Raw genomic sequence first — 72,089 nt, forward strand, 5'->3', positions numbered from 1 at the left:
TCTATAGATACAAAGAAACTTTGATAATGTGTGAGGTAATCTACTTAGGAAACTTCGATATGCATGGTTTTCTGAATAAATAAGCAACCCAAAAAGTAATCAACTGAACAAATATAGGAAACCTGAAATATTTAACTTAATGATGAAAATTACGTAAAGGGTATGTATATTCATGTTTTCTAATAAACTCATTTAATTAAAATAAATCAAGAAACAGGCAAGTGGCTGAGATGTTGCCCCACCCCCACCCCCCGAGACTCCAACCCTGATATTAATCCTTGTACTTCTGCATCAATTCAAGCACATCAGGATAGAAGCGTTGTGGGACCTCAGAGTGGGATGAAAATGTTCCCAGTCAGGAATATTCTTATAGAAAACTATGTGAGGGATTTGAGTAAGCAGTGATTCAATATCATGTTTGGTTGTAGCGATATCGTTTCCTCCACTCCACATGGCTACTGGCACACTTACGTTTTCTATTTTATAAAATGGAGGTTTTGTCTGTGGATGAAAAGAGGAGGAAACAAAGAATGTGATTTGAGAGTCACCCAGTGGTGGGATTCAATTTTTTTTTACTACCGGTTCTGTGGGCAGGGCTTGGTGGGCGTGGTGTGGCTTGGTGGGCGTGGCTTGGTAGGCATGGCAGGGGAAGGTTACTGCAATATCCCATTCCCTCCCCACACCACTAACCTGTTTTCCAGCTGTGTTGTTCTTTGAAAGGCAAGAAGACCCAGCCAATCAGTTGGGACTCGGGAGGCAGAGAATAGATGGGGGCAGGGCCAGTCAGAGGTGGTATTTGCCAGTTCTCTGAACTATTCAAAATTTCCACTACCGGTTCTCCATAACTGCTCAGAACCTGCTGAATACCACCTCTGGAGTCACCCCCACTGGGCAGAGAAGTTGTCTAATGGATTCGTGGAATTTTGACAGCTGGTTAAACCCATAGTGTAGGCATCTCTTAAAATTATATGCTATTCATAACAGGACTATGACAAGGAGGTGACCTATTCTCAATTAGTGGCACCCAGAAAGGCAGAAGGAAGCAGTACCGAGAAAATTTCTCTAATAGCTTTGCTTAACAGCTATTAACTATTACTCCTAAACCACTTTCCATCTTCTTCTTCTGTGTTCTTGCAGCCAGATGATGGTACCTTAATTTTTATTTTCCTTGGTAAGTTGAGTCTGACAACATCACTGTGTGGATGAAGACAGGGGTGGGATTCTACAGGTTCGCACCTATTCACTGGAACCGGTTGTTAACATTCTAAGCAGTTTGGAGAACTGGTTGTTAGAAGAAATTACTGGCCTAATCCTGTAAGGAAGGAGGGAAGGAAACGTTCTGGTGTTGCTTACAAAAACTGCCTCTCTGTTAACCCTTATTACATTCTTGGCAGGACTAGACTTCCTGTCTCAGGAATTTCTCTGGAGTATTTTTTGCCTCCTTTGCTGGTACTTTGCTTGTGTGGAGTGACCATTCAAAGTTACAATGGCACTGAAAAAAGTGACTCATGACTGTTTTTCACACTTACGACTGTTACAGCATCCCCACAGTCACGAGAGGCCAGGCAAGGAGAAGCGTGCCTCGATGTGAGTGATGTTGAGTTGGCCACACCCAGCCAGTCACATGACCACCAAGCTACACCCACCAACTAAGCCACGCCCACAGAACCGGTTGTTAAAAAATTTAAATCCCACCCCTGGATGAAGGGTGTCATTGATTGTTATTATTTTTCTGGTCTCCTGATCCAGGAAGTTCTACTTCTGATTCCTGTTCTGACCCAAGCCTCGTTCAAAGCAAACAAACACCAAACAGAGATAAAAGCAAAACCTTTTTAATTCTTCTCTGTGAATTCCTTCATTGTAAAAACTAATTGTCCCAGATAAGAACAAGCCTTGCCAGGGTTGTTCAAGAACACTAGATTAAATTGCAAGGAAATAATCAAAACGAAAAGTCTCCAAACACAAACCAGGATAGTCCGAACAAGACTTGAAGTGCAAGAACTTCTTTGCTTCCTGCAGAGAATCCTACCTCTGAGGGCTGGTTTTTATCCCTTAAGGGAGGGGCCATCACCTTGCAGCCTTACTCCTGAGTATATTATTATATTACCCAAAAGGGGAGTATGTTAGGAATAACATAGGTTACCTAACGTAGTTTGGGTAAAATAATATATATAGACTATAATAGTGAGTTTAAGTGTGTGTCACTTTAACTGCAAAGCATGTAATTTTGGGTGCGGCTGTAAATCGCCATAAGAGGGAGCAAGAGAACTTGATTGATTGCTGGCTTACTGGATTGCTTGCTGACGATGATGGATTGTTAACTGCGTGTTCTCTACTGTTGCTGAAGGAAGAAAGGAGGTTTTACTTCTTCATATCTCTACTGCGAAGAGATATATTACTGGACTGATATTTGTAAGTTTACTGACCTCTTTTTCGACACTGGACTTTGCAACTGAGTAATCCCCGGACGGACTGAACTAGTGTATGATATATGGACTGTTTGACTATGCTATAACTATTACTGGAATAAACTATTTAACTAGCACATTGTATCTGTTTTACTGAGTGTAAAGTACAACAACATTTATCTCACATATTTGCCTGACTGCCTGACTGCCGTGCAGGTTCTGCTAGGGTGTATATCCCTAACAGGCTCCTTCTCTGTTTACTAAAAGTTACATATAAAATTCTTTACTTCTTCCCAGAAATGGATGTAGAACAGGCTTTAGGAGCAATTTGTAGATTTCTCAATGGAAATTACACTAAAGCAGAATAAATGTTTCTGGGTCAATATTACCATATTTACAAGGCAAAGCGGTAGAAGGAATTTTATGAATTTTTCCCACAGTTCTGCTGTTGATATGGTATTGAACCATAGCAATGTATTTGATTCATTGTGAATAGAAAGGTATTCTAGGTACAAAGCTGCTTTAAAGCATGCATTGCTGAGGAACATATGTATTCTAGGTTAAGACCTGGCAATATTCTGACTATAACTCTATATCAAAGTTCCCTTGTTTTAGAATCAGCATTGTACACTGGCATTACAACCAACATTAGCCATCATTTCAATGTAGCTTATAAGTCCTGCCTCACTAATTTTGCTTCTTGGATCTTAGGAATTTTGACTGTCCCTTTCCTAGTTCTAGTAATTAATTCCAGGGTTTAACTAGGCTCGATATAACTGGAATTACTATATATCAGGCACCTCTGGAGAAGAAGGAAGAAAGAAAGAATTGCTGCTGAATCAAACTGGGGAGCATTGCAAGATTTTATCAATGTAGTTATGTAATAGAATTTGCTCATCTGATTGTGATTCCTATCTGGTTTATCCAGAGTTGGTATTCAGCAGGTTCTGACCAGTTCTGGAGAACTGGTAGCGGAAATTTTGAGTAGTTTGGAGAACCAGCAAATACCACCTCTGACTGGAGATTTTACAGTATCCTTCCCCTGCCACACCCACCAAGTCACGCCCACAGAACCAGTAGTAAAAAAAAAAATTTGAATCCCACCACTGGGGTTACCTCATGAGGCTAATATCAATCTTGCAGGCCTGAAAGAACAATCCTTCTCTTCCTTCCTCCACCCACATCTCCTTTACATAGTTACCATTAATAATCAGTATGCTTATTAACAATAAGCCAGACATATAGAGTTTGAGGTGCCAAAATCCTGCAATATTAGAGGAAGATAGCATAGAACAGGGGTGTCAAACTCAATTTCATTGAGGGCGCATCAAGGTTGTGTTTGACCTCGGGGTGGGGGAGCAGGGGAGCATGGCCAGATCAATGTCACTTGTGTCAGGGACACCTGTGGTGGCCGAGCACTCTGCCAGTGAAAATGGGCTCCCAAGGTCCATTTTCAACTGCAACACTTCCCAAAACCCTCTGCCAGTGAAAACATTTTCATGGCAGAAGCACTGTGGGCTGGGCTTTCGCTGTTCCCACGTTGGCCCCTTGGGCCAGATCCAGTGGTGGTATTCAGCCGGTTCTCAACGGATTGGGCGAACCGGTAGCAAGAAGTTGGTGTGGGTCGCTAAACCAGTAGTAAGTTCTTGCTGGCCACGCGCCCACCTGGTCACCCTCCCACCCGATGCTCACTCACCCCGCCCACCTGCCTGACATTCGCCTAAGGTATTTCTTTCTTTCTTTCCCCTCCTGATAATCAGCTGTAGATAAGATCAGCTGTGCCGGGATTCCCTTGATGAGGCCCAGGAAGGCAAAAAATGGAGGAGGAGCTCAGCCCTCCCACTCCATTTTTGCCTTCCAGAGCCCCAGAGGAGACTTAGGGGAGCAAAAACGCCCCCCAGAGGCTTCTCTCAGGCTAGGAAGCTCCCAAAACGGAGTTTGGAGGGGTGTTGCATGCCCCTCTTATGCTCTGTTCCTTTTCTTCCTGAGCCCCAGAGAAGCCTTAGGGGAGCAAAAACGGCCTCCCAGAGGCTCCTCTGTGGCTAAGAAGCTCCCAAAAATGGGTGGGGGCTGCAAAAAAAGCCACGCCCACCCAGTCACATGGCCACACCCACCAAGCCACGCCCACAGAACCGATAGTAAAAAATTTTGAATACCACCACTGGCCAGATCTAAGCACACCGTGGGCCGGATCCAGCCCACAGGCCTTGAGTTTGACCCCCCTGGCATAGAGCTTTTTTTATTCCTTCTTTAAAGTACCCAAAGCGTCCCACTTGTACCATTCAGAGTATAGCCAGGTGTGAGGCCTAAAAATAATTTCACTCTTTCAGAGAAGTGGGGCAGGATCGCCAAAGCAATGAACCCTGCAAAAAAGAAAGAAGGAAGTAATTAAAACTATAGAATTGTTGGGGCCTAACCTTTTAAAAATAGAAAATATATTTTATTTTTAAAACCTCCTTTTTTACAAATGGGATTCTACCAGCTCACACCTATTCTCTAGAACTGGTTGTTAACTTTCTAAGCAGTTCAGAGAATCGGTTTTTAGAAGAAATCTCCTTTTGTTTTTTTTCCACTTTACAAGCCCAATCCTGTAAGGAAGGCATTTCTTACATTCTGGTGTTGTTGCTTACAGAAACTGCCTGTCCGTTTACCCTTATTACATTCTTGGCAGGACTAGACTTCCTGTCTTCAGAGCTTCTCTGGAGTTTTTTTTTCCTCCCCAGGGTTTAAGAAAGTGACTTCCCACCTTCATCCCAGATTATAAACAATTTCATAATCTGTTCTCCTCAGTTAAGAAATATAGTACTTTTCATCCCATAACCTCTTTCTTAGCAATAAATAAATAAGTAATATTTTCTCCTTATGAAATTGTCAGAAAAAAGTCCAAACAGAACTATACAAGATGAAAATTAATTAATAAATATAAAAACTCAATTTTCACCTTTTCATTTTTAGTTATAGGCAAAACCCCACTTCAAAAGCAGAATTGTCTACTATAAACAAACCAAAACTAAGACTTAACACAATGTATTCCATTCAACATCTCTATTCTAAACTATTTACAAATACAAAGTAATCCAAACCACCTAATACAAAAAAGACTAAAGCTTATCCAAACAATAGAGCTAGTTTCTCCTTTGAAAGAAAAAAAATCAGACAATTAAGTGCTAAGCATTAAGAAGAAAGATACATTTGTGAAAGGATTTTTGCTTGGCTTACTTGTTATGTTGAAGGTAGCCATATCCAGGGGTGGGTTTCTACCGGTTCTGTCCACCTCTGTAGAACCTGTAGCTCTGAAGAGCAGCAGACATAGAACCGGTTCTATGTCTGCTGATGTTTTTGCCCACCTGCCCACCGAGGCTCTTACCTGATCTTTATTTCCTGAGTTTTCAACTTCAGCTGCTGAATGAGGCACAGCTGCAGAACGAGGCACAGCTGCACTTAAAAAAACAAGAAAAGAGGGCTGTTTCAAGGCTGCTTCTTGGCAGGCAGCATGCTAATGATGTGCTAATGACACTTTATGATGATTTACAGGCGTGGCTCATAGGGGGCAGGGAAGCTCGTAAATCCCGAACAGGTAGTTAACCCTTTCGTATTCCACCCCTGGCCATATCCTAGAATCTCAGGATATCTCTAGTAGGTTAGAAGGTTTAACTTTAGTTTGGCAAGATTCTGTTCATTAGGTATAAGCAAATAAAGAACTGAACTCATTGGAATTTTGTGATGCTGTCTCTTGGCTTGGGCCTGACAAATGAAATCCTATTGATGACAATAGGTTTATTGAAATTCAATTTATTCTGGTTAAATTGATTTAATGGTTTGCCCCACAATTTGGCATAGGATATTTCCACTCCCCCTTCCTTTTTTTAATAGTTGCAGAATGAAGAAAATTAGCATCATCTGGAGAATGAGCTATATTTTAAAAGATCACCTAAATTGGGATTTATATTGTGTTTACATTTTTTTCATTTTCTATCCTGAATTCTTTTTGACTAGATGTCAGCCCCGGATCCATTGTGAGACAGATTCCATAGCAGGAAATGGGCAAATTGTGGGAACGGGAGAGTAGCGAAGGGAGTACAGCCACAACAACATTCTTTTGCCAGTGGTCAAGGACAAGTTTCTGGGACCTGGAGGGGAGTGACTGGAATTTGGCAGGAGTTGAGAAAGGAGATTGATTAGCCAATGTGAACTGAAAGTCAATAAATGGGGCAGGATGTGAGTTTTAGTGTGTAGGGGAGGAAACACACAATTCAGATTCAGGTTTTTCCCAGATGTGCCAACATGACTACTCTAATCAATAACTTACTTTGATGGGCTTTGTCTCAGAGTTCTGGATTGTTTGGAGAGTTTACTTGGAACGTTGATATTAACCCGAATCTACATCTAAAGAAAATCCAAGCAGCTTCTCGCAAAGCAGTGCCGCTGTCCGGGATCCTGAGCCCCGAATTCACCTCAATCTAATGGAGGCGTAAAGACTCAGGGAAGATGGAGCAGGGAACTGTGACCCCAGAGGGAGGTCCCAGATCTGCTTCAGAGGATGTTTGTGGAGCCTCTGCTATTCATCAGCTACGGTGGTAGCCGAAGCAGAGGAGACAGAGACCGAGCTTGGGAGGGGCACCCGATACAAGGTGCTGGTCCTATGGCAGTCTTAATTGACTGAACCAGCTGTGCAGCTAGAGTTGGAGCCAGCAGTGATCACCACAGGGCCTCCAGGGATGTCGAGACAACCCGAGCAAGTAGGAGCCTTCAAGTGGAGACTATTGAGGCTCCTGGAGCTTAGTGAGTCCAGGGAATAGAGGCTCCAACTGACGTTGCAGAGCCAGTCGCTTGCAGGGCTACCCGAGAAGTTTGATCGGCTGAGTGTGGGACCCACCGTTCAGACATCCCCATATCCAATCCAGCCTGGTTGGACTCTAGACCAGCCTACATTCCACTTTCTGGGCTCAGGGGGCATGGCAGTCCAAAGCAGGGCTTTGGCTTTGTTCCACTCAGCACTGACCAGACCAAGGCTCAGCAGCCCTGTCCTTGTAACAACGATAACTTAAATTCAGTTGCAAAAGTGTAATTCTTACCTGTTAACTTATTGTTCAGGAGGTCTTGAGTACTGAAAAGATGCTGCATGAATTTTAACAGAATGTAGTAAAGCACTAGTAAGACAATGAATCCAGGAATTGGTGTAATTATAAATGATGATGTAGGCGCCGACCTGAACAAATTTGCTTAGACGTTCTGAATGTCCTCAGGTAAATCTGCACCACGTTTAATTTCTTAAATGTTCAGTTTTGCCTGACACAACTTTAAATTAAGGTTCAAAGTAGATACCTTTCAAATGATGTTACTTGAGCTGAACCTGTATTATGAAACAAGGAATTTTCTTTAAAGGAAATGTGCATTTGAGAGGAGATTGTTGCTTGGCCTACAAGTTCTTTTGGATTTGGACTTAGTCTTACGCATAAAAGAGTCACCCTACAAAGTGACCATGAGTTGATATGATGGAATGTGCACTTCGAGGACAGTGGGGAAAATTTTAGGGAACACAGAGATTTCCTAGAGAGAGGCTTGAATTAAGAGATTGTGCAGTTCTAACTGGATGAGGCAGGCAGGAAGAGATTCAAGGTAGCCATATTCTAGAATAGATCTAGTGGATTAGAAGGTTATGATTTTAGTTTGGCAAGATTCTGTCCATTAGGTGTAAGCAACTAAAGGATTGAATTTGATTGAATTTTGCCATGTTTCCTCTGGGCTTGGACCAAATGGTTACATTTAAATTAATTCCTATTGATGTCAATTAGTAGGATTAATTAACCTTAATCTCAATTAAGTTTAAAAAAGAACATTAAAACATGCCAGATGGCATAAAGAGGGAACAGGTGTGCAAAAAGTAGTAAGTTGGAACTGCAACTCCTCCTCTACCTCCAGCAATGTGTGTATGGTCAATGAAAGCACAGATAATCTGCTACTGAAGCAGCTGGTATTTTACAAGTTGGAACCACTTTTCAGAAGTAACACAGAAGACTTATTTCTAATCTAAAAGTATAATAACAAGGCATCTCTATTCATTTAAAATGTACTATCCTATTCTTACGTGGAGGTCTTCCAGCAGCTATTATTCACAAGCCGCTGAGCCTTTGAACCCTGCAGCAGCCCCTTCTCCACCCTGTAGCCCCCGAAAGGCAGGACCGGAAGAGTTCGGGAATTTTTTTTGGAGAGTGTTTGCTTTCTATGTCGAGTTGTGGGGGCCCCACAATGAGCAACAGGAAACAGAAGAAGAGGGAGCGTCCTCTTTCAGCTACACAGTCCTTATGCAACCCTATCAAACAACTTAAAATGGATGACTTTTTAAACGATATTCAGTCAACGGTCGTAAGTAATAAATTATCATCCTCACTTATTAGCCTTTCTAACAGATACAATCCACTGGAATGGGACTTATAAGCTGAGGAAGAGAGCTCACAGCTTCTGGACATTTCTGCTTCTTTATCAGGGGAGTCTTCCCTCTTTCAAACATCAGCTGTCAGTGTTGCCGCTGAGGGTTTGTTGCAACAAGAGTATGGGGAATTACAAAATAAAAACTTTTTTGATTTTATATCTAGGCAATGCATGCTGACGGCACAGACAGTGCTGACTACTTTTGAGCTTTTAACTGAGGTCAACAATAAAGTGGACTCATTGAAAGAGTCAACTGTAAAGTTTGCTGATCCAAAGATGGACGCTAACTTGGGTTTCACTAAAAGTACAAAAAACTTGACATGTGATTTACTCCCTTACTTAGAGCTGCATGCTAAGCAAGGTTCTCTCTCCCAAGAAGTTTCGGATAAAAAGCACACAAGTTTTAACTGTTAGATAATTCCTTCCTTAGTAAATTTGAAATTTTTCCTATTTGCGTGTTTATTAAGGAGGGTATCAGTCCTTTAATAACTCATATTGGCAATAAGAGCACTGCTTTCCGCAAGCCTAATTGCAACGATTTTAAAGCTGTTAACTCTAAGGATGTTATCTCTCCCGCACCCTTGAGAAGTGGCAACTTGGAAAATCGACCTCCTATCCGGCAGCGTACTGAGATACTGGAGTCAAGCCTGATTAATTCTTTTTGTACTTTGCCAGAGCTAGAACAAGCGGGCATCATTAAAAGATTAGACAACTTGAAGGATCTTTTAGAAGTCACACATAAAGCTGCAAAACCTTCCATAGAATTTGCTATCCCGGTTGCAGATGTTGTTAATGCTCCTTCTGAGAATTCTGATGAAATTCCTCTTCATATAGATGCTGCAAATAATAACTCTGTAAAAGAGGTGTACAGGGGAGAGGAAAGGAGTGGTTGCTCAATCACTGTGGAACAACAAATAGAACAACAAATAGAAGATGACCTTGGAGTAAGTGTTGAACTGCGTCATAAGGAGGTTCCCGCCTGCTTGTTGCTACTCCCTTTGGTCTCGGACACTATCCCACTGGGACAACCTACAATGATACCTTTGCAACGGGCTGTTGGCCCTCAGAAGCATTTGGAGTCTGTTTACCAATTTGGCAGTAGTGAAGGCAAACACCTAACAAACCAGTGTGCCTTTTTTGACTCTGAGGGAATCTTGGATAATATTACTCCTGTGGAATGACTGGAAAATGTTAGTGTCCCTCCCAATGCTCACATTAATTCCCTCCCTATAATGACAAATGACAAGCAAGTAGATTATTTTCACCTATTGTCCTGGAATATTGCTAGCTGGAAAGCCAGAGCCATGGATGGTGACTTGGAGGATTTCTTGATAAACTTTGATCTTATAGCCCTTCAGGAGACCTGGCTGACCACGGATGAAGAACAGATTCATCTGCCTGGCTTTGATTCGTGGTCTATTCCTGCAGTTAAATCTAAGACTAAAGGAAGGGCCTCTGGAGGCTTGTCAATTTTAGCCAAAGCAGAGTTGGGCTGGCAAGCCCAGAAGCTCGGCTTTGGTGATGCTTCTGCTTCACATTTAATTGTCAAGTTCTTCTATGGTTCTTTTGGTTTGATATTGCTGAATATATATATCCCTCTTCGCTCCTCCCCTTATCATACACCTAATATCTGGGCAAATTTGGAAGAGACAGTTATAAAATTAAATGTCCAACACCCTAACGTTACTTTAGTTTTGGCAGGAGATTTTAATGCCAGGGTAGGGGCATCTTTACATAACTTTGTTTATTCTGGTGTTATTCCTGAGGATTATTTACTAACTATTCTTCCCTGGCATTCCAGTGATTATAAAAGAAATATTGCAGGTACACAATTGATTTCTATGATTTATAACTGTAACCTCTATATTATAGGAGGTAAGGATTTTGGTTTTATATATCCTTTTACTTATCACTCAAGTAACTCCAGTAGCATTCTAGATTATATATGTGTTTCAAGAGATAAGCTTGAGAGGTTCGCAGATATACAAGTCCATGTGAGGGAAGGTAGTGATCACCAACCAATTTCAGTTTTATTTCAAGGCAGTTCAGATATATGGAGAAACTCATCTTGTGGCAAAAGTTTTTTTGCAAACCTGGAAGTGAGACAGGATAGAAAACTCAAATGGGCCAAAGTTGATACTGCAGCATTATCTATTTTTTTGGATTCGGAACAACCTCAGATCTGGAGAAGCTTAATTTCTCATTCATCTTCAGGCTCAGATAATATTATGGCCCATTATGACGATCTATGTCATTCATTGAAGAAATTTCTTACTGTCAAACTTCCGATAAGAAACCGCCAACAAGTTGGAGTTAGTTGGTTTGATTCTGACTGTTCGTACAGTAGAAAATATTTGAGAGCTGCAATGCGTAGGGTTCAGCGATGTCCCACCTCAAAAAACTATAGCAACATGTTGAAAATTAGGCGTGATTATAAGAAATTGATAGCATCAAAGAAGGCTTCCTTTAGGACTAAATTATGGTCGGACTTGGAAATTTGGGCAAAAGGGTCAAATTCAGCTTTCTTTTGGAATGCTGTCTCAGGTATATTGAAGGAATGTAAATTTTATTTTGATATCCCCATTCCTGCTTCAACCTGGGAGAATTTTTATTCTAATCTTTTAAAATCCAATCAGGACTCTATGCATACCCAAAGCAATGGTTTATTAACTTTAGAAAATCTCCCTATCTGGCCCCCTGTTTCTGTTTCAGAAATTAAATCCATTATTCGATCATTAAAAGCTAATAAGGCACCTGGTGAAGATTTCTTGCCCCCAGAATTATTTAAGACTTATATGGACTGGTGGGCGCCTTTGTTAGCAGGGCTATTCACCTTTATAAACAATACTGGCCGCATACCTGTGGGTTGGGAAGTGACCATTATTGTTCCCTTACATAAAAAAGGAGATAGAGGCAATCCAAATAATTATAGACCAATAAGCCTAATTGGAATTGTTGCTAAAATGTATGCAAAGCATTTGTTGAGCAAAATTGAAATCTGGGTTATGGAGAATAATCTTTTGGTGGAGGAACAAGCAGGCTTTAGACCAGAGCGATCTACCATAGATAACTGTTTCACATTATATCACTTGGTAACAAGGTATTTAAAAATGGGTAAGAAATTATTCACTGCATTTATTGATCTAAGTGTAGCTTTGGATTCGTTAAACAGAAATATATTGTGGAGGAAACTGGCAGACCTGAACATGGAGCCCAGACTCCTTTTTCTGGTTAGGGCCCTTTACTCAAATACCCATGTGAAAATCCGTACTGGCGTAAATGGAGCCCTGTCTAAGAGCATACCAACCAATATTGGTGTAAAACAGGGCTGCATTTTAGCCCCAATGCTTTTCAATCTCTATGTCAATGATTTACCAGGATTCCTGCATGCAGTAGATTTGCATATGCCAAAGATTCTTGATAAATTTATTAATACTCTTTTATATGCCGATGACATGGTATTAATGGCTCATTCACAAATAGGCCTGAGGAGACTGTTGCATAAGCTGAATACCTATTGTACTTTGAATTTCTTAAATATTAATAAAAGTAAATCCAAAGTGTTGGTTTTCAGCACAAAAAGTACGAAATATAATTGGCAGTTTAATGGGGAGTCAATCGAACAAGTAAATTCTTACACCTACTTAGGAGTGGTCTTTACTAATACAGGATCTTGGTTTAATCACTTTAAAAGTAGTGCATTAAGAGCTGAGATAAGCACCAAAAGATTATATAAATTATTTAACCATAATTACCCAGGCACTTTGACCCCTATGTTGAAAGTATTTAGGGCAAAAATAGTTCCAATGCTGACATATGGTGCAGAACTGTGGGGTTTAAATAAAGCCTCCCCACTTGAACAAACACAGACCCGCTTTTTAAGACACTTATTGGGGACTGATAAGAACACTTCCGCTTCAATTTAACTCCTGGGCCAGTCAAGTCCACAGAGCCATCTTAAGACATGGGTTTTCTACCCAATATTTTTTGTCAAGGGCTTCCCAGGCAAGGGAAATTTTTAAACAGAGAGCCTTGGATATTAGTGCCCAGACTGACATGGAATTATTTGCAAAAAAACCAGATCCTTAAGATGGTTGGCTAAGAATAAAAACATCTTCCAACCTGAAAAATACCTTTCAATGGGTATGCCACAATTACAGAGAAGAGCCTATACCAGAGCCAGTTTTGAGTTACTGGATTCCATGTCCAGACATGGGCGCTTCCACCATGTACCATACCACGAGAGAACCTGCTTATGTGGTTCATCAGCCATTGAAGATATTTCCCACATCTTGTTCAACTGCCAAATATATGCCCCCAGTAGGCTTAAATATTTATCATTTCTACTGGAAAGAACAACCCACTGGGAATCAAACCACAGATTGTTATATTACCTCCGGGCCTCTAATGTACACATTGTTCGTAGGACTGCTAAGTTTATAATCAAGGCAGCAGTCCTAAGAACACAATATATTGAACAAATTGGTGTATCCTGCAGGGGTGATTTATTATCCGATTTCTGACTCCCCGGTTTTCCACATATGTTTTTATTACTGTATTCTTATATATCTAACTTATCTGTATTTTGTCTTGTTATATATTTATGTTATGTTACTGATAAAATCTTATGACTATTCAATTAAATAAACAATAAACAATAGCATTTTAACCGCTTATACTTTAACACAAAAACAAAGAACACGGGGTACCAGAATGTACGAATGTGCAGACAGAATTTTATATCATTTGTTATCCAGACTTTTGCTATCTGAAACCAAGAGCTCTTGAAGAATACAAATGTATTTATAATGGTTTTAATGTTCTCTCCTCCTCCTCCTCCCCCTCCTCCTCCTCCTCCTCCTCCTTCTCCTTCTCCTTCTTCTTCTTCTTCCTCCTCCTCCTCCTCCTCACCTTATCATCCTTACTCAGACAATTACAAGTTTTCCATTTATGAAATCATTTCCAAATTTATATTTTCAATTTAAAAAAAACCAACCAAATGAAATTCTCCCTGGTATTTCATTTTATAATGTTACACAGGTTATTTTCTCCTTACTATTTTCTCATGAATGAGTATTTTCTCCAATAGCGATGGGTCACTTAAACTGGTTTGCTGAACTCTCATTTTTTATTACTGATTAATCCTATTTCTTTAATCAGTTACTAATTCAGCAAAAACAAAACAGAATCAGAAGGGTAAATATGTTTCTCTATAAGCTTCTTGTATGTCTTTTTCCTAATATTGCAGGCATTCTTGTGCAAATGATTTTTTCTCTTTGTTATGTCAGTTTTTTGTGGGCTTTTGTGTTTTCTATTATTTCATATATACATTTTGAGTTATTTAGAGTCTCAAAATTATACCACAACCTTCTAAGATGTAATATTGTCCATATGTTTACCTAAATTCCATCTAACCTATACATTGTAATGGTAGTTTTAATATGTTGCACAAAATAAACATTTTACCCTATGATACATTTGGTCAGTCTGATATTATTGCCAAAATTTTGGATATCTAATTTTGATATTAAAATTTTTTTTAAAAGTCCTACAGATATTAAAAAATGGAGAAATGAAGAATTTAAGGCAGTAATAATTCAGCTTTTCAAATTATTTAACACAGAGCCGTGATGTTGATGTTTCAGTCCTTAACATCTTTACTCTAGCAAACAGATGTATCAGAACAATGCAAAAGAGGAAGACATTTGAATCCTCAAGAATTTATGACCATGGTAAGTTATTTATTTGAAGGTGCTTGGAAACATCAGGCCACATCATTTGCTAAACCAATTCTTATCCACTTTTTAAAATTGGCACTTAAGAACAAATGCTAATGCAATGGGATCTCCCTGCTTGCTTATATTAGCTCAGATGAACTGGCTATTAATATCCAAATCTCCTTAATTAGTAGTCAGAGTAGACTTTGAGTATAATTTGCCACCAGATAAAGACTGAATGCACCAATTATCACATTAAACAAGAGGAAAACCTTCTAAGCACCAATTCCACCCGTGCTTTTTACAATTTTGTAAACAACAAACTAAAAGACTCAAGGTCCATCCCTCCCTTGATAGGACCTGATGGTAAAGACTGCAACGACGACACCATTAAAGCCAACATCTTTAACACATTCTTCAGCTCAGTATTTGTAAACAGCAATGGATCATGCCCAGTATTTCCTAGCCATACCACAGATAACAACAATGATCTAATACATATCGATTTCACAGAAGACAATGTTGAAAAAGCACTACGCAACCTAAAACCATCTCTATCTATTGGACCGGATGGAATATGTGCCTACTTCTTAAGAAAGCTATCCACTGCCATAGCCAAACCTCTAAGCATAATCTTTGAAAAATCTTTCAGGACCAGCTCCTTGCCTAACCTATGGTCACAAGCCACAGTCATCCCCATCTTCAAAAAGGGAGACCCAAGCCTAGTTGAAAATTACAGGCCAATCTCCTTATGCTGCGTCACCTGTAAAGTCATGGAATCAATTATTAACCAATCCATCATCCTCCACTTAGAGACAAACAACCTACTCTCCAATAAACAATTTGGTTTCAGAAAAAAACTATCCTGTAATCTGCAACTCTTACACTGCAAAAACATATGGACGACACAACTCGACCAGGGCAAAGCAATAGACGCAATCTACATAGACTTCTGTAAAGCCTTTGATTCAGTGGTACACGACAAACTACTCCTAAAAATAAAATCTTATGGTATCTCTGGACAACTGAATAACTGGATAGAAGCATTCCTATCAAACAGACAACAAATGGTCAAAATCGGAGCATCCTATCAAATCCAGTACCTGTCAATAGTGGTGTCCCTCAGGGCAGTGTTCTAGGACCAACTCTCTTCATACTCTACATAAAGCGACCTCTGTGATCATATTAAGAGCAATTGCGTCCTCTTCGCTGATGATGTAAAGCTGTTCAATACCACAGACAATACTGCTACCCTACAAAAAGATCTTGACTATGTATCTGAATGGTCAAACAAATGGCAACTTCAAATCTCAACAAATAAATGCTCTGTCTTACATATTGGCAAAAAAAATCAGAAAATAAAATACAAGCTGAATAGTCAAGAACTTGTTGATGACTCAAGCTCTGTAAAGGACCTTGGAATACTCACCTCTAATGATCTAAGTGCTAGAGCCCACTGCAACTACATAGCCAAAAAGGCATTAAGAGTTGTTAACCTAATCCTACGTAGCTTTTTCTCTGGTAATATCACACTACTAACCAGAGCATACAAAACATTTGCTAGACCAATACTCGAATACAGTTCATCAGTCTGGAACCCTCATTACGTATCTGATATTAGCACAATTGAGAAAGTCCAGAAATATTTCACAAGAAGAGTTCTCCACTCTTCTACTCGTTATAGAATACCTTATACCACCAGACTTGAAATTCTTGAACTAGAAAACCTTGAATTACGCCGTCTTCGGTCTGACTTAAGCATGGTATATAAAATCATACATTGCAATGTCCTACCCGTCAATGAATACTTCAGCTTCAACCATAACAACACAAGAGCACACAATAGATACAAACTCAAAGTAAACCGCACCAAACTTGATTGCAGGAAATACGACTTCAGCAATAGAGTGGTCAATGTCTGGAATACTCTACCCGACTCTGTAGTCTCTTCCCCAAACCCCAAAAAGTTTAACCTTAGACTGTCTACTATTGACCTCACCCCTTTCCTAAGAGGTCTGTAGGGGGCGTGCATAAGCGCACCAACGTGCCTACCGTCCCTGTCCTATTGTTTCTCTTATTCTTTTATTTTTCTTATATGTACCCATTTCATGTATCCACAACTATGTATACACTTATACTTACTATCTTGTAAACAATTGGCAAATCAAATAAATAAATAAATAAATAAATAAATGGCCAAGGCGGGACCAAGGCAGACGCATAGCCAGGCCGTTGCAAGCCTGAAGGAGAGAACAGTACAAATGGCAAGACAATTCCCTACCAGAGACTAACAAGGAGAGAAACTGAGGTGATCCAAGGAGTCCCTCCTGCGAAAAGTAAGCAATAAAACTAATTAATGGGAATAAATAGCTGGGCAGCCAGGGAGAGTTGGGGAGTGAGCTGGGCTACCGCTTTGAAGGGAGGCCAACTTCCCAAGAGCTGATGAGGTGAGCTAAGTGCAGGGCGAAGCTCCCACTGGCTGATCTAAAGAACCCAGCCGCACAAAATAAAATAAATAAATATATACATCTTAAACAAACATAAATAATAATAATAATTAAAAAAACAGACAATCCATAGACAATCATGGCTGGCAAACACTCCACTGCCAAGCCCCCACCCAACTTGGGAGCGACCACTAGATCAGGGGTGTCAAATACATTCGGTACAGATTAAAATAATATTGTAACCCATAGTTATTACTGTTAAGCCTGGATTCCCCAACGGGTGTTAAGGAAAACAAACTAAACAGAACGTGCAGCGAAGTCAGATAGGAAGACAGGTAAATGTGTGAGATAAGCCTTCTCGTTAACACGCAGTAAAAATACAGATACCTTGTGCTATCAAAATTATAATTTATTCCATTTAAGAATTATAGCATAGTCATGTAAACAGTCCAGTAGTCATATATGAATTTCAGTCAAGTCTTGTCAGGGATACTCTATTTGCAAAGTCCGTGTTGAATAGCCAATGTCAGTACACTTACAATAAATCAGTCCAATCTTCTCTCCGTTGAGAAATATCAACACACTTCTTCACTCCCCGTTTCAGCAAGAATGCAGTCTTCAATAAGCCAGCCAGTAAGAGCCAGAGAGTGCCTTGCTGCTTATATAGTACTTTTACAGCTGCACCCTTAATTACATTCCTTTAGCTTAAAGTCACATACACTTTATCTGACAAACCATGATTCATCATTTTATTATCTTTACCCAAAACAGTTAGGGTAAAACAATGTTATCCCTAACAATTACATTTCATTTTCATTGTTTTATGTTATTTAAACATATCTAAAACTACCGCCATTCAATTTCTAGACCTCCCTCTTGTTATTACATATATCTTGTTGTATTAAAATATGTGTATTATTGTTCCCCTCTTATTTCAATTTCTATTCTTTCTTATTTTTCCCATTGGTTCATTTAAGCATACATAACATTTCTTTTCACCATTATTTATTATCCTTTATCTTATATTTGATATTTTAAAATTACTCATTTTTCCACCATGCTTTCAATATCCTAAATATCCAACATTACTAATCAATCCACATATTAACAGTATTTAATCGATCCCAGGATTATATCTTCAATTCCTTACAATTTCTGATCCTTAAAAGTTTGACATTCACAATATATTTTGACACACTGTTAATATTAGTAATACAATTAAATTCCCTAATCCTAAACTTCCACTTTCTACCCTTAACTTATATTTAAATAAAGTAAATTCTATTTTTCTATTTGTATATACTATGCTATTGATTCCCCTATTTTATATTTTCTACAACTCCATTTTACTAGTTTATTTTATCACTATCCATCATCTCTTGGTCTCTTTCGAGTTCCATCATTTGTTAACTTTTTAGTCACCTTTTTCTTTATCTCTCTTGGAAACTTATAGTTTTTTTATGCCCACTAAATATTCCTTTTGAGTTGCCCTTTATCTCATTTTGCTGCATCTTTTGAATACCCATCATTTTTTTAAAGAGATTTTTGTTTTTCTCTGAACTTTTCCTTTCTTGGAGAGATTTTCCTCTTTTCCTCTATTCTGTTATAAGCTTTTTAAATGTTATCTACTTGATTCCAACTTATCAGTCCTTTCTCTCCATTACCTTTTTTTCTTGCATCTCACTTTGATTTTTCTCTTCCACTGCTTCTTCTAACTTCTTATCTATTTTCCAGATATCTTGTTCCTCTTTCCCCCCCAATTGTTTAAGGCCTTCTACACTCATCTTTATTTTTAGGCACTCCCCTTGTCTCCTTATTGTTTTTTATAGTTTCATGCATATTTTTAAGCATCAAAATTATTTCTTAATAGTCCTTTATTAGTCCTAGTAATCAATTTTAATTCAATTCAGTAAACAATTACTCAATATACCTCTGTAATTCCAATGACTCAATAAACACTCCCACCAATCCAGTTATTAGTGAAACTTAATCATTCTCATAGTTGTCTCCAAGAACCCTAAGTTTATAATTTTTAAAATTCTTTAGTATTTTATAGTCTTTTAATTTGTCAATTGTTTGTTTTCCCAATTGTCCAGATTTTAAAAGTCATATTTAATTTTCCTTCTTTTCTCTTTTCTTCTATCCCTTCTTTGGTCTTGTGTGTTGTTCTAACCCTAAACCTAAACACAATTATTTTTTTTAATGGATTCAGAGAGGAAAGAGAATGGCCTTGGAGGACAGAAAGAACAAAACAACAACAAAGCAATGGTCAGATAAAAGGGGACCTGAGATGGGGATAAGAAAGCAGTGTGAGTAAACATCACAGACAGACTTATCTTATCCAAAGATAAAAGGAGGGAGGCTGAAGTACACAGAGATTTGGACATACTGACCTACATCCTATTGGTTTCCTAGTCTGATCTCTCTTGATGGTTGACAACCTGCTCCAAAAACTTACAGTAATGGATTTCTGTAAAATATGCAAGGAAGCAAAGGAGTGAACTAGAGAAATAATAGAAAACTTGAAAGATTTACTTTAATGTTGGAAAATACGCAAAGGATATGTCTAATAGGGTTTTTAATCACCTCAGTTTAAAAATCTAGATTCTTTCAAGATACAGGTAAGTGATTGAGATGTTGTTTTCCCCAGAAACTCCAACCCTGATATTAATCCTTGTACTTCTGCATCAATTCAAGCACATCGGGATACAAGCGTCGTGGAGCATCCAGACCCACGACTGGATCAGAATGGGTCCAGTCAGGAATATCCTTATAGAAAACTAAATGAGTGATGTGAGCAAGCAATGATTCAGTATTCTTTTTGGTTACAATAGTATCTTTTTCTCCACTCCACACGGCTACTGGCACAGTAACATCTTCTATTTTATAAAATGGAGGTGTTGTCTGTGGAGGAAAAGAGGAGGAAAAAAAAGAATGTGATTTGGGACTCACTTCCAGTGTGCAGAGAAGTTGTCCAATGGATTCATGGAGTGTTTACAACTACTTAAACCCATGGTATAGGCATCTGTCAGAATTACATGCCAATCACAACAGGGCTATGACCAGTACATGACCTACTGCAAACTAGTGGCATCCAAAAAGGTGGAAGATAGCAACACCAAGAGGATTTCATTGATAGCTTTGTTTAATAGCTAATAGCTATTAATAGTAAAAGCTTTCCATCTCCTCCTTCTATGGTCTTGCAATCAAATGATGCTGCCTTCATTTTAGAGGTTTAAGGAAAGCTAACATCCAAAATTAAAGGATCATTATCTAGCCACAAGACTACACAGGTAGGAGAGGGATGGTCAATCAAGACATTAAATGTTATGCTGCTATTAACTGAGCCATGAAAAATGTCTGGTGCTCTTGGGGGATACTGAAGTTTAAACAGGCTGGAAAATTATTTACAACGAGAGACCTGAGGTCTTCTTTGGGGAAATATGGCATCATTACTTCTTCTCTGAGTGTATGTGAGATTGATTAACTGATTATCAAGGACTTATTTAGTCTTAACAGTCTAGATGGTTTACTATAAATATATTAGAAACAGAATAAATTATAAAAGTATAATTCTGAAGGCAATTGTGAAAACTTTCCACAATGGATCAATATTCATCATGTTAGCATTTTACTGTTGATTACCTAGAAAAAATACATTGCAACCCAACCCTGTTCCTCAGTCCCTGATGGTTATACATGTTAACAGTTGTCCAAACTTTTTACCAGCAAAGGAACCATCCTCACTTTGGGAGAGCAAGTTCCAAGGGAGGAATGTCATAGTAGGGAATGTCTTTTTGTCAGCCTCTATTTGTCCTATTCCCCACTGAAAGGCTCAGTGGTGGTATTCTACCAGTTTGGACCAGTTCGGTCAAACTGGTAGCTCTGAGGATCATCTGTGAGCGAGCCGGTTTTCTACGACGATCAACTGCTGGGCCCTTCCACCCTCCCTGCCTCTATACTGATCTTGGTTTCTTGGTTTTGAAGCTCAGCTGCTTTGCACAGACAGCTGTTGAAGACACAGGGAGAGTGTAGGATTGCAGAAGGTGAGTATCAAACCCTCTGCGTGCATGAAGCATACATGCATGCGCCAAGCACGTGCACCAAGTCACGCCCACAGAACTGGTGGAAAATAAAAGTTGAATCCCACCACTGAAAAGTGGGTCTCATGACCTGAGATGACCTGTTAGATTACTGTATATCAGGTATTCTACCTGTAGTAACTGATCTTCGGTTTGAAGTTCAAATGAGGTCTAATCAGATATTTTACTTTCTACCTGTCCATTCCCTTTCTAAGACTACCTCCTTTGAGGTTAAACCCTTCAACAAACTGCAGTGTGCAGTTCAAACCAGGGTTATATAGTCCTTCTCTAGAAAAGCACCATTACTTCTTTTTTATAGTAAGGTTGCAACTGGAACTATTGCTATGAGCTTTATGCATCCTTTGCTCTCAATACTGAATATCTATCTATCCACAGGACTGGAGTATGGAGAGAACTATATCAATTTTACCTTTCTGTACCATAGCTAAGGAGAAGTAGCCAGGAATCCTGGTGGATGGAAAATGGAGTTACCACCACATTTTTTTGTCCATGGATTGCTGCTCTGCTCCAGTTCTATGGTGGTATTACTGTTCTAAGGCTCTACCACTTGAATTTTTTTTTTACAGTTTTTGAATTCAAATAAAGCAGGAAGAAACAGAAAAAAATATTTAATTCGCTTTGAGATAAAGAAAGGAAGGTTAAATGCAGGGCTGTCTTAATGCATGGGCCTGATGGGCAGTTGCCCATGGGCCCTGCGAGCATAGGGGCCTAATACTAATCTGTGCATGTTAACCCTTCAATGCACCTTGGATCATATAAATATATTATACATATACTATGCAAATATATGTTTAATTTTATTGACCATTAACATTTTTATTCCTGTGAATATTTGTTGTAGGGGCCCCAGTACACTGCTTTACCTGTGGCCATAATGATCATTAAGACCATCCTGGTTAAATGTAGGGTTTCAGGCAGCTTCTCCTAAAGAAATTGTATGGTCAAATTGAGAAGTGGGACTCTGCTTACTTGAAGCTCCATCAGGACATTACCAGTGTCCTCTGTAAGACTCAGGAGATGATTATGTTGTCTGAAAGATGGATAGCTACCCCTCTTGCCTTCCCCCACAAAATGGAAGGATATAAATATCTACATGTTTACATACACTTGTATAATTCACATCTCAAGTAATTTTGCTTGTTTAGTTTTGAAGTATTCATAGCTGTAGGATAAGTTAGAGGAAGTCAACAATCGTTAAAAAAAATGACAAATACCTATCACCATCATATTTTTTTCTTACCATGTTGTATACTTCCATGTTCTTATAACCATAGTCATAGTATTTAAATTCCACAGAATGTACAACCTAAAGGGAAATTAAAATATTATTCCAAATTTAAATATTGGTTTTGAAATATATTAACATGATAGACCTTCAGATATATACACAAGATTTTCTGAACACCAGTTTGAGCTTCTTCAGCGACAGACCGAAATCTGCAATCGTGCGCAGTTTCGATCTATGCTCGCCACTGGAGCGCCCTTAGCCAGCTGGTTTCAGTGCTAAGCCACCCCGTAGAGGTGTTGAAGAAGGGGGAGACCGCCAGCGGGGTTGAGGAGAGTCACATCTCTCCTCTCCAGCTGGCCATTACTCCCTTTCTCGAAGGCGGTTGCAGCGGTGGTCAGAAATGGCCACCTCAAAGAAGAACTCAACCAGAAAAGAATGTACAGAAGGAAGATAAGAAGAGAAAGTTTTGGTTGACCAGGTCGAACTGAAAAAGCAACAATATAAGGTACCCTGGAATTTGAATTATAAAGAACAACGTTGTTCCCAAAGAAGACTTTGAAGCGGCGAATGAGAGAGGGAAGGGAAGGATTCGTGTTTTTTTCTTTTCTTCCCTATATTGAGAACTAAGAGATTTAAACAAGAAATCAGTAAAAATCCACTTTGACATTAACAGGTATTTAAGCTGAAAATAAAATGTCAAAGGGATAATAAAGATTTCTGGATTCTCAAAAACTTTTAAAAGAAGGGGAAAAAAACAAAAAGGTGGGATCTGGAAAAATGGAGGAGACCACCTGGAAGTAAAAGGAATTAACAGTGAAACTTTAACAAGATTCCTAAAAGATACATTTTAACTGAAACTTTGTAACGAGATAAGAGAACTCCAGGAAGAGAAAGTGGAAAAAAGAAGCAAGAAGAAACAGCTTTGGATTATTTGGATTACTTGGTGATATTTGGATTTTTTGCTATTGAAACTAAAGGACTAAAATTAATCAGGTGGTTGTTTAAAAGTTTTTAAAATGGTATCACTCTTGGAAGAATTGAGAATGAAACTTAAAAAACAGAAAGAAGATGCACAAGAAGGAAGAGGTTCTTTTGGCTTCATATTTCAATTTTTAGAAATGGAGATCCTGAACTATGAGAAACAAGAAGAAATGCCTGTAGAACAAGAAGGGCAGGACAAAGAAGAAGCCATCTTCAATGACCAAGTACTTCTATGTGGGGAAAAGAAAGGAAAGGGGGGAAAGAGAGTGAAAAATTTAAGATTTGAAAAAACAACCTAAAAAAAGAATAGTTTGAAAAGTAATTACAACATTAGGAAGAAACAGAAGAGAGGATTACAGAAGAGAGAATCAGAATTAGAGAGAGAAGGGGTCAAAAAGGGAAGGGGAGAAGAGGAGGAAGAGGGAAAGGAAAAGAAATTATAAAGGACAGAAACAGGACATAGAGAAACAGGGAAAATGTACAAGGATTAAGGGTATAAGCCTATTTAGAAGATACAGAGATAATGGGTGAAAACTTAATTGAAAGGGGGATTCTGCAAGGGTACATAAGATAGTATTGTTATATTAGAAATAGAAATGAACTTTGAAAATATGAAACAAGTGTGATTAAAATGACAGATAAAATACTCATTGTAATGGAATGGAATGTTTAATAAATAAATGAAATAAAGAGAATGAGAGAATGAAATTAGGAAAGGAGGGGAACATTTTAATTATTATAAATGTGTTATAAAAAATTAAGTGAAGAGGAATATGAAAGAAACATGTAAAAAATTTGGAAATATTAGTGTTTCTAGAAGTATGATACCCTATTGAAAAGAAATGTTAAAGATGTAAAAGATTATAACTAACATTAATGATAGAGCTGAATTGGAATAGAATAAGTATTTTATTTATTATTGTTTTATATATATATATATATATATATATATATATATATATATATATATATATATATATATATTTGTTTTCTTAAGTTTTCGCGGTACTTACATGTATGGTGTTCGGCTTGGTTCGGGTATTTTCCACGTCATTGTAGTTCTTTTAAAGTTGTAGCAACGTTTCAGCAGAATCTCATCTGCCATCATCAGGCTTCTGTATTGTGTCCGTCTGTGGGTCAGACTTTTACAGTGGTTTCAGATTTAAATTTGGGGCAGCCTATTGCTGTGCCAGAATGAAGTTTTTCTTCATCCTGATTGGTTGGGAGTCTTGGTCTGTGTTTATTGGTCTCGGAGTTTGCTGTGTTCTGCTTGATGGGTGTCTCTGATATCTTCTGTCTGTTTTTTGGCTCTTTTTGTATCTTGATTGGCTGGCAGCATTGTGTTACTTTAATGGAGGCCTTTAGTGCAGCTTGGCTTCGGGTAAATGGACGGCTATCATTAGTTAGGAAGCGGCTTCCTAACGGCTTCCACAAAAGCAAAATCACCAGCTTGATCCACAAAAACACACTGAAACATAATAGAGACCCAGAAGATGAACAGACCTATGGAACAGCTGTCCTGCCCTACATAAGAGGTACTACAGACAAAATTAGTAAGGTACTACACAGACATCACATCAGGACTGCCTTCAAAACAGACAGAAAAATAGCAGCCATCCTTAGCAACCCCAAAGATAAAATTGACCTGGAAAACCAAGGCATATACGAAGTCCCCTGTGCATCATGCCCGGCCACATACATTGGACAGACCAATAGAAGAATAAGTACCCGCCTGGATGAACACAAAAATGCAGTCAAAAAGCTGGAACACACTTCCTCACTAGTCCAACACACGGAAGCTACAGGTCATAGCATCAACTTCAATGGCACCAAAACCCTGGCCACTATGGAAAACTCTAGCCACAGAGTCATCAGAGAAGCCATAGAGATTGAAAAAAGACCAGAAAGCATGAACAGAAGAGATGATTCCACCAGGCTGTCAATCATTTGGAAGCCTGCACTCACAAACAAAAAATCTCCACACCACAAGCCAGGCAAACACCTGGGCACAAACAGATCCCCCTGATACCTCCAGCTCAAACACACCCCAACCAGGCACCCAGACGAAACCCAGCTTCCTAACTAATGATAGCCGTCCATTTACCCGAAGCCAAGCTGCACTAAAGGCCTCCATTAAAGTAACACAATGCTGCCAGCCAATCAAGATACAAAAAGAGCCAAAAAACAGACAGAAGATATCAGAGACACCCATCAAGCAGAACACAGCAAACTCCGAGACCAATAAACACAGACCAAGACTCCCAACCAATCAGGATGAAGAAAAAACCATTCTGGCACAGCAATGCTGCCCCAAATTTAAATCTGAAACCAGAAAGTCTAGGCTACAAGCCCAGATGAGATTCCAAATTATATTGAATGTTATAACTGTAAAGGCATAAATTGAAGTTTAATTAAGAGTTGAATGGATAAAAATTAAAAGATAAAAAGGTGTCATACTCCAATTAGTAATTACAGGGAAAATTTTTGTATAATGAGAAAAGAAAATATGAAATTGAGACAGGATAGACAAAAGTATAAATATAATGACTAGAAAGATATTGAAACTTAGAAAAAGATATATATATATATATATAATTGAATCTAGGAAGGAATGAGATAATTAAAAGTAAGATTGAGAAAACTAAGGGAAGGGAAAAATTATTGAGAAAATGTTAAAATAGTAATAAGATATGGAATAGAACACAAAGATGAAAATGAAATAGAATTTGTGTCTGTGTGGAGAAGTGATAACCCGGGACCATGCTATTCTCAAAAAAAGGAATTTTCCTTGTATTATGTTTTGTGAAAACCCAAATAAATTTTTTATTAAAAAAAAGGTTTTCTGTAAAATCTGCAATTTTACAGAAAGAAAAATATTGCTACTTTTTATTTTATTTTATTAAATAAGTAATACAGGTAATAAATTTCAAATCGCTATATGCAAAACTCATAAAAGGAACTGACCAAAAATGTAGAGTGAAATCTTAATCTTAAATAAAAAATAAAACTTCTTGGAAAACTAGCAGTACTTTAGACTGGTTCTGAACAGGCTTCTACAAGGCTAAGTATAATGAAAGAATGGTTTTAGGAAATAATTTCCTCCTAGATTTTGAAAATTTATTTATATTGTAAAAATGTCAAGATGTAGGTTTAAGTATATTTATTTTTATTTATCAAATTTATATAGCTACCTATCTCTCAATTGTGGCCCTGGGCAGTGTACAATGAAATCAAAAGCAATAAAAACAGGTCCTTAAATAACCAGAAAAAACAAAAAAACAAAAAACATGCATATAACTCAGGAGAGTTTTGTCTCCCAGGCCCAAACCATTAATGTAAATATAAATTTATCACAAAAATAGTTTGTCACAAAAGCGACTTCCTGCAAAGGCTCCTGGATTGAGACTGAAAGGCAAAAGCAGAAGCAGTATGCTCTGTCCCGTATTTGGGTAGACCAGGTTTCCCTTATAAAAAACAATCTCTCCCCTGGTATAGCCAACAAAGAAAGCATAACTTGTGACTTAGAGATTAATACATCTACCTAATACAGGGATCCCAAATTTGGCAATTGTTGTGGTTCACTAGCAACCTGTGCAGACGGCAGCAGAATCAGACAGTGGGGAAGAACAGGGACCAGTCTCGGAGTCTGGGGGGGGGGGACTCGGATGACAGTCCTGTGTCCGATAGAGAGATGGGGCCAGGATCATCTGGGAGTTAGGTGCTGACTCCAGAGCCTCCAGAATCTTGCAGCAGTGAGGCAGAGGAACAAGGGGAGCCTGTTCCCAGTGTGCGTGTGTGCAAAGCTGCCAGAAGGTAAGAGCAGCTAAGACAAAAGGGGCGACTCGGGAGTAAGGCCTAAGCCCATAAGATATAAAGGAAGTGCAAAGGTAGAGAAACTTTGCAGGAAGCAAAGTCATTCACTGTGTTCAGATTAAACCTTGAACCTCTGTGTGGACTTTGTACATTGTTTAGCTTTTTACAGTTAATTTGGCACTTTAGTTGTAGCAATTCAAAGGAGATAAAAGTGGGTGCTTACCTTGAGAGACTGTTTGGGACTCATTACAGGCTGGGAATGAACATAATTCCAGCGTTGAAATAAAACAAGAGTTGTTTGGACTAAGTGTGTGCTTAATTACAGTCCCAGGAAGTCTTGGGCAGAACAGCAATTTTAAAACTTGTGAACTACAACTACCAGAATTCCTATGCATATGCTGGCTGAGGAATTCTGGAAGCGGAAGTCCACAAGTTGCCAAATTTGGAAACTTCTGACCTAATATGTAAGTAGCCTGGGTTCGAATACTAGAAGGGTATGGCTAACTGTCAAGAGCTAAATAGATCTATACTAGTCTCCCTTTTTTGTTGGTAAATATAAATTTTACATACTTAATGAAATGGTTGTTCTATTATCTTATTTGGATTTCCCAGAAATGCATTAGAAGTAGAAACATTGCATTGGCTCCAATTTTATTTTGTTTTTAAAATTAAATATCAAATCATTTGATATTTGATGTTATGTCTAAGAGCTGCAAGGAAAAGGAGACTTAGATAGCCATGTTCCTGGATCAAGGTACAGTACACCACAATGTGGTGAAGGGGACTCTATACCACAACATTTTGTTTTCCAAGGACAGACAGGAAAAGGTGTTAAAATTACATAATCCAGTAAATAATCATGTCTTTTGTACCTATACCAACCACTTAGTTAAATAACGTCTCAATTTTTATTTGCCTCAAAAGTAACTTACAAATGAAATTCATATTTTACCTGAATCCAGTGAGTCAAGGTTTTTACAGATGAATAATCAGGATTTGTTGCAGCATATACATCCATCCGACTCTGCAAAACAAAAAGAATTTAAATTTATACACAAAGGAAATATATGAAGAGATTTTTTTTATTGTTTCACGTTATAAAATAGAAACAGGAGAGGGTTTGCAAAATATTTAAGTGGTTATCCATTTTAGCAATACAAAAGACACAACATAATTAATCTGCCTTATGTTGTCTGTGGAAGAACACACGTGACGTTATTATTCCGATTTCGGACTAGACAAGCGGACTCAGATCAACTTATCCTTAGCTCAACTATAAATATTGGTTAATGATGATATCTTTATTCTGTCTCAAAGTGCAGGCTGGGCATTAGCAGTGTGGTGCCGTGTGGGTCATAATGAAGGGTGCGACTGTCTGTCTATCTATCTATCTATCTATCTATCTATCTATCTATCTATCTATCTATCTATCTATCTATCTATTTTATTTATATATTTTGTCAAGCATGTATTAGATAACAAGTATAATTAGAACATAATTAGGATTACATGAAATAGGTACAAATAAAAGGGAGGCATTAGGACAGGGATGGTAGGCACATTGGTACGCTTATGCATGCCCCTTACAGACCTCTTAGGAATGGGGTGATATCAACAGTAGACAATCTAAGGGTAAAGTTTTGGGGGTTTGGGGAAGAAACCACAGAATCAGGTAGTACATTCCAGGCATTGCCAACTCTGCAGTCGATTTTAGCGCTTAAGTTTGTATCTATTTTGTGCTCATGTATTGTGATTGAAGCTGAAGTAGTCATTGACAGGTAGAAAATTGTAGCAGATAAATTTGTGTACTATGCTTAGGTCAGAGCAAAGGCGGTGTAGTTCTAAGTTTTCTATGCCCAAATTTTCAAGTCTGGTGGTATGAGGTATTCTGTTGCAAACAAAAGAGTGAAGGACTCTTCTTGTGAAATATCTCTGGATTCTCACAATTGTATTAATGTCTGATATGCAGTGTGGGTTCCAGACAGATGAGCTGTATTCAAGAATTGGTCTAGCAAATGTTTTATATGCTTTAGTTGGCAGTACAATATTATCAGAGAAAAAGTTATGCAGCATTAGGTTAACAACTCTTAATGCCTTTTTGGCAATATTGTTACAGGGGGCTCTGACACTTAGATCATTACAGATGAGTAATCCAAGGTCCTTGACAGAGTGAGTGTTGTCTACAAGGTTGTGTCCATCCAGCTTGTATTTTATGTTCTGATTTTATTTTATTTTTGCCAATGAGCATTTTTTGGTTCAGATTTGAAGTTGCCACTTCTTTGACCATTCTGTCACATAGTCAAGGTCTTTTTGAAGGGTAGCAGTGTTGTTGGTGCATTGGTTTTTTAAAGTACATTATGTTGTAGGTGATTACAAAGGGATAGGACTTGAGTTGTATAATTGTATGCATCTCAGCTCCCTTAGCTTCTTGCTGTCACCCCTGACTGTAGGCTCTGGTTACAGCAGAGATCAGGTTCAGCATCAGACAGGAAGTTCAGTGGTTAGCTTTAGGCCAATTGCTAACTTTTAGATGAAACTATCACAGGATTATTTAAGGAGAGAAATACTATGAGGGGCTGAGAACTGTATGTATTGTCTAAAGCTTTTGGAGCTGAGTAAATCCCCCAGAAAGACATTTTTATTATGATAGACCAAGACCATTATTATTTGTATTTTTCAGGATTGTAATGGAGTTGAATGGGGGGACTTATGACCACTGCAATGAACTATGGTTATGTGAACAAAAATCAGGCAAGCAAATAGAGAGATGCTGCAGCATCCATCCTGCATATTTTTCTTCCCTCCCATTTCTACTCTGCCAGGATCTAGAAGGCCTTGGGCTGATTTCTTGCCTCACTGGGTCACCAAGGGACTTGGCTCTTGACCCTGCTGGGCCCCACTCCTTCTTCCCCATCCTTATTTACCGGATAGCCTTTTTGTAAATCTCCTTCTGGAAGCCACCATTCATTGCAGCCACTCCCTACACTCTGCCTGCTTCCAAGACAGGAACACACACAGGGAGGTCTAGGGACAGACTTATCTACCCTCTTTCCCCAGTATGAACTCCGGGGCTCCAAAACTCCATAGTGCTTGATTCCAGAAGGAGATTTAGCAAAAATGTAAGTGACAGGAGAGGAGGTGGAGGCTGTGGGACTCAATGGGATGGAAAGGAAGTCCAAGTGCACCAACATGCCTACCAGTCCTAATATCCCCTTTTATTCGTACCCATTTCATGTAATCATAATCATGTTCTAATTATATTTGTTATCTAATTCATTCTTCATAAATAAATAAATAGATAAATTAATAGAAGGCTTGTATGAATCCCAAGGGAGGGGAAGCAGAATACACAGAGAGACCCAGATTAAGAGGCTGAACAGTCCCAAGCTGGATGGGGCAGGACTAAAGGAATTAAGGGCAGCTACAAAGTAGAATATCTCAGGATATACCTAATAGATAGAAAATATATAATTTTAGTTTGGCAAGATTCTGTCTATTAGGCATAAACAAATAAAATATTGTACTGGATAGGATTTTGCTGTGTTATCACTGGGCTTGGCCTTGGCAGTTAATGTTCTAAGAAAATTGATTGCCTGAAAGCAAAAGTTTCAAGATTATGTGCTCTAGTCATTACACTGAGAAAATCTAAATACGCATAGTTCTTGTTTAGCAATTGCCTCATTTGCAGTTTTGCCAGTGATAAAAAAAGTGACTTTAAGAAGTTTGGAAAGCAAAGGAAAGTTGAAGTAAGAATGTAAATGCAGTTGTGATATCACTTAGCAATGGTTAAATAACAACCAAGTTGCTGGTCCCAATCATGGTTGTTAAACAAAGACTATCAGTATGGATGGAGAAAAGATATCTTCAAAATAGAAGTTGGAAATGTCCTAGATTAATGACTAGTTTTTTTTTTTTTTTTAAAAAAAAAAACACCATACAGTATGTGAGGGGATGTTGCTGTAAGTATATATTTTACTCATTGTGGATTTCTTTTTGTACTTCTTCCTCTCTTGTAGGGAGCCATGATGATGATGAAGTTAAGAAAGCAGCCAGAAGTGGTTAGAAAAACAGCAAGTGGAGAAAAAAATATGGATGCATGAAAGTGACTCAGAAAGATTCCCCCAAGCTTCTTTGACTCCCTGGAGAGGGGAAGGAAAAACACAGGTGGACCTTCTGCTGAAGATTCTGCTACAGCAGTGTTTTTCAATCTTGATTTCTGGGAGTCTGTCAAGCTACCAAGTGTTGAGATATACTGTTGTTAAATTATATCCTAGTCTTCCAGTGGGACATTGGTTTCCTGATCTCATTTGGTTAACACTTACTTCCTTTGTAGAAAGTCTAAATAAAAATAGAATTTACTTACTATGTTTAGGTTTTTAACATTAATTACTCCTGAAAAGGAAGCGAACAGGACACAAAGCTTGTCAATTACTGGATAGCTGCATGCATAGGCCAGCATGGTTTTTAGTCTCTTACTAACAAAGCAAAGTTCTTTAGTGCCCCATATTAGCTGTAAAATAAAAATGGCTATATTTTAGCTACACACTATTAAAACTATTGTTTCTGCAACCTTTAACAGAGCAAAACATTGACAACAAACATACCTCAGTTGGACTAAATTATCAAATGAAGTCCCTATTATTCCCAAGGGAATCATATTTGAGAAAGCTGTATAGCAGCTTGGCAAGTTTAAGACTTGTGGACTTCAGGTCCCAGGATTCCCGAGCTGACATGACTGGAGGAGGAATTCTGGGAGTTGTAGTCAGGGGTGGGATGTTACCGGTTCTGCCCGGCTCTATTGAACCAGTGGCTCTGAAGAGCAGCAGACGCTGAACCGGTTCTGTCACCCGCCCGCACAGGCTGGTACCTGTCCTTTATTTCCTGCTTTGTGCGGCACAGCTGAGGTTGAAAAGGCAGGGGAAAAAAGCAGGGGTGGGATTCAAATTTTTTAACAACCGGTTCTATAGGCGTGACTTATTGGTGGGTGTGGCTTGGTGGTCATGTGACTGGCTGGGTGTGGCCAACTCAATATCACTTACATCGAGGCACACATCTCCTCACCTGGCCTCTCATGACTGTGGGGATGCTGCAACAGTCGTAAGTGTGAAAAGGGGTCATAAGTCACTTTTTTCAGTGCCACTGTAACTTTGAGTGGTCACTCCACATAAGCAAAGTACCAGCAAAGGAGGGGGGGAAAAAAACTCCAGAGAAGTTCCTGAGACAGGAAGTCTAGTCCTGCCAAGAATGTAATAAGGGTCAACGGAGAGGCAGTTTCTGTAAGCAACACCAGAATGTTTCCTTCCTGCCTTCCTTACAGGATTAGGCCAGTAAAGTGGAAAAAAATAAAAGGAGATTTCTTCTAACAACCGATTCTCCGAACTGCTTAGAATGTTAACAACCGGTTCTAGCAAATAGGTGTGAATTGGCAGAATCCCATCCCTGAAAAAGAGGCTTTTCGAACGCTGCGCACCTGCATTCAGCACTTTTCAGCTGTCTGGGCAGCACATCCTAGGGTTACTGTACATGCACGCAAAATGTAATCACTGAATTGGTAGTAATGCTGGTTGTAGTCCACAAGTCTTAAAGCTGTCAAGTTTGTAGACCCCTGCTGTACAGGCTTCAGGGCTGCAGCTACTTAAATGCTGTTATGTGATCCTCATTTTCAAACCCCTTGCTTCCACCTTCACCTAGTAGCAACCACTTACTTGTCTGTTGGGAAGGGGAAGGGAGGAGAGGGGAGGGGAAAAGAATGGAGGGAGGGAAGGAGGAAACTAAGAAAGGATGGAAGATACAGAGGGAGGGAAGGAGGGAGGGAGGGAGGAAGGTTGGTTTCGGATGCTCACCATCAGTTTTTCAAAATGAAATTTAATGGCAAAGCTTACAGGAAGTTGGATATCGATCCTGCTCTCACTTCTTTTTGCCTGCTTGGGGTCACTCTGTTTCTCTGTTTTGGGAAAGAAGTAGCTCTGAAATGATGACACATGATCCTCATTTACAACATTCCCTGACATCTTCCCACAAATCAATGGGAAAGCCAAAGATTCTTGCAGGGGGAAAATCAGTGAGGATCACGTGACCATGGTTAACTGTGAGAACCCAGCTGGGGGTTTGGCCTTGCAGCTTCTTTCTTGGGTAGCTTTCAGGGAGTAAGTCACTGGAGAGTTCGCAAGCTGCTTAGGTTGACTCCCTCACACTCTTCGCCAGTCCCTTTCTGCTTCTGCCCTGCTGGTCAGCCTTGACCATGACCCAATACAGGTTGTCCCAGGTTGTCTAGTTACCATTAATATTCAGAATTGTTTATTAACAATAAGCCTGACATACAGAGTTGGGGCATTAAGATCATGTTAGGCTAGTCACTTAAAGCTAGAGATGGCAGAATACAGGTAAAGGAACTAAATCAATAAATACCTACTTCTCTCAGTTCACGTGGAATTTTTGAAAGTATATCGAGCAACCCAGCAGTATCTTCCAGGGTGTAGGGTGGGTTCAGGGCTATATACAGCTTCACTCTGTCAGAGAGGTAGGGAAGGATCCCAAAAGTAATGAAACCTGCAAAATGAAAAGAAGCAGGAGAAAATTAGGATACATGAATGCTATAACTTTAACTTCTGCTTATCCCTCCTTTTGAGAAATTCTCCCCCCTCCCCTAATAAATAAATTATAAATTATTGACTTCTTCACATTCCCAGATTGGAATAAAGAGATGGTTAAATTAGTATGAATGAGATAACTGATGAGGAATGGTGAAAATTTACATATCGCCTTCCTTCTTGGTATCCTGCTTTGAATGTCCCTATGATCATGCAGCGCACGAGCGAAAAACCTAATCCTGATATAGGGAACATTTTTTATGAAAAGGAGAAATAATTGTTCCTCAGTTCCAAGTAAATGCAACCTTTGCTGCCCTTCCAATTTTAAATCTTAAAGAATTTCTCTATTTATAGCTCCCTCTCTCCCAACTTAATTTAATGCCAGTTAAAGAAAGCCAGTTTGGTCTGATGAATAAGGCAACAGGGTAGAAAGTGAGTTCAAATCCCACTTTAGCCATAAAATTTGTCTGGGTGACCTTGGGCCAGTTACTTTCTCTCAGAACAACCCACCTCAGAGGGTTGTTGTTGTGGGGAAAATAGAATAAGGAAAGTGTATTGGATATGTTCTCCATTGTGTTATTTGTAAAAATGATAAAGGCGGGATGCTAAACAAGTATATGGATAAACAAACAAGTTAAAACATTGCCTCCACCTGAGCATCCTTGATAAGGGAGAGAAATACTTAGAATATGAACTTTTAAACAGCTGGATGAAGAACTCTTGAATATGCCCTGTATTTGTCAGAAAAGCCCCATCAATTAACTCCATATAAGAGCTCTTATAACCTAAGCACATTTACAAACAATGAACAACACAAAAATACCATATATTAACACTTTTCCTGTTACCTGTCCATCTACTGTTATATTTAGCCATAAGCACTGAAATCCAATAATCTAGTAAAGCACCTAGTAAGAAAAGGAGAGAGATTGCAGGAACCAGGGAAGCTACCAAGCTACCCTGGAAGTTACCAAGGAGCTGTATGTTGTGGCCTGCCAGCCATTGATGGATCTGGCAGCAAAGTCGGACAGTAGTGAGGAGGTTGGGAGGAACCTGGGCTAGTCTTGGAGACTGAGGAAGGCTCGGACGAGGGCTCTGCATCAGAGGCAGAGATAAGGCCAGGGCAGGCTGGCAGTCAGCAGCGGTCTTCAGACTCAGACAGCAGTGAGGTGGGGGAGGTTTTGGAACTGGTTCCCAGCTTGCACATGTGTAGGGCTACCAGAAGAGAAGAACAATTGAGAAAGCAGGGTCGACTTAGGAGTAAGGCCATACCTCGGAGATGATTAGCCACTACCATAGGATATAAATGAGGCGCAGACGGTATGTGAGCTTTTGCAGGAAGCAGTTAGTTTGTCTGGTTGATTCAAGCTTTGAAAATTTCTGTTTGACTCTGCCTCAAGTGTGGCCTTGCCCTGCATTTGGCAATTAGTTCTCGTATGATAAGGTGGGTGTTTGTAAACATTCCCCTGAAAAACTGTTTGTGAAGCCTTGCAGGCTGTGAATGAATGTAATTCACAGCTGTGGAAATAAAAGAGGTTTTGCCGGAACTAAGATTGTGTTTTATGCTTTCTAAGGAAGTCTAGGACAGAACACTGTGGCAGTCGGCAATGATTGAAGTGGACTAGTTGTTCTGTCAGCTGAATGACTGTGTGGTAAACTAATCTAGGCAGTAGATTTGTCCTGATGAAGACCAATTTGATTCCTATATTAGAATGCAGTGTTGGTGAAATGTTTGGTTGTCAATGGTGTATCAAGGGGTGTGACATTAAGGGTCCAAGGCAAGTTTCTTCCCTAGTAAGAGTAATGGTATGTTAGAATTAATGTCAGAAGGTTTTCCAATAGTTATCCAGACTGGAAATAGTTAATTCTGAGAATAATTCTCTCAGATCACAACTCAGCAAGATTTATGAGATGCTGGTTATACTAGCAAGGAAGAATTCTGATGGTATTCAGATTTCAAATCAGAAGTCTCAGTAGTAGATTGCACTGATGACATTCCCTAGTCTGGTGAAGAAACATCTACAAGAAAACCACCAAGTTCAGAGAGCACCAAGGATGCCAAGAATATGAAGTCTAAAGATAAATTTGGAGAGCAATATGATGACACTCCCTTCTTTTTCATCTAGGGGGAAAATTCTTTTTTATTTTGAGAAGAATACTATTTACTATCAGAAAAGTATTTTGGAACTGGTTTCCAACCTTACCACCATTGTGTGAAAAGCTCCCACATCTAGGGACACATAGCAGAAGAATTAAAAAATAGGAGTGAACTAGGAAGCAGAATGTGAGAAAAGCCAAAGCCATAAAAAGTTTTAGAATAAGTTATGTGGAGAAAAAGAGGCACATCTCAACTTCAGTTAAGTGCTTTCCTCCATTAGGTATGAAATGAAGGCCTACTCTGTATTGGCTCAAATGGCATTTATAAATTCTTGACAGCCATCCTCATAGAAGCCTTAATGGTCAATGGTCCTTAACTAGGATAAATGTTGATAACATTTCATAACAGAGATGCGGATGGAGAATGTGTTGTGATATAGGCTGATGTGAAGGCAAATACATATGTGTCCCAGTAAATCTTTGTTTCCGACCCCGATTGGATATTGTAAGTTAATGTGAATGAAAACAAACAAAAGTACATAGTTGTTTTCTTGCTTTTGCTCATCACAGTTGAAGAGGGAACCCTGGATCCTTGGTTGGTAGAGAGAGAAAAAAAACAGTTTTATTATAACATGATCCCAAAAGTATATTCTTCATTAATAATACCTAATGATGCTCCTTGTGAATAGCCAATATAGTATAAAGAATCTTGTCCTGTTTTCTGTAGGATGAAGTTTATTGCAGCTGGTATATCATAAATTGCCATTTCATGAAAGCTGTAACACAAAATACACCTGTAAGTTTATTCCCTATGCTGCTATCTGTGGACATTAGTGTCAAAGCCCCTGATCACAGCTCACTGATCATGGGCTCACCAACTTGAAAGTACAATTACTCCATAGAGGCTTCAGTTTTCCCCATTTTAACAAATAATATTTCAAAGTAGATTTGCTCTGGTGTTGGTGATAGTGATGATGAGGCATTCTAAAAATTGAAAATCACAGGAATGTAAAACTGGACCCTGGGGATAATATTCTGTTTTTATTTTTTAAATGAAATCAGTGTAGCCATCCATATTGCCATAAGCAACTTTAGATGGCATACAACAATGAAATAAATAACAGATATTAAATATATAAAACTATAAAATACACATTTAAAAAATATTATAAAAACAAAAATGCAAACCATGTGTTAGATCGGGTACAAAAGAGACGCGAGACCAGTGCACTTCAAGCTCTTTATTTTATGTTAAGATCTGTACAAGATCTTGGAGCCGTGGCAGCCCTTCATATAGGGATTGCTCGCGGCTTGTCGGCCAATGACAGGACTTTGAATCTCCCGCGATCAGCTCGGCCAATCGCGGTTGATTCTTAGGAAGTCAATCACGGCCGTTCAGTAGACCAGTCGGGATGCGGTCCGTGTGGACCAATCAGATTTCAGCTTTTGGAGTATGTTAATATAGAACACCATGGACAGAGGAAGGATAAGAATAGAGACATCAAAGTAAGTTTCTGGTTCCCTGGGAGCTCTGACAACATAAGCAGATCTTGAGGGAGATCAGTAATGTCAAAAGGGATGCAGCTAATCTAATTTCATGGAAAATATTTTCAGTAATGTGGCCGTCATGGCAGAGAAGGCACATCTACTAATCCCTAGCTGATGGTACCCATAGCATGTCTTCTCTGGTGGAACTGATGAGACAGGCTGATATAACAAAGGAGAGTCAGTATCTCAAACAAGACAGTCCCATGCCATGAGGGGCTTAGAAGGTTAAACTGGGACCTTGAATTGGACTTGCAAGCAAACTGGCAACCAATGCAGCTTGCAGAGCAGAAGTGTAATGCGTTCTGTCCTAGGAGTACACATATTGGCTCATGCTGCAGCATTCAAAACCAGCTGAAGTCTCTGGGTATTCTTCAAGAACAGTCCTACGTAGAGCACAATGCAGTAGTCAAATCTGGAGGGGATGAGATCATGAGAGAGAGTGTATGCAGGATGCACAAATTATAGCTGAGCAAACACCTTCTTAAGTATGACTGTCATCTGCTCATTGAGCAGGAGTGGTGAGCAGAAGGAAACATGAGTGTAAGATGACCCCTAGATAATGCAATGGGTCACTGTAGAAAAGTGCAATCCCATCCAATGCCAATGATGGCCTAGACCTAGAACCATTGGGCCCCCAATTCCAGAGCCACTCAGTTTTGCCATGGTTCAGCTGAAGCCTTTTCTCATCCAGATCCTTACAGTTCATGGCATTGCTTAATTTTCAATGGGGTAGAGATATATAATTGGGTATCATAAGCATATTGATGATACCTCACCCCATGGTGACAGTTGAGTCAGTCAATGGCCTTATGCAGAAGCTAAAAAAGACAGGAGAATGCATTGAATCCTGTGGCACCCCACCGCATAGAAGAATGGGATCTCTCCTTCACAAACACCCCTGGAATCAAGTGACTAGATAGTGTATCTTTGAATATATTCACAAAAGGAACATCCTGGTGTGACCCAATAAGGTGAAAAGAAGACCAAAGAGCACTAGGGTGATTACATTTCAAGTTTTCCTTTTAGTCCACTAGCTTAAAATTTCCTCATGAGAACCTGTCGCTTATAGTTCAAAGATTCACAATGTGAGAATCACCACACATCTGACCCCCTTATTAAAAATAAATGTTCCTCTGTTCAACCCTTTTCCCCAAGTCCACCATTCCACACTGTTCAGTGACATTGTATTTAACTTAGTCTAATCTTAATCTAACAAAATGTGATGTGATATTCAAAAATTCACCCATGATCTCTTAAACAAATTGAAATTGACTTATCTTTTTTCTCCCTACATTCTGTTCTTTTTTCCCAAAAACCCAAACCTTTTAAATTAAGAGAATAAGAATGGAAATATATTGTGGTTAAAGAAAATAAGATACAATATGCAAATATTTATTCTTCATTTACATTCACCTTAAAACAATTTTCCTAATATTTCCTAATAATAATTTCACTATCAACTCTTCTTGGAATTTACCTCTCTCTCTCTTTATTTATTGTTTAGCCCTTGAGCCATATCAAAGTGTATAGTTCCAGAAACAAATTATTACTAAAATTCAACTCTCCTTGAAATTTACCTGAAATTCCAGAACTCTTGCTGGTAAATTGAAAATTCCTTGTGTCTCCTAGACCATGTGGTCCCTCTGAGATTTATTATCCAGACATCATAGCCAGCATCTGCTAGAAAAAATCCCAGGCTGTTGCTAGGAAGATTTGCAATCCAACATCTCCCTTCCAACAGAAAACCATGTACCAATAAAACAATTCCTGCAAAAGAATCCAAGAATACATGATTTATTGTATGTTATCTATAAGTACAAGGTTATGTAGCTTCCTGGATTCAAATGGTAAAATATAACTTTTACCCACGCATATTAGATTCAATATATAAAACCATACCATAAGTAGCAGTCAGGGTACCACACTGTGTAACAGTTGCAACTTCCAACTGATGTGCTGTGCTCAAAGGCTGTGCTCAAAGGCAATCCAATGTACAGTAAATGAAAATAATTTACTTCCCCTAAGATCCTCTGCAATGGACACTCTATTACTATCTTAACAGATTTTCTTAAAATTGGCAACTAGACTAAGATTGGAGATGAAGTGAAAGTTCTGAAGATTAAAGAATGGTCCCTTTCAAAGAGAAACCACTAAACCTCTTTCAAGGCAAGTGGTATTGAACTGTCCCCCTCAGAGAAACCTTAACTACCTCTTGAATCCAGCCATACATGTTCCACCTGCATAATCCAGAAGGGGTATGGACACAGCCCAGTTCAGCGTAACTCACCCTAAAGAGGAACCGATCATTTCTTTGGTTCCACAAGTTCAAAGGAATCCTTGACTGAACTACCCATCATAATATACCACTAACAGCTACATGATTTTTGCAAAAGGAAATACCACATGCTAGCTGAGTAGCTATGTCTCAAACAAAAATCCAGCAGAGGCTCTTTTCCAGTCAAAGCTAAAAACAGGAGCTTTCTATTTTCCTCCCTGGAAGGCAGAGCAAGATTTCCATGACCGTGTGTATGCCTATATATGAAGTATGTAAGCAATTCAGATGTGGAAATCTCACATTGAAGAGCTACCTTCATTCTGGGGACAGTATTTTCCATGAGGAATTCTGTTTAGCTGAAGGTAATAAGCATCATCAGTCCGAATTTGATACTCTTCACTGGGATATCCCCAATATTGGATAATTTCAGCCTGCAAATGAAATAATAAATTCTTGTTCAAGATGTAAGGTGTATATATTTTTGCCAGACAGACAGAAGTTTATTTGGGACATTGACCAATAAAAATATATTTAATAAGTCAAAACACACAAAATTATCCCCTGACAACCAAGAACCAAACTCAGAGAGTACCAAGGACCCTTCATATAATTATGTGGCTTCATTTTCAGATTTAGTGAGTTAACAGTTCTGGAAAAACTAATCCTGATGGAACATGCGAAATTAATTACACCTTAAGACTGCTTCTTCTTAATGATGGCTAGCTATGATTTTTATCTACATTTTAACATTGGTTAAGGTGAAATTATAAATCATAGCCAGTCAACTTTGACTGAGCTTTGGCTCATATGCCCTACCTGGCAAAGAAATCTCTGACTTTTGAAAGATATATCTTCATAACTGCAGAGTTAACCTGCTGGGATGCCCCTACCTAAAATAGCCTTTGGGTACACCTGGAAGCTGCGGTTGTACACAGTTCTGCAGGAAGAGGCAGCTGCACCAATGTAGAATTATTCTTATACCAAAGTTGCCAATATGCCAAAGGGCCAGTCCAAAGATACTTTGGTTACTGCTTGCTAGAATTTCATCTGAAGAAGAGGAGTAGGAGGAAGAGGAGGAGCTAGAGCAGCAGGAGGCGGAGGAGGAGGGAGAAGAAGGAGGAACAAGAAGAAGAAGAAGAAGAAGAAGAAGAAGGAGGAGGAGGAGGAGAAGGAGGAGGAGGAGGAGGAGGAGGAGGAGGAGGAGGAGGAGGAGGAGGAGGAAGAGAGGAAGAGAAGAAGAAGAAGAAGAAGAAGAAGAAGAAGAAGAGAGAAGAAGAAGAAGAAGAAGAAGAAGAAGAAGAAGAAGAAGAAGAAGAAGAAGAAGAAGAAGAAGAAGAAGAAGAAGAAGAATTTGTTTGAATATGAAACAACTTACAATTGTCATGAATCCTTCGGGATTCAAATGTCTTCTTTTGAAAGATTCTTCTGAATTTGTAGACTGCTGGATTAAGCATGCCATTGCCAGAAACAGCCACATCCCACCTATCTGGAAAATCATTATGCTTTAAAATTATAATTTAAATGTCTAAACATTTTCAGGATTTTTTCAGGTAGGCATTAGGAGTTTTCCCAAAGCCTTGGCCATATTATTTTCACAGCTAAAACAATTTGTTCACTTGTATTATCTGGCATTTCCTAGGCACGCCTTGCAGATTAACTGGTCTACAATACTCAGTAAATTAAAACTGATTTTGCAAAAATCTTATTTAAAGTACAAACATAATTTAAATATAATTAAGAAAATATTATTAAAATAAATAGAAAATAATCCAAGGAGAAGACCTTGATTTAAATCAGTTTAAATTTTTCAATACCTCAGAATGTGGAAAACATAATACCCCAGTTCATCCATTTTCCATTACATTAGAAAAGAGTGAAGAAGTGTTTTGGCGACCATTCTCCCTCCCCTCTCCCTCTTGCAATTTTTTATGAAGATTTAAAAAATAACAGTTCAGATAGTACAAAAACAGAAAACAGGAAGAAGGAGAAAGAAAAAAGACTCCCCACTTTAAGCAAGTGACTTCCCACCTTCATCCCAGATTACAAACAATTTCATAATCTGTTCTCCTCAGTTAGGAAATATAGTTCTTTTCATCCCATAACCTCTTTCTTAGTAATAAATAAATAAGTAATATTTTCTCCTTATGAAATTGTCAGAAAAAAGTCCAAACGGCCCCCCAGAGGCTCCTCTGTGGCTAAGAAGCTCCCAAAAATGGGTGGGGGCTGCAAAAAAGCCACGCCCACCCAGTCACATGGCCACACCACCAAGCCACGCCCACAGAACCGATAGTAAAAAATTTTGAATACCACCACTGGCCAGATCTAAGCACACCGTGGGCCGGATCCAGCCCACAGGCCTTGAGTTTGACCCCCCTGGCATAGAGCTTTTTTATTCCTTCTTTAAAGTACCGAAGCGTCCCACTTGTACCATTCAGAGTATAGCCAGGTGTGAGGCCTAAAAATAATTTCACTCTTTCAGAGAAGTGGGGCAGGATCGCCAAAGCAATGAACCCTGCAAAAAGAAAGAAGGAAGTAATTAAAACTATAGAATTGTTGGGCCTAACCTTTTAAAAATAGAAAATATATTTTATTTTTTAAAACCTCCTTTTACAAATGGGATTCTACCAACTCACACCTATTCTCTAGAACTGGTTGTTAACTTTCTAAGCAGTTCAGAGAATCGGTTTTAAAGAAAAATCTCCTTTTGTTTTTTTCCACTTTACAAGCCCAATCCTGTAAGGAAGGCATTTCTTACATTCTGGTGTTGTTGCTTACAGAAACTGCCTGTCCGTTTACCCTTATTACATTCTTGGCAGGACTAGACTTCCTGTCTTCAAGAGCTTCTCTGGAGTTTTTTTTCCTCCCAGGGTTTAAGAAAGTGACTTCCCACCTTCATCCCAGATTATAAACAATTTCATAATCTGTTCTCCTCAGTTAAGAAATATAGTACTTTTCATCCCATAACCTCTTTCTTAGTAATAAATAAATAAGTAATATTTTCTCCTTATGAAATTGTCAGAAAAAAGTCCAAACAGAACTATACAAGATGAAAATTAATTAATAAATATAAAAACTCAATTTTCACCTTTTCATTTTTAGTTATAGGCAAAACCCCACTTAAAAAGCACAAATTGTCTACTATAAACAAACCAAAACTAAGACTTAACACAATGTATTCCATTCAACATCTCTGTTCCAAGCTATTTACAAATACAAAGTAATCCAAACCACCTAATATAAAAAAGACTAAAGCTTATCCAAACAATAGAGCTAGTTTCTCCTTTGAAAGAAAAAAAATCAGACAATTAAGTGCTAAGCATTAAGATACTAAACAATTAGAATAGAAAAAATATATGTAAATCAAAAGTTAAAACACCAAATAGGCAATATCCAATAGGTCAGGTTTCTCCAATTAAAAGATCAATAAATACAAAAGAATCACATAAAATAGCATGTTCCATTTTAAGCAGGATCAAAAGCCAATTTTATTTTCCTTCTTTTAAACAGATCAATGTGTAAGCCATTACAATTGATTCTTGTTACAATTTTCTTTCATATTTTAAACAGTCTCTTTGGTAAATCCAACAACAGTGTTCTCATTATTTTCTAGAGTTATTTTTTTTCTTTCCCTTCTTAATTTTAAGACTTCATACAGTTTTCTCTTTGCAGCTAATGGCAGATTCTTATCCAAGGTTTCATTTGTATTACTATCAAATGGAAATTGTTGTGTATCTTGTTCTGTGATATCTTCTTCTGAAGACATATTCTTACCAAAAAGACACTGCCTAATCTGCCACAATTTGTTCAAAGTCTTGACACGGTCCTTGGTCCAGTCTCTCAAGGATATTTCTAATCATTTATTTCCCACAAACATCCATGTAGAATTTCAAAGTCTTCAAATTCACATTTCAAAGTCTTCAAATTCAAAGCTCAATACTCCAATGCTTTCTGCCCTTGCTTTTTCGAAAACTTTCTGTGGGAAAACCCTTTTTGCACTCTCTTCATGAGGATAAAAGAACAACCCTAAGGAGAAATGCTTAGGCAATTTCACATTTGTCTCTTTTTTCTAGAGTGGATCAAAGGAACTGGCTCCTTTAAAAGTCTGCAAATTGTTGGCTCCAAGAAAAAGCACAGCCACCTTCAGTCAGCCGCATAACCTGAAATCCCCAATTATCCTATTCTTTGGAAGTATTGGCTATTATCATCCTGAAACCTGGCCCTCTAAATGAATTAAACTGCATAGTCTCCAGTGAAAACTACTAATGAGCCCAGCCTTTGTAAGTAACGTAAATTCATTTGTAACCCCTTAATGCTTACCTATTAGTTGATGACTCTAGGACAGGGGTCCCCAACCGCCGGTCCGCGGACCGGTACCGGTCCGCGGAACAAGTCTTACCGGGCAGCTGGTTGCTGGGCGCCGCCATCTTTTTTTGGTAAAAAAGTGCTTCGGTGAGCTTTTCCGGGTAGAAAGCTCACCGGAAGCACTTTTTAATCAAAAAGATGGCGGCGCCAGTTGATCGTACCGGGCCATGCGCCCAGCTGATGCCGGTACCGGGCCGCGGCATCAAAAAGTTTGGGGATCACTGCTCTAGGAGATCTTGGGTACTGAACAGATGCTGCATAAAGTTTAACAGAATGTACTAAAGTACAACATAAGATAATAAGTCCAGTAATTTATACTATTAAAAATGATGGTGTAATAGGACCTTCTGAATGTCCTCAGGTAAATCTTCCCAAGTTTAATTTCTTAAATGTTCTCTTTTGCTAGACTCAACTCTAAATTAATGTTCAGAGTAGGCCTCTTCGGACTGCTGTTACTTGAAGTGAACCTATATTGTGAAACAGAAATTATTTTTTTGAAGAAAGATACATTTGTGAAAGGTTTTTGCTTAGCTTACTTGTTATTTTTTTTTATGTTTTTACTTGTTATGTTTTTTTGTTACTTGTTATGTTTTTGTTATGTTTTTTGTTATGTTTTGTTATGTTTTTTTTGTTATGTTGTTATGTTTAATTGCCACTGCAACTACATAGCCAAAAGGCATTAAGAGTTGTTAACCTAATCCTACGTAGCTTTTTCTCTGGTAATATCACACTACTAACCAGAGCATACAAAACATTTGCTAGACCAATACTCGAATACAGTTCATCAGTCTGGAATCCACATTACGTATCTGATATTAGCACAATTAAGAAAGTCCAGAAATATTTCACAAGAAGAGTTCTCCACTCCTCTACTCGATTTGTAGAATACCTTATGCCACCAGACTTGAAATTCTAGAACTAGAAAACCTTGAATTCGCCGTCTTCGGTCTGACTTAAGCATGGTATATAAAATCATACATTGCAATGTCCTACCTGTCAGTGAATACTTCAGCTTCAACCATAACAACACAAGAGCACACAATAGATACAAACTCAAAGTAAACCGCACCAAACTTGATTGCAGGAAATACGACTTCAGCAATAGAGTGGTCAATGTCTGGAATACTCTACCTGACTCTGTAGTTTCTTCCCCAAACCCCAAAACTTTAACCTTAGACTGTCTACTATTGACCTCACCCCTTTCCTAAGAGGGTCTGTAGGGGGCGTGCATAAAGCGCACCAACGTGCCTACCGTCCCTGTCCTATTGTTTCTCTTATTCTTTTATTTTTCATATATGTACCCATTTCATGTATTCACAACTATGTATACTCTTATACTTATTATCTTGTAAACAATTGGCAAATCAAATAAATAAATAAATAAAATAAATGTTGAAGGTAGCCATATCCAGGGGTGGGTTTCTACCGGTTCTGTCCACCTCTGTAGAACCTGTAGCTCTGAAGAGCAGCAGACATAGAACCGGTTCTATGTCTGCTGATGTTTTCGCCCACCTGAGCTCTTACCTGATCTTTATTTCCTGAGTTTTCAACTTCAGCTGCAGAACAAGGCACAGCTGCAGAACGAGGCACAGCTGCAGAACGAGGCACAGCTGCAGAACGAGGCACAGCTGCAATTAAAAAACAACAACAAAAGAGAGCTGTTTCAAGGCTGCTTCCCGGAAGGCAGCATGCTAATGATGTGCTAATGACACTTTATGATTTACAGGCGTGGCTCATAGGGGGCAGGGAGCTCGTCAAATCCTGAACAGGTAGTTAACCCTTTCGTATCCCACCCTGGCCATATCCTAGAATCTCAGGATATCTCTAGTAGTTTAGAAGGTTTAACTTTAGTTTGGCAAGATTCTGTTCATTAGGTATAAGTAAATAAAGAACTGAACTCATTGGAATTTTGTGATGCTGTCTCTTGGCTTGGGCCTGACAAATTAAATCCTATTGATGACAATAGGTTTATTGAAATTCAATTTATTCTGGTTAAATTGATTTAATGGTTTGCCCCACAATTTGGCATAGGATATTTCCACTCCCCCTTCCTTTTTTTAATAGTTGCAGAATGAAGAAAATTAGCATCATCTGGAGAATGAGCTATATTTTAAAAGATCACCTAAATTGGGATTTATATTGTGTTTACATTTTTTTCATTTTCTATCCTGAATTCTTTTTCACTAGATGTCAGCCCCGGATCCATTGTGAGACAGATTCCATAGCAGGAAATGGGCAAATTGTGGGAACGGGAGAGTAGCGAAGGGAGTACAGCCACAACAACATTCTTTTGCCAGTGGTCAAGGACAAGTTTCTGGGACCTGGAGGGGAGTGACTGGAATTTGGCAGGAGTTGAGAAAGGAGATCGATTAGCCAATGTGAACTGAAAGTCAATAAATGGGGCAGGATGTGAGTTTTAGTGTGTAGGGGAGGAAACACACAATTCAGATTCAGGTTTTTCCCAGATGTGCCAACATGACTACTCTAATCAATAACTTACTTTGATGGGCTTTGTCTCAGAGTTCTGGATTGTTTGGAGAGTTTACTTGGAACGTTGATATTAACCCGAATCTACATCTAAAGAAAATCCAAGCAGCTTCTCGCAAAGCAGTGCCGCTGTCCGGGATCCTGAGCCCCGAATTCACCTCAATCTAATGGAGGCGTAAAGACTCAGGGAAGATGGAGCAGGGAACTGTGACCCCAGAGGGAGGTACCAGATCTGCTTCAGAGGATGTTTGTGGAGCCTCTGCTATTCATCAGCTACGGTGGTAGCCGAAGCAGAGGCGACAGAGACTGAGCTTGGGAGGGGCACCCGATACAAGGTGCTGGTCTATGGCAGTCTTAATTGACTGAACCAGCTGTGCAGCTAGAGTTGGAGCCAGCAGTGATCACCACAGGGCCTCCAGGGATGTCGAGACAACCCGAGCAAGTAGGAGCCTTCAAGTGGAGACTATTGAGGCTCCTGGAGCTTAGTGAGTCCAGGGAATAGAGGCTCCAACTGAGCCAGTCGCTTGCAGGGCTACCGAAGTTTGATCGGCTGAGTGTGGGATCCACCGTTCAGACATCCCCATATCCAATCCAGCCTGGTTGGACTCTAGACCAGACTACATTCCACTTTCTGGGCTCAGGGGGCATGGCAGTCCAAAGCAGGGCTTTGGCTTTGTTCCACACTTGACGCGGGAATCGTTGGTTTCGTTGGTTTCGTTCTGACCGGAGTCGGTTGACCTCTTCCTCATCACTTTCTGATGGGGATTCTAGGTCCTCATGGTGCGTCGTTGTTGCGTGCCTCTCTGGACGAGGCGAGGTATCATTTGCGAGTTGACGGAGCGGTGCGTTGGTGCGGCGCATTCGAGCGGCCGACTTCCTGGTTGCCTCTGCTGCAGTAGTGTCTGTGATGGCATCTGCAAGATCAATGTCCCCTTTGGCCATGATCTTGCTCTGCGTCGTGTGGTCATCTAATCCCAGAACTATGCGGTCTCGTAATGCTTCCTCGAGGTTTGAAAACCCACAGAGGCCACCCAAGTTCCGGAGGTCAGCGATGAAGTCTGCAAGGCTTTCGCTTTCCGTTGGTCCCTCTGGTAAAACTCATGTCTCACGGACAAGCGTTGGCACTGCGGGTGCATAGTGGGCCTGTAGAAGGGGCGCGAGGGTGTCCCAATCCATCGTTTTCACCTCAGCCGGTTTTGCAAGTGCTTTCGCCATCTTAAAGACGGCAGGCCCGCAATGGGTCAGGAACACTGCTCGCTTTTTGCCGGTCGTAGCGTCCCTTAAGTTGTTGGTCTCCAGGAACATCTGGAACCTGTCCATATACGAGTCCCAGTCTTCGTTTGCCGGGTCAAATGGAGCGGGTGGTATGGCACCGCTGGACATATTGCCGTTGTAGGTGCTCCTTCAGCCACGTGCTCTGTTTGTTGCTCTGTAAGTGTTCAGTCAGCTCTGATGTCTCCGCATCCCACCTTCGTCGCCAGTGTTATGTTCTGGGCATGGGCGCAAGGAACAGAGGCGAGGCAGTGAACGGTGAACTTCAACTCTTTATTAACGATCAGGAACAGAGCAAAAACCCTGGGCAGCAGCAGCTCTTTTATAGGGCTGGCTGCTGTCCCATTAACCAATGACTTACGTTAAAACGTTTAAATTGTACACAATGAGAGGCGTTCCGCTAATAGCCAATCAGGTTGCTCCGTACGGACCAATCCCAGCTCGCTATCCACGGACCAATCAAAATTGCAGGATTATGAGCCTGCTTTTCTATCAAGGTTGTCAAGCTTTATTAAAATACGTTTATGTTAGTTCATAACAGTCCTGGACTTTAGTTTCCTGATCTGGTCTACCTCATCTGGCTAACTCCTACCTTGCTTCTAGAAAATGTAAATAAAAAGGCAGCTTCCTTATCACATTTATGTCCATCTGAAAAGAAAATGAACTGGAGGCAAAGGTGGTCAATCAGTGGATAGCTGCATGCGTAGATCATGGTGGGTTTTATTCTCTTATTAAAAAATAAGTAGTGCCCCATATTATCTGTAAAACAAAAATGGACAGAAAGAAACCTTGCAATTCCAAGCATGTTCCTCCTTTTCCAACATGAACTTTACCTTTACCCAAGTTATCACTGAAAGTCTTTTTCTAGACTTCCCCCACCCAATCCTTTTTTAATACACCCCTACAAATTCACATTGTAGAATTCACAAACTGTACATATTTCAATTCAGTACAATTCTGTACTTTATCGCAACATAAATTCCAAATAACTACTTCTAAACAAAAAAAGTTTTATGTTGTTTTTCTTGTTTTTAATTCTGGTTACTTTTAAAAAAATTGTTTTCATTCTGTTTTCATTGTAAGACACACCCAGAGTCAGGTCCTAGTAGTTTATTTTTTATTTATTTATTTGATTTGTCAATTGCTTACAAGATAATAGGTATAAGTATAAACATGAGTAAGAATACAGGAAATAGGTACGAATAAATGGGGACAATAGGACAGGGACGGTAGGCACAATACACACCCCTTACCCCTTATGCACACCCCTTACAGACCTCTTAGGAATGGGGTGAGGTCAATAGTGGATAGTTTGAGGTTAAAGGAGTGGGGGTTAGAGGATGTAACAACAGAGTTAGGTAGTGCATTCCAGGCATTGACCACTCTGTTGCTGAAGTCATACTTTCTGCAATCAAGTCTGGAGTGGTTTACTTTGAGTTTGTATCTGTTGTGTGCTCTTGTACTGTTGCGGTTGAAGCTGAAGTAGTCATTGACTGGTAGGATATTGTAGCAGATAATTTTGTGTGCTACGCTTAAATCCAATAGTAGGTAATGCAATCACTAAGTGGGAAATCACATTCTTGTGATTATCCATTCTGGTTGAAAAGAGGCACACCTTAGCTTTGAACTAGTTTCCTACCCTTTGCAATCTTCGGAGTGCTTCCTTACACGTCAAAAGCAATGTGGTCATGTTGTCAGCTCAGGGTTGTGAATTGTGGGTGTACTATGCCAGCACTTCACATTACTCTCTTGAAATCCCATCTGCCCCACCCTTTGGAATATTCAAATGCATTTAAGGTAATGGAGTATCATGGCCACAGCTCCCGGCTGTTGGTATGACTGCATTGCTTTTGATGCATACAAGAGCTTATTAAATCTTATTAAATAAAACCCTACAAATTAGAGCTATAAGGTAGAATAGTCAAAATTAAGTAACACATTCAAGATAAGAACTCTACTTGCACGATTTTACAACTCCACTTGCATGCTTTTGCTGTCAACCATGTATTAATTTTATAAGCTGTGAAAACAAACTGCAATGGGCCAAGAGTTACTGGGGCTCCTTCTCTGTTTACTAAAAGTTACATATAAAATTCTTTACTTCTTCCCAGAAATGGATGTAGAACAGGCATTAGGAGCAATTTGTAGATTTCTCAATGGAAATTACACTAAAGCAGAATAAATGTTTCTGGGTCAATATTACCATATTTACAAGGCAAAGCGGTAGAAGGAATTTTATGAAATTTTCCCTCAGTTCTGCTGTTGATATGGTATTGAACCATAGCAATGTATTTGATTCATTGTGAATAGAAAGGTATTCTAGGTACAAAGCTGCTTTAAAGCATGCATTGCTGAGGAACATATGTATTCTAGGTTAAGACCTGGCAATATTTTGACTATAACTCTATATCAAAGTTCCCTTGTTTTAGAATCAGCATTGTACACTGGCATTACAACCAACATTAGCCATCATTTCAATGTAGCTTATAAGTCCTGCCTCACTAATTTTGCTTCTTGGATCTTAGGAATTTTGACTGTCCCTTTCCTAGTTCTAGTAATTAATTCCAGGGTTTAACTAGGCTCGATATAACTGGAATTACTATATACCAGGCACCTCTGGAGAAGAAGGAAGAAAGAAAGAATTGCTGCTGAATCAAAGTGGGGAGCATTGCAAGATTTTATCAATGTAGTTATGTAATAGAATTTGCTCATCTGGTTGTGATTCCTATCTGGTTTATCCAGAGTTGGTATTCAGCAGGTTCTGACCAGTTCTGGAGAACTGGTAGCGGAAATTTTGAGTAGTTTGGAGAACCGGCAAATACCACCTCTGACTGGAGATTTTACAGTATCCTTCCCCTGCCACACCCACCAAGTCACGCCCACAGAACCAGTAGTAAAAAAAAAAAAAATTTGAATCCCACCACTGGGGTTACCTCATGAGGCTAATATCAATCTTGCAGGCCTGAAAGAACAATCCTTCTCTTCCTTCCTCCACCCACATCTCCTTTACATAGTTACCATTAATAATCAGTATGCTTATTAACAATAAGCCAGACATATAGAGTTTGAGGTGCCAAAATCCTGCAATATTAGAGGAAGATAGCATAGAACAGGGGTGTCAAACTCAATTTCATTGAGGGCGCATCAAGGTTGTGTTTGACCTCGGGGTGGGGGAGCAGGGGAGCATGGCCAGATCAATGTCACTTGTGTCAGGGACACCTGTGGTGGCCCGAGCACTCTGCCAGTGAAAATGGGCTCCCAAGGTCCATTTTCAACTGCAACACTTCCCGAAACCCTCTGCCAGTGAAAACATTTTCATGGCAGAAGCACTGTGGGCTGGGCTTCTCGCTGTTCCTACGTTGGCCCCTTGGGCCAGATCCAGTGGTGGTATTCAGCCGGTTCTCAACGGATTGGGCGAACCGGTAGCAAGAATTTGGCGTGGGTCGCTAAACCAGTAGTAAGTTCTCGCTGGCCACGCGCCCACCTGGTCACCCTCCCACCCGATGCTCACTCACCCCGCCCACCTGCCTGACATTCGCCTAAGGTATTTATTTCTTTTTTTTCCCTCCTGATAATCAGCTGTAGATAAGATCAGCTGTGCCGGGATTCCCCTTGATGAGGCCCAGGAAGGCAAAAAATGGAGGGAGGAGCTCAGCCCCCCCACTCCATTTTTGCCTTCCAGAGCCCCAGAGGAGACTTAGGGGAGCAAAAACGCCCCCCAGAGGCTTCTCTCAGGCTAGGAAGCTCCCAAAACGGAGTTTGGAGGGGTGTTGCATGCCCCTCTTATGCTCTGTTCCTTTTCTTCCTGAGCCCCAGAGGAGCAATAAAAATATATTTAATAAGTCAAAACACACAAAATTATCCCCTGACAACCAAGAACCCAACTCAGAGAGTACCAAGGACCCTTCATATAATTATGTGGCTTCATTTTCAGATTTAGTGAGTTAACAGTTCTGGAAAAACTAATCCTGATGGAACATGCGAAATTAATTACACCTTAAGACTGCTTCTTCTTAATGATGGCTAGCTATGATTTTTATCTACATTTTAACATTGGTTAAGGTGAAATTATAAATCATAGCCAGTCAACTTTGACTGAGCTTTGGCTCATATGCCCTACCTGGCAAAGAAATCTCTGACTTTTGAAAGATATATCTTCATAACTGCAGAGTTAACCTGCTGGGATGCCCCTATCTAAAATAGCCTTTGGGTACACCTGGAAGCTGCGGTTGTACACAGTTCTGCAGGAAGAGGCAGCTGCACCAATGTAGAATTATTCTTATACCAAAGTTGCCAATATGCCAAAGGGCCAGTCCAAAGATACTTTGGTTACTGCTTGCTAGAATTTCATCTGAAGAAGAGGAGTAGGAGGAAGAGGAGGAGCAGCAGGAGGCGGAGGAGGAGGAGAAGAAGGAGGAACAAGAAGAAGAAGAAGAAGAAGAAGAAGAAGAAGAAGAAGAAGAAGAAGAAGAAGAAGAAGAAGAAGAAGAAGAAGAAGAAGAAGAAGAAGAAGAAGAAGAAGAAGAAGAAGAGAAGAGGAGGAGTAGGAGGAAGAGGAGGAGGCAGGAGGAGGAGGAGGAGGAGAAGAAGGAGGAACAAGAAGAAGAAGAAGAAGAAGAAGAAGAAGAAGAAGAAGAAGAAGAAGAAGAAGAAGAAGAAGAAGAAGAAGAAGAAGAAGAAGAAAAAGAAGAAGAAGAAGAATTTGTTTGAATATGAAACAACTTACAATTGTCATGAATCCTTCGGGATTCAAATGTCTTCTTTTGAAAGATTCTTCTGAATTTGTAGACTGCTGGATTAAGCATGCCATTGCCAGAAACAGCCACATCCCACCTATCTGGAAAATCATTATGCTTTAAAATTATAATTTAAATGTCTAAACATTTTCAGGATTTTTTCAGGTAGGCATTAGGATTTTTCCGCAAAGCCTTGGCCATATTATTTTCACAGCTAAAACAATTTGTTCACTTGTATTATCTGGCATTTCCTAGGCACGCCTTGCAGATTAACTGGTCTACAATACTCAGTAAATTAAAACTGATTTTGCAAAAATCTTATTTAAAGTACAAACATAATTTAACTATAATTAAGAAAATATTATTAAAATAAATAGAAAATAATCCAAGGAGAAGACCTTGATTTAAATCAGTTTAAATTTTTCAATACCTCAGAATGTGGAAAACATAATACCCCAGTTCATCCATTTTCCATTAAATTAGAAAAGAGTGAAGAAGTGTTTTGGCGACCATTCTCCCTCCCCCTCTCCCTCTTGCAATTTTTTATGAAGAGTTAAAAAAATAACAGTTCAGATAGTACAAAAACAGAAAACAGGAAGAAGGAGAAAGAAAAAAAGACTCCCCACTTTAAGCAAGTGACTTCCCACCTTCATCCCAGATTACAAACAATTTCATAATCTGTTCTCCTCAGTTAGGAAATATAGTTCTTTTCATCCCATAACCTCATTCTTAGTAATAAATAAATAAGTAATATTTTCTCCTTATTAAATTGTCAGAAAAAAGTCCAAACAGAACTATACAAGATGAAAATTAATTAATAAATATAAAAACTCAATTTTCACCTTTTCATTTTTAGTTATAGGCAAAACCCCACTTAAAAAGCACAAATTGTCTACTATAAACAAACCAAAACTAAGACTTAACACAATGTATTCCATTCAACATCTCTGTTCCAAGCTATTTACAAATACAAAGTAATCCAAACCACCTAATATAAAAAAGACTAAAGCTTATCCAAACAATAGAGCTAGTTTCTCCTTTGAAAGAAAAAAATCAGACAATTAAGTGCTAAGCATTAAGATACTAAACAATTAGAATAGAAAAAATATATGTAAATCAAAAAGTTAAAACACCAAATAGGCAATATCCAATAGGTCAGGTTTCTCCAATTAAAAGATCAATAAATACAAAAAGAATCACATAAAATAGCATGTTCCATTTTAAGCAGGATCAAAAGCCAATTTTATTTTCCTTCTTTTAAACAGATCAATGTGTAAGCCATTACAATTGATTCTTGTTACAATTTTCTTTCATATTTTAAACAGTCTCTTTGGTAAATCCAACAACAGTGTTCTCATTATTTTCTAGAGTTATTTTTTTCTTTCTTTCTTAATTTTAAGACTTCATACAGTTTTCTCTTTGCAGCTAATGGCAGATTCTTATCCAAGGTTTCATTTGTATTACTATCAAATGGAAATTGTTGTGTATCTTGTTCTGTGATATCTTCTTCTGAAGACATATTCTTACCAAAAAGACACTGCCTAATCTGCCAGAATTGGTTCAAAGTCTTGACACCGTCCTTGGTCCAGTCCCTCAAGGATATTTCTAATCATTTATTTCCCACAAACATCCATGTAGAATTTCAAAGTCTTTAAATTCACATTTCAAAGTCTTCAAATTCAAAGCTCAATACTCCAATGCTTTCTGCCCTTGCTTTTTTGAAAACTTTCTGTGGGAAAACCCTTTTTGCACTCTCTTCATGAGGATAAAAGAACAACCCTAAGGAGAAATGCTTAGGCAATTTCACATTTGTCTCTTTTTTCTAGAGTGGATCAAAGGAACTGGCTAACTTTAAAAGTCTGCAAATTGTTGGCTCCAAGAAAAAGCACAGCCACCTTCAGTCAGCCGCATAACCTGAAATCCCCAATTATCCTATTCTTTGGAAGTATTGGCTATTATCATCCTGAAACCTGGCCCTCTAAATCAGGGGTGGGCAAACTTTTTGGCTTGGGGGCCGCATTGACTTTTAAAATTTGACAGACGGGCCGGGTCAGCACAAGATTTTTTGGGAATTGCCCCACCCCACCCTTCCCCCCTCTTCTCCTCCTTCCCTCCCCTTGGAGGCCCCTGAGTCAGGAGTTGCTAGCCGCGCGCGGCTCCGGTCCCGCGTTGCCTGGGGAAGGGAAAGGCAAAAGGAAGAGCCGCGGCGGTGCTTTGCAACGGGAGCAGCGGCACCGGAGGCTCAGGCTCAGCGGCTCCTGGTTTTGCCTTTTCCTTCCCAAGGCAACGCGGGACTGAGCCACGCGGAGCTGCGCCGGCGGTAGCAACTCCTGACAGCCCCAGCCGGACACCTGAGCGGAGCCCGGGCGGAACTGCCTGTTGCTGCTGCCGGAGCACCGCCGGGTCGCTCCTCCAAGCAGCCCGCCCGCCGGGCTTCCCTCCGCCGCATGGCTCGGGCCAGGCCCGAGCGCCCGCGAGTTAAAAGGAAGCCGGAAGTTGCTGGGAAGTTGCTCGGGTGCTGGGAGCAGGCTTTAAAGTGCCGCCCGAGCAAAGTTTAAGCAGCCCGCCCGCCGGGCGGAACCCTTCCCGCTCCTCAGCGGGAAGACGCTCCAGCCTGCAAACTTGGAAGTTTTGGAAGACGCTCCAGCCTGCAAACCAGCCTGGAAGCCCCGGAAAAAAAAAGGGGATCGGCGGGACTCACCTTCGGAGAGGTCGCACTCAAGGTGATTTCGAACTCCCAGCCGAGGCCTTTGCAAAGTTCTTTTCTTTCCTACCCCGAGAGCGCTCCGCACTGTTTTGCAGCTTTGGGGGCCACGCGGCACAGGGCAATACGCCACGCCCAGTGATTTGTTTTCAGGGGCAGGCCGGATTGAACAGACCAACGGGCCGGATGTGGCCCGCGGGCCGTAGTTTGCCCACCCCTGCTCTAAATGAATTAAACTGCATAGACTCCAGTGAAAACTACTAATGAGCCCAGCCTTTGTAATTAACTTAAATTCATTTGTAACCCCTTAATGCTTACCTATTAGTTGATGACTCTAGGACAGGGGTCCCCAACCGCCGGTCCGCGGACCGGTACTGGTCCGCGGAACAAGTCTTACCGGGCAGCTGGTTGCTGGCGCCGCCATCTTTTTGGTAAAAGTGCTTCGGTGAGCTTTTCCGGGTAGAAAGCTCACCGGAAGCACTTTTCATCAAAAAGATGGCGGCGCCCAGCTGATGCCTGCACCGGGCCGCGGCTCAAAAGTTTGGGGATCACTGCTCTAGGAGATCTTGGGTACTGAACAGATGCTGCATAAAGTTTAACAGAATGTACTAAAGTACAACATAAGATAATAAGTCCAGTAATTTATACTATTAAAAATGATGGTGTAATAGGACCTTCTGAATGTCCTCAGGTAAATCTTCCCAAGTTTAATTTCTTAAATGTTCTCTTTTGCTAGACTCAACTCTAAATTAATGTTCAGAGTAGGCCTCTTCGGACTGCTGTTACTTGAAGTGAACCTATATTGTGAAACAGGAATTATTTTTTTGAAGAAAGATACATTTGTGAAAGGATTTTTGCTTGGCTTACTTGTTATGTTGAAGGTAGCCATATCCAGGGGTGGGTTTCTACCGGTTCTGTCCACCTCTGTAGAACCTGTAGCTCTGAAGAGCAGCAGACATAGAACCGGTTCTATGTCTGCTGATGTTTTTGCCCACCTGCCCACCGAGGCTCTTACCTGATCTTTATTTCCTGAGTTTTCAACTTCAGCTGCTGAATGAGGCACAGCTGCAGAACGAGGCACAGCTGCAGTTAAAAAAACAAGAAAAGAGGGCTGTTTCAAGGCTGCTTCTTGGCAGGCAGCATGCTAATGATGTGCTAATGACACTTTATGATGATTTACAGGCGTGGCTCATAGGGGGCAGGGAAGCTCGTAAATCCCGAACAGGTAGTTAACCTTTTCGTATCCCACCCCTGGCCATATCCTAGAATCTCAGGATATCTCTAGTAGGTTAGAAGGTTTAACTTTAGTTTGGCAAGATTCTGTTCATTAGGTATAAGCAAATAAAGAACTGAACTCATTGGAATTTTGTGATGCTGTCTCTTGGCTTGGGCCTGACAAATTAAATCCTATTGATGACAATAGGTTTATTGAAATTCAATTTATTCTGGTTAAATTGATTTAATGGTTTGCCCCACAATTTGGCATAGGATATTTCCACTCCCCCTTCCTTTTTTTAAGAGTTGCAGAATGAAGAAAATTAGCATCATCTGGAGAATGAGCTACATTTTAAAAGATCACCTAAATTGGGATTTATATTGTGTTTACATTTTTTTCATTTTCTATCCTGAATTCTTTTTCACTAGATGTCAGCCCCGGATCCATTGTGAGACAGATTCCATAGCAGGAAATGGGCAAATTGTGGGAACGGGAGAGTAGCGAAGGGAGTACAGCCACAACAACATTCTTTTGCCAGTGGTCAAGGACAAGTTTCTGGGACCTGGAGGGGAGTGACTGGAATTTGGCAGGAGTTGAGAAAGGAGATTGATTAGCCAATGTGAACTGAAAGTCAATAAATGGGGCAGGATGTGAGTTTTAGTGTGTAGGGGAGGAAACACACAATTCAGATTCAGGTTTTTCCAGATGTGCCAACATGACTACTCTAATCAATAACTTACTTTGATGGGCTTTGTCTCAGAGTTCTGGATTGTTTGGAGAGTTTACTTGGAAGCGTTGATATTAACCCGAATCTACATCTAAAGAAAATCCAAGCAGCTTCTCGCAAAGCAGTGCCGCTGTCCGGGATCCTGAGCCCGAATTCACCTCAATCTAATGGAGGCGTAAAGACTGAGGGAAGATGGAGCAGGGAACTGTGACCCCAGAGGGATGTCCCAGATCTGCTTCAGAGGATTTTTGTGGAGCCTCTGCTATTCATCAGCTATGGTGGTAGCCGAAGCAGAGGCGACAGAGACTGAGCTTGGGAGGGGCACCCGATACAAGGTGCTGGTCCTATGGCAGTCTTAATTGACTGAACCAGCTGTGCAGCTAGAGTTGGAGCCAGCAGTGATCACCACAGGGCCTCCAGGATGTCGAGACAACCCGAGCAATGTAGGAGCCTTCAAGTGGAGACTATTGAGGCTCCTGGAGCTTAGTGAGTCCAGGGAATAGAGGCTCCAACTGACGTTGCAGAGCCAGTCGCTTGCAGGGCTACCCGAGAAGTTTGATCGGGTTGAGTGTGGGACCCACCGTTCAGAAATCCCCATATCCAATCCAGCCTGGTTGGACTCTAGACCAGCCTACATTCCACTTTCTGGGCTCAGGGGCATGGCAGTCCAAAGCAGGGCTTTGGCTTTGTTCCACACTCTGACACGGGAATCGTTGGTTTCGTTGGTTTTGTTCTGACCGAGTCGGTTGACCTCTTCCTCATCACTTTCTGATGGGGATTCTAGGTCCTCATGGTGCGTCGTTGTTGCGTGCCTCTCTGGACGAGGCGAGGTATCATTTGCGAGTTGACGGAGCGGTGCGTTGGTGCGGCACATTGGAGCGGCCGACTTCCTGGTTGTCTCTGCTGCAGTAGTGTCTGTGATGGCATCTGCAAGATCAATGTCCCCTTTGGCCATGATCTTGCTCTGCGTCGTGTGGTCATCTAATCCCAGAACTATGCGGTCTCGTAATGCTTCCTCGAGGTTTGAAAACCCACAGAGGCCACCCAAGTTCCGGAGGTCAGCGATGAAGTCTGCAAGGCTTTCGCTTTCCGTTGGTTCCTCTGGTAAAACTCGTGTCTACGGACAAGTGTTGGCACTGCGGGTGCATAGTGGGCCTGTAGAAGGGGCGCGAGGGTGTCCCAATCCATCGCGTTTTCACCTCAGCCGGTTTTGTAAGTGCTTTCGCCATCTTAAAGACGGCAGGCCCGCAATGGGTCAGGAACACTGCTCGCTTTTTGCCGGTCGTAGCGTCCCTTAAGTTGTTGGTCTCCAGGAACATCTGGAACCTGTCCATATCGAGTCCCAGTCTTCGTTTGCCGGGTCAAATGTAGCGGGTGGTATGGCACCGCTGGACATATTGCCGTTGTAGGTGCTCCTTCAGCCACGTGCTCTGTTTGTTGCTCTGTATGTGTTCAGTCAGCTCTGATGTCTCCACATCCCACCTTCGTCGCCAGTGTTATGTTCTGGGCATGGGCGCAGGAACAGAGATGAGGCAGTGAACGGTGAACTTCAACTCTTTATTAACGATCAGGAACAGAGCAAAACCTGGGCAGCAGCAGCTCTTTTATACGGCTGGCTGCTGTCCCATTAACCAATGACTTACGTTAAAACGTTTAAATTGTACCCAATGAGAGGCGTTCCACTAATAGCCAATCAGGTTGCTCCGTAAGACCAATCCCAGCTCGCTATCCACGGACCAATCAAAATTGCAGGATTATGAGCCTGCTTTTCTATCAAGGTTGTCAAGCTTTATTAAAATACGTTTATGTTAGTTCATAACAGTCCTGGACTTTAGTTTCCTGATCTGGTCTACCTCATCTGGCTAACTCCTACCTTGCTTCTAGAAAATGTAAATAAAAAGGCAGCTTCCTTATCACATTTATGTCCATCTGAAAAGAAAATGAACTGGAGGCAAAGGTGGTCAATCAGTGGATAGCTGCATGCGTAGATCATGGTGGGTTTTATTCTCTTATTAAAAATAAGTAGTGCCCCATATTATCTGTAAAACAAAAATGGACAGAAAGAAACCTTGCAATTCCAAGCATGTTCCTCCTTTTCCAACATGAACTTTACCTTTACCCAAGTTATCACTGAAAGTCTTTCTCTAGACTTCCCCCACCCAATCCTTTTTCATACACCTCTACAAATTCACATTGTAGAATTCACAAACTGTACATATTTCAATTCAGTACAATTCTGTACTTTATCGCAACATAAATTCCAAATAACTACTTCTAAACAAAAAAAAAGTTTTATGTTGTTTTTCTTGTTTTTAATTCTGGTTACTTTTAAAAAAAATTGTTTTCATTCTGTTTTCATTGTAAGACACACCCAGAGTCAGGTCCTAGTAGTTTATTTTTTATTTATTTATTTGATTTGTCAATTGCTTACAAGATAATAGGTATAAGTATAAACATGAGTAAGAATACAGGAAATAGGTACTTAATAAATGGGGACAATAGGACAGGGACGGTAGGCACAATACACACCCCTTACCCCTTATGCACACACCCTTACAGACCTCTTAGGAATGGGGTGAGGTCAATAGTGGATAGTTTGAGGTTAAAGGAGTGGGGGTTAGAGGATGTAACTACAGAGTTAGGTAGTGCATTCCAGGCATTGACCACTCTGTTGCTGAAGTCATACTTTCTGCAATCAAGTCTGGAGTGGTTTACTTTGAGTTTGTATCTGTTGTGTGCTCTTGTACTGTTGCGGTTGAAGCTGAAGTAGTCATTGACTGGTAGGATATTGTAGCAGATAATTTTGTGTACTACGCTTAAGTCCAATAGTAGGTAATGCAATCACTAAGTGGGAAATCACATTCTTGTGATTATCCATTCTGGTTGAAAAGAGGCACACCTTAGCTTTGAACTAGTTTCCTACCCTTTGCAATCTTGAGTGCTTCCTTACACGTCAAAAGCAATGTGGTCATGTTGTCAGCTCAGGGTTGTGAATTGTGGGTGTACTATGCCAGCACTTCACATTACTCTCTTGAAATCCCATCTGCCCCACCCTTTGGAATGTTCAAATGCATTTAAGGTAATGGAGTATCATGGCCACAGCTCCCGGCTGTTGGTATGACTGCATTGCTTTTGATGCATACAAGAGCTTATTAAATCTTATTAAATAAAACCCTACAAATTAGAGCTATAAGGTAGAATAGTCAAAATTAAGTAACACATTCAAGATAAGAACTCTACTTGCACGATTTTACAACTCCACTTGCATGCTTTTGCTGTCAACCATGTATTAATTTTATAAGCTGTGAAAACAAACTGCAATGGGCCAAGAGTTACTGGGGCTCCTTCTCTGTTTACTAAAAGTTACATATAAAATTCTTTACTTCTTCCCAGAAATGGATGTAGAACAGGCATTAGAGCAATTTGTAGATTTCTCAATGGAAATTACACTAAAGCAGAATAAATGTTTCTGGGTCAATATTACCATATTTACAAGGCAAAGCGGTAGAAGGAATTTTATGAAATTTTCCCTCAGTTCTGCTGTTGATATGGTATTGAACCATAGCAATGTATTTGATTCATTGTGAATAGAAAGGTATTCTAGGTACAAAGCTGCTTTAAAGCATGCATTGCTGAGGAACATATGTATTCTAGGTTAAGACCTGGCAATATTTGATTATAACTCTATATCAAAGTTCCCTTGTTTTAGAATCAGCATTGTACACTGGCATTACAACCAACATTAGCCATCATTTTCAATGTAGCTTATAAGTCCTGCCTCACTAATTTTGCTTCTTGGATCTTAGGAATTTTGACTGTCCTTTCCTAGTTCTAGTAATTAATTCCAGGGTTTAACTAGGCTCGATATAACTGGAATTACTATATACCAGGCACCTCTGGAGAAGAAGGAAGAAAGAAAGAATTGCTGCTGAATCAAAGTGGGGAGCATTGCAAGATTTTATCAATGTAGTTATGTAATAGAATTTGCTCATCTGGTTGTGATTCCTATCTGGTTTCCAGACATCTGAAGAAGAGGAGTAGGAGGAAGAGGAGGAGCAAGAGCAGCAGGAGGCGGAGGAGGGAGGAGAAGAAGGAGGAACAAGAAGAAGAAGAAGAAGAAGGAGGAGGAGGAGGAGGAGGAGGAGGAGGAGGAGGAGGAGGAGGAGGAGGAGGAGGAGGAGGAGGAGGAGGAAGAGGAAGAAGAAGAAGAAGAAGAAGAAGAAGAAGAAGAAGAAGAAGAAGAAGAAGAAGAAGAAGAAGAAGAAGAAGAAGAAGAAGAAGAAGAAGAAGAAGAAGAAGAAGAAGAAGAAGAAGAAGAAGAAGAAGAAGAATTTGTTTGAATATGAAACAACTTACAATTGTCATGAATCCTTCGGGATTCAAATGTCTTCTTTTGAAAGATTCTTCTGAATTTGTAGACTGCTGGATTAAGCATGCCATTGCCAGAAACAGCCACATCCCACCTATCTGGAAAATCATTATGCTTTAAAATTATAATTTAAATGTCTAAACATTTTCAGGATTTTTTCAGGTAGGCATTAGGAGTTTTCCACAAAGCCTTGGCCATATTATTTTCACAGCTAAAACAATTTGTTCACTTGTATTATCTGGCATTTCCTAGGCACGCCTTGCAGATTAACTGGTCTACAATACTCAGTAAATTAAAACTGATTTTGCAAAAATCTTATTTAAAGTACAAACATAATTTAAATATAATTAAGAAAATATTATTAAAATAAATAGAAAATAATCCAAGGAGAAGACCTTGATTTAAATCAGTTTAAATTTTTCAATACCTCAGAATGTGGAAAACATAATACCCCAGTTCATCCATTTTCCATTACATTAGAAAAGAGTGAAGAAGTGTTTTGGCGACCATTCTCCCTCCCCCTCTCCCTCTTGCAATTTTTTATGAAGATTTAAAAAATAACAGTTCAGATAGTACAAAAACAGAAAACAGGAAGAAGGAGAAAGAAAAAAAGACTCCCCACTTTAAGCAAGTGACTTCCCACCTTCATCCCAGATTACAAACAATTTCATAATCTGTTCTCCTCAGTTAGGAAATATAGTTCTTTTCATCCCATAACCTCTTTCTTAGTAATAAATAAATAAGTAATATTTTCTCCTTATGAAATTGTCAGAAAAAAGTCCAAACAGAACTATACAAGATGAAAATTAATTAATAAATATAAAAACTCAATTTTCACCTTTTCATTTTTAGTTATAGGCAAAACCCCACTTAAAAAGCACAAATTGTCTACTATAAACAAACCAAAACTAAGACTTAACACAATGTATTCCATTCAACATCTCTGTTCCAAGCTATTTACAAATACAAAGTAATCCAAACCACCTAATATAAAAAAGACTAAAGCTTATCCAAACAATAGAGCTAGTTTCTCCTTTGAAAGAAAAAAATCAGACAATTAAGTGCTAAGCATTAAGATACTAAACAATTAGAATAGAAAAAATATATGTAAATCAAAAAGTTAAAACACTAAATAGGCAATATCCAATAGGTCAGGTTTCTCCAATTAAAAGATCAATAAATACAAAAAGAATCACATAAAATAGCATGTTCCATTTTAAGCAGGATCAAAAGCCAATTTTATTTTCCTTCTTTTAAACAGATCAATGTGTAAGCCATTACAATTGATTCTTGTTACAATTTTCTTTCATATTTTAAACAGTCTCTTTGGTAAATCCAACAACAGTGTTCTCATTATTTTCTAGAGTTATTTTTTTCTTTCTTTCTTAATTTTAAGACTTCATACAGTTTTCTCTTTGCAGCTAATGGCAGATTCTTATCCAAGGTTTCATTTGTATTACTATCAAATGGAAATTGTTGTGTATCTTGTTCTGTGATATCTTCTTCTGAAGACATATTCTTACCAAAAAGACACTGCCTAATCTGCCACAATTGGTTCAAAGTCTTGACACGGTCCTTGGTCCAGTCCCTCAAGGATATTTCTAATCATTTATTTCCCACAAACATCCATGTAGAATTTCAAAGTCTTCAAATTCACATTTCAAAGTCTTCAAATTCAAAGCTCAATACTCCAATGCTTTCTGCCCTTGCTTTTTTGAAAACTTTCTGTGGGAAAAACCTTTTTGCACTCTCTTCATGAGGATAAAAGAACAACCCTAAGGAGAAATGCTTAGGCAATTTCACATTTGTCTCTTTTTTCTAGAGTGGATCAAAGGAACTGGCTCCTTTAAAAGTCTGCAAATTGTTGGCTCCAAGAAAAAGCACAGCCACCTTCAGTCAGCCGCATAACCTGAAATCCCCAATTATCCTATTCTTTGGAAGTATTGGCTATTATCATCCTGAAACCTGGCCCTCTAAATGAATTAAACTGCATAGTCTCCAGTGAAAACTACTAATGAGTCCAGCCTTTGTAAGTAACTTAAATTCATTTGTAACCCCCTAATGCTTACCTATTAGTTGATGACTCTAGGACAGGGGTCCCCAACCGCGTCCGTGGACCGGCACGTCCGCGGAACAAGTCTTACCGGGCAGCTGGTTGCTGGCGCCGCCATCTTTTGGTAAAAAGTGCTTCCGGTGAGCTTTTCCGGGTAGAAAGCTCACCAGAAGCACTTTTTCATCAAAAAGATGGCGGCGCCCAGTTGATGCCGTACCGGGCCGCGGTGCCCAGCTGATGCCGGTACCGGGCCGCGGCGTCAAAAAGTTTGGGGATCACTGCTCTAGGAGATCTTGGGTACTGAACAGATGCTGCTTAAAGTTTAACAGAATGTACTAAAGTACAACATAAGATAATAAGTCCAGTAATTTATACTATTAAAAATGATGGTGTAATAGGACGTTCTGAATGTCCTCAGGTAAATCTTCCCAAGTTTAATTTCTTAAATGTTCTCTTTTGCTAGACTCAACTCTAAATTAATGTTCAGAGTAGGCCTCTTCGGACTGCTGTTACTTGAAGTGAACCTATATTGTGAAACAGGAATTATTTTTTTGAAGAAAGATACATTTGTGAAAGGATTTTTGCTTGGCTTACTTGTTATGTTTTTTTTTTATGTTTTTACTTGTTATGTTTTTTAGTTACTTGTTATGTTTTTGTTATGTTTTTTTGTTATGTTTTTGTTATGTTTTTTGTTATGTTGTTATGTTTAATTGCCACTGCAACTACATAGCCAAAAAGGCATTAAGAGTTGTTAACCTAATCCTACGTAGCTTTTTCTCTGGTAATATCACACTACTAACTAGAGCATACAAAACATTTGCTAGACCAATACTCGAATACAGTTCATCAGTCTGGAATCCACATTACGTATCTGATATTAGCACAATTGAGAAAGTCCAGAAATATTTCACAAGAAGAGTTCTCCACTCCTCTACTCGTTGTAGAATACCTTATGCCACCAGACTTGAAATTCTAGAACTAGAAAACCTTGAATTACGCCTGCCTTCGGTCTGACTTAAGCATGGTATATAAAATCATACATTGCAATGTCCTACCTGTCAGTGAATACTTCAGCTTCAACCATAACAACACAAGAGCACACAATAGATACAAACTCAAAGTAAACCGCACCAAACTTGATTGCAGGAAATACAACTTCAGCAATAGAGTGGTCAATGTCTGGAATACTCTACCTGACTCTGTAGTTTCTTCCCCAAACCCCAAAAACTTTAACCTTAGACTGTCTACTATTGACCTCACCCCTTTCCTAAGAGGTCTGTAGGGGGCGTGCATAAGCGCACCAACGTGCCTACCGTCCCTGTCCTATTGTTTCTCTTATTCTTTTATTTTTCATATATGTACCCATTTCATGTATTCACAACTATGTATACTCTTATACTTATTATCTTGTAAACAATTGGCAAATCAAATAAATAAATAAATAAAATAAATGTTGAAGGTAGCCATATCCAGGGGTGGGTTTCTACCGGTTCTGTCCACCTCTGTAGAACCTGTAGCTCTGAAGAGCAGCAGACATAGAACCGGTTCTATGTCTGCTGATGTTTTCGCCCACCTGAGCTCTTACCTGATCTTTATTTCCTGATTTTTCAACTTCAGCTGCAGAACGAGGCACAGCTGCAGAACGAGGCACAGCTGCAGAACGAGGCACAGCTGCAGAACGAGGCACAGCTGCAGTTAAAAAAAAAACAAGAAAAGAGAGCTGTTTCAAGGCTGCTTCCCGGAAGGCAGCATGCTAATGATGTGCTAATGACACTTTATGATTTACAGGCGTGGCTCATAGGGGGCAGGGACGCTCGTAAATCCTGAACAGGTAGTTAACCCTTTCGTATCCCACCCCTGGCCATATCCTAGAATCTCAGGATATCTCTAGTAGTTTAGAAGGTTTAACTTTAGTATGGCAAGATTCTGTTCATTAGGTATAAGTAAATAAAGAACTGAACTCATTGGAATTTTGTGATGCTGTCTCTTGGCTTAGGCCTGACAAATTAAATCCTATTGATGACAATAGGTTTATTGAAATTCAATTTATTCTGGTTAAATTGATTTAATGGTTTGCCCCACAATTTGGCATAGGATATTTCCACTCCCCCTTCCTTTTTTTAAGAGTTGCAGAATGAAGAAAATTAGCATCATCTGGAGAATGAGCTATATTTTAAAAGATCACCTAAATTGGGATTTATATTGTGTTTACATTTTTTTCATTTTCTATCCTGAATTCTTTTTCACTAGATGTCAGCCCCGGATCCATTGTGAGACAGATTCCATAGCAGGAAATGGGCAAATTGTGGGAACGGGAGAGTAGCGAAGGGAGTACAGCCACAACAACATTCTTTTGCCAGTGGTCAAGGACAAGTTTCTGGGACCTGGAGGGGAGTGACTGGAATTTGGCAGGAGTTGAGAAAGGAGATTGATTAGCCAATGTGAACTGAAAGTCAATAAATGGGGCAGGATGTGAGTTTTAGTGTGTAGGGGAGGAAACACACAATTCAGATTCAGGTTTTTCCCAGATGTGCCAACATGACTACTCTAATCAATAACTTACTTTGATGGGCTTTGTCTCAGAGTTCTGGATTGTTTGGAGAGTTTACTTGGAACGTTGATATTAACCCGAATCTACATCTAAAGAAAATCCAAGCAGCTTCTCGCAAAGCAGTGCCGCTGTCCGGGATCCTGAGCCCGAATTCACCTCAATCTAATGGAGGCGTAAAGACTCAGGGAAGATGGAGCAGGGAACTGTGACCCCAGAGGGAGGTCCCAGATCTGCTTCAGAGGATGTTTGTGGAGCCTCTGCTATTCATCAGCTACGGTGGTAGCCGAAGCAGAGGCGACAGAGACTGAGCTTGGGAGGGGCACCCGATACAAGGTGCTGGTCCTATGGCAGTCTTAATTGACTGAACCAGCTGTGCAGCTAGAGTTGGAGCCAGCAGTGATCACCACAGGGCCTCCAGGGATGTCGAGACAACCCGAGCAAGTAGGAGCCTTCAAGTGGAGACTATTGAGGCTCCTGGAGCTTAGTGAGTCCAGGGAATAGAGGCTCCAACTGACGTTGCAGAGCCAGTCGCTTGCAGGGCTACCCGAGAAGTTTGATCGGCTGAGTGTGGGACCCACCGTTCAGACATCCCCATATCCAATCCAGCCTGGTTGGACTCTAGACCAGCCTACATTCCACTTTCTGGGCTCAGGGGGCATGGCAGTCCAAAGCAGGGCTTTGGCTTTGTTCCACACTTGACGCGGGAATCGTTGGTTTCGTTGGTTTCGTTCTGACCGGAGTCGGTTGACCTCTTCCTCATCACTTTCTGATGGGGATTCTAGGTCCTCATGGTGCGTCGTTGTTGCGTGCCTCTCTGGACGAGGCGAGGTATCATTTGCGAGTTGACGGAGCGGTGCGTTGGTGCGGCGCATTCGAGCGGCCGACTTCCTGGTTGCCTCTGCTGCAGTAGTGTCTGTGATGGCATCTGCAAGATCAATGTCCCCTTTGGCCATGATCTTGCTCTGCGCCGTGTGGTCATCTAATCCCAGAACTATGCGGTCTCGTAATCCTTCCTCGAGGTTTGAAAACCCACAGAGGCCACCCAAGTTCTGGAGGTCAGCGATGAAGTCTGCAAGGCTTTCGCTTTTCCGTTGGTTCCTCTGGTAAAACTCGTGTCTACGGACAAGCGTTGGCACTGCGGGTGCATAGTGGGCCTGTAGAAGGGGCGCGAGGGTGTCCCAATCCATCGTTTTCACCTCAGCCGGTTTTGCAAGTGCTTTCGCCATCTTAAAGACGGCAGGCCCGCAATGGGTCAGGAACACTGCTCGCTTTTTGCCGGTCGTAGCGTCCCTTAAGTTGTTGGTCTCCAGGAACATCTGGAACCTGTCCATATACGAGTCCCAGTCTTCGTTTGCCGGGTCAAATGGAGCGGGTGGTATGGCACCGCTGGACATATTGCCGTTGTAGGTGCTCCTTCAGCCACGTGCTCTGTTTGTTGCTCTGTAAGTGTTCAGTCAGCTCTGATGTCTCCGCATCCCACCTTCGTCGCCAGTGTTATGTTCTGGGCATGGGCGCAAGGAACAGAGACGAGGCAGTGAACGGTGAACTTCAACTCTTTATTAACGATCAGGAACAGAGCAAAAACCCTGGGCAGCAGCAGCTCTTTTATAGGGCTGGCTGCTGTCCCATTAACCAATGACTTACGTTAAAACGTTTAAATTGTACCCAATGAGAGGCGTTCCACTAATAGCCAATCAGGTTGCTCCGTAAGGACCAATCCCGGCTCGCTATCCACGGACCAATCAAAATTGCAGGATTATGAGCCTGCTTTTCTATCAAGGTTGTCAAGCTTTATTAAAATACGTTTATGTTAGTTCATAACAGTCCTGGACTTTAGTTTCCTGATCTGGTCTACCTCATCTGGCTAACTCCTACCTTGCTTCTAGAAAATGTAAATAAAAAGGCAGCTTCCTTATCACATTTATGTCCATCTGAAAAGAAAATGAACTGGAGGCAAAGGTGGTCAATCAGTGGATAGCTGCATGCGTAGATCATGGTGGGTTTTATTCTCTTATTAAAAAATAAGTAGTGCCCCATATTATCTGTAAAACAAAAATGGATAGAAAGAAACCTTGCAATTCCAAGCATGTTCCTCCTTTTCCAACATGAACTTTACCTTTACCCAAGTTATCACTGAAAGTCTTTCTCTAGACTTCCCCCACCCAATCCTTTTTTCATACACCTCTACAAATTCACATTGTAGAATTCACAAACTGTACATATTTCAATTCAGTACAATTCTGTACTTTATCGCAACATAAATTCCAAATAACTACTTCTAAACAAAAAAAGTTTTATGTTGTTTTTCTTGTTTTTAATTCTGGTTACTTTTAAAAAAATTGTTTTCAATCTGTTTTCATTGTAAGACACACCCAGAGTCAGGTCCTAGTAGTTTATTTTTTATTTATTTATTTGATTTGTCAATTGCTTACAAGATAATAGGTATAAGTATAAACATGAGTAAGAATACAGGAAATAGGTACGAATAAATGGGGACAATAGGACAGGGACGGTAGGCACAATACACACCCCTTACCCCTTATGCACACCCCTTACAGACCTCTTAGGAATGGGGTGAGGTCAATAGTGGATAGTTTGAGGTTAAAGGATTGGGAGGTTAGAGGATGTAACTACAGAGTTAGGTAGTGCATTCCAGGCATTGACCACTCTGTTGCTGAAGTCATACTTTCTGCAATCAAGTCTGGAGTGGTTTACTTTGAGTTTGTATCTGTTGTGTGCTCTTGTACTGTTGCGGTTGAAGCTGAAGTAGTCATTGACTGGTAGGATATTGTAGCAGATAATTTTGTGTACTACGCTTAAGTCCAATAGTAGGTAATGCAATCACTAAGTGGGAAATCACATTCTTGTGATTATCCATTCTGGTTGAAAAGAGGCACACCTTAGCTTTGAACTAGTTTCCTACCCTTTGCAATCTTCGGAGTGCTTCCTTACACGTCAAAAGCAATGTGGTCATGTTGTCAGCTCAGGGTTGTGAATTGTGGGTGTACTATGCCAGCACTTCACATTACTCTCTTGAAATCCCATCTGCCCCACCCTTTGGAATGTTCAAATGCGTTTAAGGTAATGGAGTATCATGGCCACAGCTCCCGGCTGTTGGTATGACTGCATTGCTTTTGATGCATACAAGAGCTTATTAAATCTTATTAAATAAAACCCTACAAATTAGAGCTATAAGGTAGAATAGTCAAAATTAAGTAACACATTCAAGATAAGAACTCTACTTGCACGATTTTACAACTCCACTTGCATGCTTTTGCTGTCAACCATGTATTAATTTTATAAGCTGTGAAAACAAACTGCAATGGGCCAAGAGTTACTGGGGCTCCTTCTCTGTTTACTAAAAGTTACATATAAAATTCTTTACTTCTTCCCAGAAATGGATGTAGAACAGGCATTAGGAGCAATTTGTAGATTTCTCAATGGAAATTACACTAAAGCAGAATAAATGTTTCTGGGTCAATATTACCATATTTACAAGGCAAAGCGGTAGAAGGAATTTTATGAATTTTTCCCTCAGTTCTGCTGTTGATATGGTATTGAACCATAGCAATGTATTTGATTCATTGTGAATAGAAAGGTATTCTAGTGTACTCCGCATCGAACTCAAAAACCGTCTAGACAATGGAGAGAAGGACCTGTACATTGACTACCATGCTGACTGTATCAAAAGTAAGCCACGCAACCCAATACTCAGCTTTTACCCTCAACCACAACCCTACCTCAACCCATCCACCATCACCCAAGACTAGGCACGCACGCCCCCAACTACCTCAATTCCAACTACTGCCGGCCTTAAATGCAAACTACTCAATGCAAGAAGCCTCGTGAATAAAATACCTGAATTTCTCTTCCTCCTAAATATGGCTAACTTCGACAATATATTTGTCTGTGAAACATGGCTCAATGCATCTCTCCCCGACTCCATTACCACAGTAAGAGACTATCATGTTTACAGATCAGATCGTGAAAATCGTCGAGGAGGTGGTGTTGCTATATTCTATAAAAAATCCTTACATCTAAAAAATATCCAAGTTACCCAGGAGCTTGCCCTTCCTGAAACTATCATCTGTGAACTATCCTCAAATATCACAATTCGATTCTTACTATGTTACAGAGCACCTGATTATGACTTCGAACATGTAAACAAGCTAAATACATTACTAACATGGGCTGCATCCTGCCCATACCCTTTTATCCTTCTTGGTGATTTCAATCTACCTCATATTGACTGGACCCTAAATGATTGTACAACTGAAATCATACACACAACCTTCTACAATGCTATTACAAATCTGGGACTGGAACAACTAGTAATTAACAACACTAGACTAAACAACTGCCTCGATCTCATCTTCTGCAACAGTTTGAACCTAATTTACGGAATACAAACTAAAGAACCCTTTTCCAGTAGTGACCACAATATGATTGACTTTTGTCTCAACATACATCCGCACAAAAATCACCACAATGATGTAATCCCCTATTGTAACTTCAAAAAAGGCAACTATGATCTTATAGACAACGATCTCTCATCCCTTGATTGGCAAACTCTATTCACTGGATGCAATACCGTTGAAGACCATTATAACATATTTTTACTTGAAGTCAAAAGAGTCATCAAACTATATGTTCCAACAACAACTCCCAAAACAAAACAAAAAAGCAGATTACCCATATCAATAAGGAAACTTCAATCCAAAAAGAGATCACTCTGGCGGAAAAACAAATCTGGTCACGTTGCCAATTTCAAAAACCGATACAAAAATTTATGCCACCAGATAAAGACTGAATGCACCAATTATCACATTAAACAAGAGGAAAACCTTCTAAGCACCAATTCCACCCGAGCTTTTTACAATTTTGTAAACAACAAACTAAAAGACTCAAGGTCCATCCCTCCCTTGATAGGACCTGATGGTAAAGACTGCAACGACGACACCATTAAAGCCAACATCTTTAACACATTCTTCGGCTCAGTATTTGTAAACAGCAATGGATCATGCCCAGTATTTCCTAGCCGTACCACAGATAACAACAATGATATAATACATATCGATTTCACAGAAGACAATGTCGAAAAATCACTACGCAATCTAAAACCATCTCTATCTATTGGACCGGATGGAATATGTGCCTACTTCTTAAGAAAGCTATCCACTGCCATAGCCAAACCTCTAAGCATAATCTTTGAAAAATCTTTCAGGACCAGCTCCTTGCCTAACCTATGGTCACAAGCCACAGTCATCCCCATCTTCAAAAAGGGAGACCCAAGCCTAGTTGAAAATTACAGGCCAATCTCCTTATGCTACGTCACCTGTAAAGTCATGGAATCAATTAATAACCAATCCATTATCCTCCACTTAGAGACAAACAATCTACTCTCCAATAAACAATTTGGTTTCAGAAAAAAACTATCCTGTAATCTGCAACTCTTACACTGCAAAAACATATGGACGACACAACTCGACCAGGGCAAAGCAATTGACGCAATCTACATAGACTTCTGTAAAGCCTTTGATTCAGTGGTACACGACAAACTACTCCTAAAAATAAAATCCTATGGTATCTCTGGACAACTGAATAACTGGATAGAAGCATTCCTGTCAAACAGACAACAAATGGTCAAAATCGGGAGCGTTCTATCAAATCCAGTACCTGTCAATAGTGGTGTCCCCCAGGGCAGTGTTCTAGGACCAACTCTCTTCATACTCTACATAAACGACCTCTGTGATCATATTAAGAGCAATTGCGTTCTCTTCGCTGATGATGTAAAGCTGTTCAATACCACAGACAATACTGCTACCCTACAAAAAGATCTTGACTATGTATCTGAATGGTCAAACAAATGGCAACTTCAAATCTCAACAAATAAATGCTTTGTCTTACATATTGGCAAAAAAAATCAGAAAATAAAATACAAGCTGAATAGTCAAGATCTTGTTGATGACCCAA

General features: G+C 39.9%; 1 protein-coding gene across 1 annotated transcript; it reads right to left on the reverse strand.

The window, feature by feature from the left end:
* Positions 1 to 19,670: 19,670 nt before the first annotated feature.
* LOC113428418 (lipase member M-like) lies at positions 19,671 to 41,116 on the reverse strand. Its single transcript, XM_087965870.1, has 9 exons — positions 41,015 to 41,116; positions 39,953 to 40,070; positions 38,942 to 39,131; positions 36,483 to 36,592; positions 33,542 to 33,678; positions 31,493 to 31,639; positions 28,082 to 28,153; positions 22,348 to 22,413; positions 19,671 to 19,908 (listed from the first exon to the last, which is right to left on the reverse strand). Exons 1-9 carry the CDS (start codon positions 41,114 to 41,116, stop codon positions 19,672 to 19,674), a joined length of 1,179 nt encoding a protein of 392 aa, XP_087821996.1. The 3' UTR covers position 19,671.
* Positions 41,117 to 72,089: the final 30,973 nt, after the last annotated feature.

This window comes from Notechis scutatus, chromosome 4 (assembly GCF_049901735.1).
Source record: "Notechis scutatus isolate UNSWTSFEM ecotype Mainland chromosome 4, rNotScu1.2, whole genome shotgun sequence".
NCBI lineage: Eukaryota > Metazoa > Chordata > Lepidosauria > Squamata > Elapidae > Notechis > Notechis scutatus.

Excerpts from the sequence above, each read along its gene's own strand:
- LOC113428418 (XM_087965870.1), bottom strand. The coding sequence starts at position 41,116 with ATGTGGCTGTTTCTGGCAATGGCATGCTTAATCCAGCAGTCTACAAAT. Across the intron at positions 22,414-28,081 it reads CCTTGACTCACTGGATTCAG|GTTGTACATTCTGTGGAATT; the intron begins GTAAAATATGAA and ends ATTTCCCTTTAG. Across the intron at positions 19,909-22,347 it reads ACATGGAAGTATACAACATG|ACAACACCTCCATTTTATAA; the intron begins GTAAGAAAAAAA and ends TTTCCTCCACAG.